Consider the following 72089-nt stretch of genomic DNA (forward strand, 5'->3'; position numbering starts at 1 on the left):
AAACTTTGCTGCAAGCCCCTGGGAAACTTTGCTTGGCTTTTACCAAGAGGCATTCATGAGGCAATGTCCCTGTTCTTTCTGTAAATATGGCTAGATCTGGGTGTGATGCTGGGACCTCTGCAGCCATTTTGTGTCCAAGAGGAGAGCAAGCCCAGGAAATTAAGCTAACATGTAGAAAAGAACCCCTGCAGGTGCCTTTTCAGTGTAATCCCACACCAGGCTTCTCATAAGGTAAGAGAGTGGGTGTCCTGACCCCTTCAAGCAGCTGAGTTAAGATGCCTGTTACTTGCAGCCGAGAGCATCCCAAACCACCAACCCCATCCAGGGCATTGTTTCACTTTTTTTGCTTTTTAAATTTACAAACCAACAGCTTCAATAAGCATCTTCTTAAATAAAACTTTTCCCCATAGTTTGATGCATATCCTCAGATTGATTCTCAGAAGTGAAATTAAAAGACTGAAATGATATTAATTTTTAAAGTTGCTTAATTCATACTTTTATTTGCTTTCTAGTTGAAGTCTCTATAGAATTAGTCTCTAAAGCTAGAAAATAAAGGGATGGGGGCTAGACTCCAGGTCTTCTGATATCACGTCCAAAGCTAGATAAGAAAAGGGAGGTGTTCTTTACTTCCTTTAAATCTGAAATCAAGGGTAATGGGTTTAGTTTGTCTGAATCAAGCATCCCCTCGATAGCCAAACCTTGCTGCCATAAGCATATCTGTGCTTTATACTTTATTATGTAGGTGTCAGAATGTATCTCTAAGAGTGATTGTATCTGGGAGTAATGTTGGGGCTTCTGCAGCCATTTTAGGTCCATAAGGAGAGTCAGCCCCTGAAGTAACTGTCCCTGAATAGGGTTGGTAGTTCAGGATGCTCTCAGCAGCTGGTAACAGGTACCTTAGTTTGGCTGCCTGAAAGGTTTCAGGACAGCTTTTTTTTTTTTTTTTTTTTTTTTGAGATGAAGTTTCACTCTGTTGCCCAGGCTAGAGAGCAATGACATAATCTTGGCTCACTGCAACCTCTACCTCCCAAGTTCAAGTGATTCTCGCATCTCAGCCTCCCGAGTAGCTGAGATTGCAGGTGTGTGTCACCACACCTGGCTAATATTCTGTATTTTTAGTAGAGATATGGTTTTACCATGTCAGCCAGGCTGGTCTCGAACTCCTGACCTAAAGTTACCCACCTGCCTCGGCCTCTCAAAGTACTGGGATTACAGGCATGAGCCACTGCCCCTGGCCAGGACAGCTATGATGTTACCTCGTGGGACACCCATGCAGGATTGGGACAGACATTAATGGTTGTAATTTGAGGTGAGGTGGGTCATGAGCCCCCATGATGACCTGATGAATCGTGTGACCCATCCCCCAGCAAGTGGCATCCTCACCTGTGTTGGCTTTCTAGGGCTGCCATGACAAAGTGCAGCAGATCAGGGGGCTGAGAAAAACAGAAATTTATTTGTTCACAGACCTGGAGGCCAGAAGTTAGAGACCAAGGTGTGGGCAGGGCAGACTCCTTCTGAAGACTGTGACAGCATCTGCTCCAAGCTTCTCTCTCAGCTGCCTGTGGTCCCAGGGGTCCTTGGCTTGTAGACGGCTCTTTTCTCCCTGCATCTTTCCATCATCGTCATTCTATGTATGTCTGTGTCCAAATTTCCCCTTTTGATGAGGATAGATCCTACCCCATTACCATAACTGAGTTTGCTCATCTGCAAAGATCCTATTTCCAAATAAGGCCCCATTCCCAAGTTTGGGAGGTTAGGATTTCAACATGATTTGGGGGACACAATTCAACCGGTAACACCATCCAAGTGCACGAGCTTGCACCTAGAATGTCAGGGATCATGAACATATTATGGTTTATCTAGACACTCCCAGGCAGGATTCTATTTCATTCTGTACTATTCATTTTTGAGTGACTAGTAAGAAAGAAGCGATAGAGTAACCAAGGCCTGAGGAGGGAGGCCCATGCTCTCACCGCACCCATGGCAACACGCAAGGATTGGAACCAGGACGCTTAGGCTTTCACGGAGCATCTCACCAGAATTCCAGCCTTTGCTGAGCCCAGTTCTCTGGCGCGCACAGAAGCCGAGCCTTTGAATTAGAAAAGCTGAAAAAGAATTGGTGGTCCAACCTTAAGGGGGGCAGAGAGAAGCTGGCAGGAGCTGGGGGTGCCTGCCAGGGGATACTCCTTCCCTGGCAGGTGAAGGAGGCCAGAGCAGTGGGAGTCAGGGGCAGGAAGGTGTCAGGGCCTGGGGAAGCCAGAGCTTGTGCAAATCAATATGGATCCTAGGAGGCATGGGAGAGGAAGCTCGCTCTCACAGCAAACTCTTCAGGGCGACAAGGCAGTGGATTCTGGCTTCAGTTCCCATTGGCCAAGACCCCCGGACATTTAAGGGAGCAGCCAGGAGAGGGCGAGGAACCCTCCTCTCTGCTGTCTGTGCCAGCTGCCCATCCATAGGAAGCCAACATGTCAGCCCTCCTGCCCACTGACGCCAGCCCAGAGGTGCCAAGACACCAAGTGCAGCGAAGCCAGCTGGCAGCGTAACGGAGAGCCAACGGCCCGGCCGGCCGGCCCATCTGCTCCTCACTGCCAGCTGCATGCCTGTGGGAGGCGGGTCGGCAGCCCATCCGAGTGGCCGAGGTGCCAGCCACCGGGCGCTCTGGGCCAGCTGGCAGGCTGGCAGGACTGGCCAGCAAACCCATCTGCCCACCGGCGCCAGATGAACGTGCAGGGGAACTGTGCCCGGAGACCTCAGGGTGCCAGCCTGCCTCAAGTTCCAAGGCATCGGAGGCCCCAGTTCTCCTCTTCCATCTCTCTCAACCTTCCAGATCCCTGAGATGTTACTAACAAAGACCCAGAAGAAGGCATGGGGAATCCCAGGGCGGGGAAAGGAAGGGTTAGGGATGTAGGACTCCAGGACAGTGAATTTACAGGCTGCCAGGAGCACAGGTGATTAAGAGCACGGACTCTAGGGCCAGATTGCCCCGGTCCATATTCCAACTCCAACACTAAGTAGCTGCAGGACTTAGGCCTCTTAATTGCTTGTAGCCTCAGTTTTCTTGTATGTAAAATGGGAAGGTAGCACCTGCTTTGTTGGGCTAAATTGAGGAAGAAACAGAATGTGGTAAACACTCTGGGAGGCCAAGGTGGACAGATCACCTAGGGTTAGGAGTTTGAGACCATCCTGACCAACATGGAGAAACCCTGTCTCTACTAAAAATATAAAATTAGCCAGGCATGGTTGTGGGTGCATGTAATCTCAGCTACCTGGGAGGCTGAGGCAGGAGAATCGCTTGAACCTGGGAGGCGGAGGTTGTGGAGAGCGGAGATTGCGCCACTGCACTCCAGCCTGGGCAACAAGAGCACAACTCCGTCTCAAAAAAAAAAAAAAAAAAAGAATGTGGTAAACATTCAACACATGTTACTTATTATCAATCACATTATTAGAATCAGATTCAAGGAGTGCTTTAAGCTCAAGTGTGCCTCACACATCATCGGGTCCAATTTCATCAATTTAAAGTGGGGGAATTAAGGCCCAGAGAAGAGAAAGGCCATACGCAAGGTCACAATCACACAAGGAGTAGTTTGGGGTGCAGAGGCTAGATTCCAGGTCTCCGGTCACTCTCCTCAGTCCGTTGCCATGGAATGCTCCCGCAAAATAGAAGAGGTGATGGAGAAGTAGGGAGGAGGCTTCCTGTCCTGTCCCGATGCATCTAAATGCCTCAGGTGCACAGCGGCCACGCTCCATGGGTAGCCCTCATAATGCACTGCCTGATATCTGAGTGTGGGTGTTTCTGAGTGTTGACATCTATTCTTGTATATCTACTGTGTGAGTGTAAATGTTTGGTACTGCCAAACAGATCCAAATCTCAAGTGCTGAGACTATGTTTTACCGGGAACATTACCCCTACCCACAAGTCACATCTCTGGAATCCTCAGATATCATATCCAGAAAGCCCTGACATCCTTGAGCCCCTATGCTTAGCACAATGCCTGGAATGTAGCTGGAGCTTTATAAACATGTGTTAAATAAATGCATGAATAAATGCATTAGAATTTATTCTAATAAAAGAGCCTGGTGCAGCTCCTTTGATTGGATGAACCACAACTTTTACTGTCCACCAATGAGTGAGAATCCTAATGTTTTTAGGATGCTGATCAGCCCTTGGATCTCTCTTAGAGCCTAGCTACTCTTGGCTTGCACACAGTACCAACAAAGGTGGTTAGCTGACCTTCCCGTCTACAAATTGAATTCAACAAATAAAAAGGGAGAAGGAGGGGCCGGGCACGGTGGCTCACGCCTGTAATCCCAGCACTTTGGGAGGCCAAGGCGGGTGGATTACAAGGTCAGGAGATCGAGACCATCCTGGCCAACATGGTGAAACCCCGACTCTACTAAAATAAAAAAATTAGCTGGGCATGGTGGCGCGTGCCTGTAGTCCCAGCTACTTCGGAGGCTGAGGCAGGAGAACTGCTTGAACCCAGGGGGCAAGATGCAGTGAGCTGAGATCGCGCCACTGCACTCCAGCCTGGCGCCTGGTGACAGAGAGAGACTCTGTCTCGGAAAAAAAAAAAGGGAGAAGGAAAAGCTTCAGGTAATAAAGGCCAATGAAGGTGGCTGCTGGTGTCTTCGTGGGCATCAGAAATAGGATTATTTGAAAAAAGCCTCACTAATGGGAAAAACTGAGCGGTCTAGGGCCATTCTGGGAAGGGGCAAAAGGGGACACCTCTTTGCATCATACAGAGCCTTTCCTCTCTCACTGGAAAATAAATGATGCTCATAATGATGGATCTGAGAGTTAGTTCAAGGGCCCCTGTCTAAACTATCAAAGAGCAAAGTGCCTTTTGCAGAGATTTTCATCCCAAACATAATTTTAAAGATGGTAATTAGAGGCGATCTTCCATCAACCCGAAAGCTTGGCTCTCTCAAATGACTAAGTCAGGGGAGGTTATATGCTGCCAGATCCACTGCTCTTTGTGTGGCTGGAGATGACAATTAGAGAATTGAAGGGAAGCAAAGGGAAGTGGAAGGTGGAGATGGGGATCAATCAGGATTGCTTTGCATTCTGGACATGAATGTGATCTCTCCTTAGCTACATATGTATAGAATGGGCAGTTTTCAAAATTATTTCGCATCCATTATACATCACCTCATTTATTGGGATTCTTGTCTACCAAAGAGGAAACACATGCATATATGCACACACCCATAGATGTGCACACATACATGAAGACATGCACCCATGCACAAGTACGTGCAAACACTGACACACAGAGTAAGCCCCATCCTAAAATACCCAAGAAGCAATAAATGAAAAAAGCATCTCTTCGCAGAAAAGCACACGATGCACACACTCAAACATGCATGTACAAATACACAGACATGCATAGAGATACACGCAGGCTCACACAATTGCATTCAATTACACACAATTACATGCAATTACACACAATTACATGCAGAGATGCACACGTGCACACATGCATGTACATAAACACACAGACATGCACACATATCACCTCAGAACAGTGAGCCTGAAAGATTTTTTTCACTGTCTTGGATTGGTGAAATTTTTTTTGAAGCGGGGTTTTGCTCTTGTTGCCCAGGCTGGATTGCACAGTGCAATGGTGTGATCTTGGGTCGCTGCAACTTCTGCCTCCTGGGTTTAAGAGATTCTCCTGCCTCAGCCTCCTGAGTAACTAGGATTACAGGTGCCTGCCACCAAGCCTGGCTAATTTTTTGTTTTTAGTACAGACAGGTTTCACCATGTTGGTCAGACTGGTCTCAAATTCCTGACGTCAGGTGATCCACCCACCTCTGCCTCCCAAAATGTTGGGATTACAGGTGTGAGCCACTGTTCCTGGTCCAGGATCATGACTATGAGGAGGGGTGATGATACTGTCACTGCTGCCATTCTGAGGGGGACCTCATATGTTTGAGATCTTGTCCTGGCATTTGACGCTCCACTTACCACCCTCTACATCTTTTTCTTCCCCCCAACTCTTCCTTCTTTTTTTTTTCTCTACCTTTTTATGTTTTCCTCTTTCCCAAACAGTTCCACGAGTACTTTCTCATTGTAAAACATCAACATTACACTGACAAAACAAACCTTCCACCTTTATATTTTCTGCCTTCATAACCACTCAATTTCTGAGCAATAATGGCTGTGATCAATTTCAAGTGGAACGTGCATCCCCCAATTTGACATGCAGTTCTGTAGTACATACAGAAAAGCCCCGAGTGTCCGTCAACAGGATACAGGTTATGCACACTCCGCAATGCCCGTACAATAGCGGAAAATAACCGAAGCCAATTTTTGGAATAATATTAGTCAGCATCTACCGAGCCTTGCAGTCCATCATTTAATCTTTTCAGAGACACCTGCCCACGATTAATATTCCCATTTAACAGATGTGAACACCAAGGAGAGGTGGGATTGGGACATTAGGACATTTGTCACGCTCGGACACTAAAATTGGAATGATCCAGAGAAGATTGGCATGGTGGTCCCTGTGCAAGGACGACATGCAAATTTTTGAAGGATGTTAGGATATTGGCCCAGCCAGCGTGTTGCAGACCCGAGCTTCAGACCACATGATCTGTCTCTAAAGCCTGCATTCTTAAGACTCACATTAAGATGACCAAGAAGCAATCAGTGAAAAAAAAAAAAACCCTTTGCAGAAAAAGGTGTACAGTAAGATCCCATTCATATAGAAACTGAACACATATACGTGGGTGCATATATGAATGTATGGCTTTTTATAACTCGTGTGACATCCCAGTATGCTTTTAACAAATGACTGGCGCAGCACAGAGATGAATGGACTTTCTAAGGCCATGGAGCTGGGTTCAAGTTTACCTCTGTCCGACTACACAGCTTGTGCTGTATTCCCATGATAACACAGTGAACTGTGCTTGGGGGTGGGTGAATTGGGTGAGGGTTGTTTTTTAAAGAGTTTCCCCCAAAAGCATCTTTTGGGGAGAACACCTGTCCCTCACTGTGTCATGCCTCTAGAAGGGCATGTGTAGCCCCATGAGGTCAAAGAAGAAAAAACTCTGGGCTGCATAAAGTGTAAGACCATTGCAGAGGGAGGACCCCCTCCAGTGCCAATGACTGAAAGATACCTCCAATGCCCCCATTATGGAGAGACATCGTTTACCGGCTTCTTGGTTTGGCACTGCAAAGTCTCCTAAAAAATCTTAGCAAGTTTCAAATGCACCATGAGGCTGAGGAAAGTTCTTCAGCTGGAGCCCTGGAGACCTGGGTCGCAATCCTATGTTTGCCCCTTGCTTACTGTCTGTCCTTTCCTTACTCTGTTTTCCAATTCTGCCTCTGCTCACTGGGGCAGGGGTTTGGATTTGGGGAGTGGACTTGGAGAGCCAGTGGAAAAAGCACCAGGGTTAGCCTTCAAAACTCAGCCTTGTGTCTTACAAAATTCATGACTCGAAGCAACACACTTGATATCCTGGAGTGTCAGTTTCCTCATCCATGAACTAGAAACGATTATCTGATGCATATCTGTCTCATGGGCAGTTGCTATGTATGAGTTCTTGGTGGTGTTCTAGGCAGAGGCGATTGCAAGTGCAAAGACCCTGTGGCACCGTGCTTGATGCTCTCTGACTGCCATCTCAGCGAGGAAGGCGCCAGCTGCGGGCTGCCTCACATTGATCACGCCATCTGTGAGGGTCAAGAGAACCGGCGTGGTCACGTAACTGGCTTGAGGTTGCGGAGCTCTCCAATGAGAAAGCAAGGGCTGGAACCAGACAGGACCAGAGTGAGACACGTGTTGAGCACAAAACTTAAGGGGTGCCAAAAAGTTCAGCAGTCAAGATAAACAACATGTTAATAAAACATGATTTAAAAAATGAAAGTTAATGCAAATAAATTCCTGATGAGCAGAAGGTCAACGTTTTAAACCATTACAGGATGAGTATTACTGATTTCTCCTTTTGCCTCAGCCTCCAAAATGGTTCTTCATAAAACTTTATTTAGAATGTTTAGACTTTATCATAAACTTTTTTCCATTAAATTTGACTTTTTAAAAGACTGAATGAAAATGTTTATTTTGGCTACTGAGGTTTTTGGTGCCCCTCAGCTTTCATGCCACCCATCTTACCCTGGTCTGGGCCCTACAGGTCTGCCAACCAGGATGCCTTGTTCCTTCCCTGCATCTCCTCTCTCATTCATTCATTCATTCATTCATTCACTTATTTGGTCATTCAGCAAGCATTTTGGGAAGTCAGTGATTCCAGGAACTGGGAAAATATTGGTGTCTTAGTCTTGCACTGCTAATAAAGACATACCCAAGACAGGGTAATTTTTAAAGGAAAGAGGTTTAATTGACTCACAGTTCCCTCCACATGTCTGAGGAGACCTCACAATCACAGTGGAAGGCAAAGGAGAAGCAAACTCACATCTTACATGGGAGGATGCAAGAGAGCTTGTGCAGGGGAACTCCCGTTTATAAAACCATCAGATCTCGTGAGATTTAGTCAATATCAGTATGGGCGAAGTCACCCCCACAATTCAATTATCTCTCCCTGGCTCTGCCCTTGACACATGGAGATTATTACAATGCAAGGTGAGATTTGGGTGGAGACACAGCCAAACCCCATCAGTCAGTGAACAGGATAGTCATTGTGTCTGCTCTCCTGAAACTCACAGTCTAGTTGGGGAGACAGATATGACTCAAATAATCCCATAAACCACTGAAAAAGTAAAAATGTGGAAATGGAACAAAGGGGAAATTATGGGGGTGTTGACCAAGGATGGAAGTCAGGGAAGGCTTCCCTGAGGAGGTGGTGTTTGAGTGAGAAGGAATTAACCAGCTGGGGGTGGATTGAAGGTATGTGGCTGAGGGCGTTCCAGGCAGAGGAACATTCTTGTCCTTGTCCTGTGCCAGGATCGAGATGATGAAGAGTTCTAGAAACACAAAGGAAGTCAGTGCAGCTGGCATGCTCAGAGTCAGGAAGAGTGGGGTGCAAGACAGGGATGGAGAAGTGCACAGCGCCTGTAGACACAGTGGGGAAGGATTTGATCTCCGGCCCAAGGACAATAAGGAGCTGCGGGAGGGTTTTGAGCTAATGAGTGATGTGATTAGGTTTGCTCTTTGGAGTGATGCCCCTGGCTGCCGGGTAGAGGTAGGTTGGCCCTGTAGATAGATCCCACACTCCCTAGGTTTCTAGTCCAGCTTCCCCCTTGCTTGTGGCGTGACTGTGGGCAAGTTACACAGCACTTGCTCTCTCTGTGAAGCACCTGTTTCTGAAAAGCACTTGCTTTCCAGTTCACTCGTCTGTAAAATGGGTTACCAGCCTCTTAAAGTTGTTTAGAAGATTAAATGAGATATGCATTGGTCTCCTAGAATAAGCCTGGCATAGAGTAAGCATTCTATAAATGTCGTCACAATTATTATTACAGATGACAGATTTGGTGGCAAAATAGAAGACAGGGAGAGATCAGCTCCTGCCCCCAGCCCCTGGAGTGGCTCAGTCCATCTTCTCTGCCTGAAGCTTGCAGCTCCCCTCATTAGAAAGCGGCTGTTCTTTCAGCTGTGTGCTCTCTGGAGGAGAGGGCATGGTGGAGGCTGCAGGAACGCTGTGAAGGTCTTAAAAGAAATTATAGCCTGCATAAAAATATTCACTCCAGTGGAAGGCCTTAAACCATTCCCTTGGGCATTGAACAGTGACTGAGAGTATATTACTGTGCACTTAAGGCAACTGCAGCCACCCAAGGTCAGAGAGAACGGAAGGGAAGCACTTAAGCATGGAAGGGCCCCTAAATAGGAGCATCCTTCCTGGAGCTGTCCCTCTCCCTCGCCTGCCAAACGTCTCATCAGTCCCCTCCTTATCAACAACCCCCAAAAAAGGAACAGTCACTGAGATTCCTTAGGGAAGTAGGGGAAGGAGAGAGGAAAGAGGATGGGCCCGGGCTGGGAACAAGAGAGTGTCCCAATTTTAGGGCGCGGTGGCTCATGCCTATAATCCCACTTTGGGAGGCTGAGATGGGTGGATCACATGAGGCCAAGAGTTCCAGACCAGCCTGGCCAACATGGCGAAACTGCATCTCTGCTAAAAATATGAACATTAATGGGGCATGGTGGTGCACATCTGTAATCCCAGCTGCTTGGGAGGCTGAGGCAGGAGGATCACTTGAACTTGGGAGGCAGAGGTTGCAGTGAGCTGACATTGCACCACTGAACTCCAGCCTGGGCGGCAGAGTGAGACTCCATCTCAAAAACAAACAAACAAAGAGTATCCCAGTCTTAGCCGTGACCTAGGAAGAGTTACTTAAAACTTCAGACTTCAGAAGTATCACCTGTAAAATGAGAGCCAAGCCACCTGCTTAGCTGTAATTTCAGCTAGAACTGAGTGAAGAACTCCAGCCTGGAATGCTGCATAGAAAGGGCTCGAAAATGATTCTTTTTCCCTGTTGCTTTGATCTTTCTTCCCAAGAAATTCCTTTTTCTCTCCCAAACTCTAGGTGACTTTACTTCTTGGCAAGTTTCATAAGCTCTGCAAGCCTGTTTGCTCATCTTAAAAGAGGGGATAGTAATCATAAGGCCTTCCTGGTGAAGTGTGAGGATTAATGAGTCTCAAAATGACTGAGAGCAGGGAGACTGCTTCTCACTTGTCTTGATGGGTTTTGTGTTTTCACGGTATGAAGGTGGTAGTAGGTAGATGCCTTCTTCACCCGCTTTCTCCTGTGCAGTATTTTCTGCTCACAGTCTCAGCAGTATGGAATCACAGGTAATCATAGGTAATTCATGGATCTTAGTGGGTCCATGAATCAGTCCTCTGCAGTCATACACACAAATTCATCGTGTCCTTGGATGGGGCGAGGGACAGGTCCCTGGCATCCCAGAGAACGAAGGGGCATAGTGTCACAGGGAAAGGCGCTCTGGACCAGGACTCAGAATCCACATATGGGCTTTCACTGGCCTGGGGCCAGACTCTTTAGCTACCCTTTTTTTTTTTTTTGAGACGGAGTTTCGCTCTTGTGACCCAGGCTGGAGTGCAATGGTGCGATCTCAGCTCACCGCAACCTCCGCCTCCTGGGTTCAGGCAATTCTCCTGCCTCAGCCTCCTGAGTAGCTGGGATTACAGGCATGCACCACCATGCCCAGCTAATTTTTTGTATTTTTAGTAGAGACGGGGTTACACCATGTTGATCAGGATGCTCTCGATCTCTTGACCTCGTGATTCACCCCCCTCGGCCTCCCAGAGTGCTGGGATTACAGGCTTGAGCCACCGCGCCCGGCCGCTTTTCTGGCCTTATTTTTGTCACTGAGAAACAATGGGGTAAGCAAGGGGAAAGAATGGGATGCGCTGCATGGGGTTACTGTGAGAGTTCAGCAGGATAATGCCTCTGAAACCCTTCGCACATAGAAGGAACACGAAATCTATTGGCTTGTTTTCCTCCTTCCCCAGGACAGAGCTACATTTTCAGCAGTATGCTTCACACTTTCACTTGCTCTCTGAACAGTATAAAAATTAAAAGATATGTCTGTACACACACACACACACACACACACACACACACACACACTAAGCAAGAGAGACTAAATAAAAAAGAAAAACTAGGTTCACGACCGGTGGAAAGACCCATCACTACCAAGGAATATTTTTTTGGTGAATGTGGGACAAAAAGCAGCATTCGGTGGTTCAGTGGTTTAGGTAAGCCTTGCGCTGGTGGAAGTGAACGGGTGTCTTTCTCACCGGGTAGGTTGGACCCCTAGAATGAGATGTACCCTGGAAAGCAACGAGAAGAACTTAGATATTCAGTGCTTTTTTTCCCAACCTATGTGGCGGTGAATGCTCTGGATGGGGCATCTCCCTGGACTAAGCCCCTAGGGGACGCTATTTTGGGCCGGGGAATTAAAAACTGTGTTAGCCAATCTCTAGGTGCTTCTCACTCGTGAAAGTTGATGCCTCTATTTAGCTGTTTCATTTCCCCCCCTTTTTTCAATAACTCCTCTACATAACTCCTCTTCATTCTTGTCTGTGGTTGTCTTGATGCGGTTTACAATCACAGTTTTATTGACCTTGTTTTCCTGTTACAAAATCACTATGTTTGTGATTTGTTTCACAGTATGTCTGAAGAAGTGGCTTCCATCCCCTCTGGGACAGGCACGTCACCGCGCACCACAGGGCAGGCCAAGCTGCAGGAGGAGCCTGTAGTCCAAGAGGCTCCTGGCTCTCCTCCCATCCTGCTGCCCGCCCCTTAGTGATTAGTTGGAATCCAAGACAGCAATACAAGAAGTGTCGTTGGTGGGAGTGATGGAGTGCCCGCTGAGTGGGCCGCAGATAAGCACCGTGATTTCGGAGGACGCTTCATCATTTCGCCGTAAGAACATGTTAACGGGTGATTGTTTGAATGTCTCCGGCTAATAGGATATTATTCATAACACTCTGGCTAGTTGGAATGCAAGATGATAAGAAATTAAATCCTTAATGGCTTTCTTTAAGGGAGGACTTTTCCCAGGGGAACCAGGAACCCTGGGAAATCGCTCCATGTGCCCTGGCAATATCAATACGGAGAGAACTGGCTTTCAATGAACCTCCAAGGGTTACACAAAGGGTAAAAGAAAGAGAACAAAAAGCACTTGACATTCACTGGGTCCCTACTATGTGCCAAGTATGTAGATATTTTACAGACATCACGTTACTTCGTCCCTGCCATGACTCTGTTGTGACAAGGCACTATTAAGCTCATTTCAGAAGTGGGAAAACTGAGGTACACAGAGGTGAATTGACTTGGCCAAGGTCTCATTTCTGGTGTTGGAGTCAGGATTTATATTCTAAAGCAATTTTCTTTTCGTGAAATGAATTATGGAGAGGGGAGCTGCCTGGACGAAGGGGCCCTTGCATGCGATTTGAAAGGTGGAGAAGCCGTACTAGCTCAGAGGTAGCTGCAAGCAGGTGTGCGGTACCAGCAGAGGGAAAGCGCGGGTTCTGCAGGTGACTTCTATTGACTCCAGGGAGTCATCTACTTCCTGGATGCCTGCAGTCAACAGTACCCATGAATATTCCCTGTGATTCCTGCGCTTCTGGATTTCCTGGAAGCTTTTCTGAGCTTTACTCTCCCTGTCTTTTCAACAAGTAAGGAAACTTCTAACTCCATGTATTAAATCCCTTCCTGCTTGAAATACTGAGAACAATGTCTGAACCCTGATTGCAAAGTATCCTGGTATTACACACATGTGTGGTACACACACACACACACACACACACACACAAGATACATTCCCAAGAATAGAATTGCAGGTCTCACACATGTTGGGGACATAAGATATTACAATCATAACAATAACAATATGTGCTTTTTTTTTCCAACATGGAAACCATTTCTGGAACAATTTCTAGAAGCCTGGGAAGAAAGAGCCACACTACCTTTTGCCAACGAGCTTTTCCCACATAATGAAATCCTCCTTCTAGATAAACAGGACAGAAATGGTGGTGAAATTCCTCAACAAGCAAGATCCACTTTCAATGGTAACTCACCATAGCAACTGGCTGCGAATATTTTAAAGCGAACGAGATTTTTGTTGTTTGTTTTTATGTTTGTAGGGTACAGAATATCCAATATGTTCCCAGCCTCTCCACTCTTCTTCCTTCAGGTCTCATCAGCTCCCACAGTGAAAGCCAGCTTGGTTTTCCATTTGCAAAGTTCACAATTCACCCAGCCATGAGCTGTGCCTTTAACCACTGGTAAATTGTTTCCTGACAGCCCTTGCTACAGTCTTCCCCCCTGACATTTGATTTACATATGATCTTTAAGCACTGCCATGGCGGTAATAGCGATTTGGTTAATATTCCAAGTGCTCCCCCATGCCCCACACCTTGCAGGGACATTTCATTGCTGCAGCGTGGCAAAACGCATGTACCAAATAAATGTATTGCTAATGAAATAAACGGATTATGGGGAAGAATCAATTGCCCTGCTGCCGGGACGAGGCACCAGGAGTTAATTTTGTCTGGATCTGCAAGGGTAGCTGTTAATAGAATAGGCTTTTTACCTAATTGGAGGGAAAGTAAATGAAGTACAGTAATATTCCATGATGCATTGGACGAATTTACTTCATTTTCTCTTAGTCTTGCTTGATGAGTGTTTACAGCACAATAGAATTTATGGTCTCTCTCCTCTCCCCATTTTTCTTTCCTTTCTCTTTTTCATTCTTTCTTTTTCTTCCCTTTACGTCTCATTTTCTTTCCTTTCTTCTTCCCTTCTTCCCTGTTGTACTTCTTTCTGTTCATTCATCCTCATCTCTCCATCCATCTGTCCATCCATTCACCCATCTATCCACTCACCCATCTATCCACCCACCCATTAATCCATCCATCCATCCATCCATCCATCCATCCATCCATCCATCCATCCATCCATCCATTACTTCATCCAGCTAATAAATCAGGCTCTCAAATACAAATGTCTCCAGGTAACAGTAATATGAATGAGAAAATCTTGGTGAATCCTGTGGCAAAATGGAGCCATCACTATCCTTCTCTTCTTCCTCATCAACATCAATATATCTGTCATTTATCAAATTTGTCCATTCATCTTCCATTCTTGCAACATTTACTGAAGCCTTACTAGGCTAGTTAAGACCTGATTGACTTCTGTGAATATGATCAAACAGTGTTGCTGAAAAGCTCCTTTACACCAGTCTGTGTATCTGGCTAATGCCTAGCCTCTTACCCAGGGCCTTTTCTCTGTCTTCTCCTGATGAACACATTGAAATTCTTTTGCAAAAAAATGTACTTGCTAAGGACTGGAACCAATAGGTGTCGGGTGAGGGGTGGTCAGATCAGTGGTATCAGGAGTAGGAGACATCACTAAAAGTCTTAAAGAAAAGGGTCTAGGCACATTCAAGGTTTTCAGGAGTTTTTTCCTAGTGCAAGGTCATGCATAGGAGATCTGACACCAGTGGAAGGAAGAGAACATGGCTTACTGAATGGTGAGGTCATGAGTCAGGGGCCGAGGGGACAGCCTCAATGCCTTTAACCTGGGCAAATATGACCTTGTAAAACAACTCCTAAAATACTCTCTCCAGTAGCAATAATGCTAAACGGCATTTACTGAATACCTACTGTATAGCAGATATTGTTATTTCCATATATTATATCATTGAATCCCACTGCGAGCTTTCAAGAGGGGAATCTCTTCAGCACATTCTGGTACACCTATCAAACGTAGGTTAGGTCTTCATATGGAACCAAAAGAGAGCCCGCATAGCCAAGTCAATTCTAAGCAAAAAGAACACAGCAGGAGGCATCACACTACCGGACTTCAAACTATACTACAAGGCTACAGTAATCAAAACCGCATGGTACTGGTACCAAAACAGAGATATAGACCAATGGAACAGAACAGAGGCATCGGAGGCAATAAAGCATATCTACAACCATACAATATTTGATAAACCTGACAAAAACAAGCAATGGGGAAAGGACTCCCTGTTTAATAAATGGTGTTGGGATAACTGGCTAACCATATGCAGAAAGCAGAAACTGGACCCCTTCCTGACACCTTACACTAAAATTAACTCCAGATGGATTAAAGACTTAAACATAAGATCTGGCACCATAAAAACCCCAGAAGAAAATCTAGGCAAAACCATCCAGGACATAGGAGTAGGCAAGGACTTCATGACCAAAACACCAAAAGCGTTGGCAACAAAAGCCAAAATAGACAAATGGGACCTAATCAAACTCCACAGCTTCTGCACGACAAAAGAAACAGTCTCTAGTGTGAATCAGCAACCAACAGAATGGGAAAAAATTTTTGCAGTGTACCCATCTGACAAAGGGCTGATATCCAGAATTTACAAAGAACTCAAACAAATTTACAGGAAAAAAACAAACAAGCCCATTCAAAAGTGGGCAAAGGATATGAACAGACACTTTACAGAAGAAGACATACATGAGGCCAACAAACATATGAAAAAATGCTCATCATCACTGGTCATTAGAGAAATGCAAATCAAAACCACACTGAGATACCATCTCAGGCCAGTTAGAATGGCGATCATTAAAAAATCTGGAGACAACAGATGCTGGAAAGGATGTGGAGGAATAGGAACACTTTTACACTGTTGGTGGGAGTGTAAATTAGTTCAACCATCGTGGAAGACAGTGTGGCAATTCCTCAAGGTCTTAGAAATAGAAATTCCATTTGACCCAGCAATCCCATTACTGGGTATATATCCAAAGGACTATAAATCGTTCTACTATAAGGACACATGCACACGAATGTTCATTGCAGCACTGTTTACAATAGCAAAGACCTGGAACCAACCCAAATGCCCATCCACGATAGACTGGATTGGGAAAATGTGGCACATATACACCATGGAATATTATGCAGCAATAAAAAAGGATGAGTTTGTGTCCTTTGTAGGGACATGGATGAATTTGGAGAACATCATTCTCAGCAAACTGACACAAGAACAGAAAATGAAATACTGCATATTCTCGCTCATAGCGGGGTGATGAAAAAGAGAACACATGGACACAGGGAAGGGAGTACTACACACTGGGGTCTACTGGGGGGAATAGGGGAGGGACAGCGGGAGGGGAACGGGGAGGGGTAGCCTGGGGAGAAATGCCAAATGTGGGTGAAGGGGAAGAGGGCAGCAAAACACACTGCCATGTATGTACCTATGCAACTATCTTGCATGATCTGCACATGTACCCCAAAACCTAAAATGCAATAAAAAAATAAAAAGAGGGGAATCACGTTATCCAGCTATGGATTAGCAAAGAGACTCAGACTCAAAGAACATCGTGCCATGTTATGCAAGGTCACATGACTGATAAGAGGCAGGATTAGGATTGGAACCCACGATTTAGAGCCCATCGTTACCCCCAAAATTGAGCCCATCAAAATCCCTTGGGAGCTCTTCCAGCCCATTGATTCTTAGTGAGTAAGATCCCCAGGTGATCCTGATGCAGGTGTTTTGCAGACCACACTTTGACAAACTCCACCTGCACTTTGCTGAGTCATGTTTGGGGGACTTTCTTCTTTTTACTTTTGCAGCATCTCTTGGTGGCTCATTGTCATGAGGAATGTGACAGTGCTCAGAGAAGAATCGATGTGGGGCTGGGGGACTGCCCAGGTAGCTGTTACTTACATATGAACTTTTTGTTTGCAAAAGGTTTCAGGTTTTATCTTCAAGGGCATGATTTCATCTACTATAAATGTGGGACAGACTGGAGTCTGTCGTTTTCTTCCTGAAGACGAAATCTCTGCACAGGTCCAGAACCCAGATTTTGATTTCTAGCTAAGTACTCTGTCCAGAGTGAGTCATTTCCTGAGAGCCCGCTATGTGGCAGATACTTTGCTGGACACTGGAAATGCAGAAATAAATCCACCAAGATCTTAGCCTTCAGGAGTTCAATGTCAAAACCACATTCACCTCTCTGTTCTGCATCTGTTGGGCTGGGACCCTATAAAGCATTTATCATCTCATTCAACTGTCTCCTCTTTCCCCCTTCTCTTACTGCAGACTTCCGCTTGTGTAAACTTTGCCGAGAATTTGAGCAGAAATAGTAAATAATGAAGCTCCAGAGGGTTGTGCTAATTTCCCAGACATTTAATCAATACGGAGCTGCCCTGTTCATTACAGCTGTCAAAAATATGCAAAATCGTCCATCTGGTCCTCTCAGGTACAAAGCTCTGAGCCGGAGTCACCAGTTGCCTGCTTAATTACCACGCCCCATTTTCCCTCATTCTGAGGCCTCTCCATTAACCACGAGCTACCAGCTCAAGTATAAAGGCAAACAATAAATATTTGAAATGGCATTGCCCAGCCTGGGGTCCTTAACGGTGGTTGAGTTGGGTCTCTGGATGAGGAATACAGGTAGAGTTTCATGCAAGAGCAGCCTCCCCCAGCTTCTCCCCTGCACCACGGCTTTGCCTAGTCTGCAACCTCCTTCCTTCTGAAGCCCCTCCCTGGCCCTCAAATATTTAGGCCTATTAAAAACCATTGGGGGGAAAAATGATCTATACAAAAGCTTTGCATAAAAAAGTGATCAATGCAAATTCCTCTGAGGAAATTGCTTCAACAGATGGAAACGGCCCATTTGCAACAAATGCCGCTGGCTGTGCAGATGGTAATTATGGGATGTATGTAAACATGCAAGCTCTGGCAAGCAGAGCAAACTGCACTGCTGAACTTAGCCTGTATCAGGGCTGCCTGCCCTGGCACTGCCCCTGCCCGGACTGGCCCGTAGGCCAGAGGTTCAAGAAGATGGATTGTGATTTGGAATTCCAGGACCTATTAGCCTCTATTTAATTATAGGTCTTTCTGAGAAGTTCCCTGTGAGGCAAACCACACATTCTCTAATCTCTGGGTGGGCCAAGACTATGGCATGGCCCCTTGGAAGAAAGAAATCAACAGGTATTGAGCTCTCACTGTATGCAGGGCACTGTGCTGTTAATCTTGAATGCATTATTTCATTTAATGTTCATATAAAAACTCTGGGAGGTTAGTTTTATTATGTCATCATAATCACCACCATTTTTCAAATGAGCAAATGATGGCTTGGAGAGGTGAAGTGATTACTTTCAAGATCACCAAGTTAGGAAGGAAGGGGACCAAGATGTATCAGTTAGCTGTTGCTGAGTAACAAGCAACCCTAAAGTTCTGTGGCTTTGAATAACAAGCATTTGTTATTGCCTACAAGTCTACAGGTCAGCTAGGTAGTTTTTGTAGTATGGGCTAAACTCAGCTAATCATGATTGGGCTTATTCATGCAAAAAGATGGACTTGCTAAGTTTGGTGATTGGCTGACTATTGGACTGGGAGGCTGGAGGTGTAGGGCCATGTGTCTCTTATCCTCTAGCAGATTATGGTAGTTGAGTAACTTCCAAGAGAAATAGCAGAAACTCACAGGTCTTTTGGACTCAGGCTTAGAAAAGGCACAGGATTCCCTGCATACATTCTGTGGGTAAAGTAAGTGACACAGCCAATCCAAATTGAAGAGGTGGAGACAGACACAGTCATCCAATGGAGGGAACCGAAAAGACACATTACAAATGCAAGGACACAGAAAAGCAGGGAAAACTTTGGCCAGTTTTGCAAGCAAATAAATCCCATAGAACTGGAATTTAGAGTCCTCTGGCTCTAAGGTCTAATGTTCCAAGGCCAGCCATGATGGGCCATCATCCTAGAGATAAGTTGGCCCTTCTTTTCCATCTCCCTCTGGCTCGCTCTTGTCTGCAGATTAATCTTGGCTCATCTCTTCTTTCTCCCAGTGATTCTCACTCCCACTCACCATCTGCCTTTCTTGGACATCTGAATTAGATGGCATTTTGAGAAGGAAGGGGAGAGTTGGCCCATTTGAGCTCTGTTTCTATCTCCATCAAAAATACCCTTTTGGGTCTCAGGCAATGCCTCGCCCTCCCTGAGCCTCAATGTTATCATCCATACAATGTATAAGATGGAGAAGATTCTATCTGAGGTTCCTTCCAGGCAAATTCTTTATAATTCTATGAGTAGTAAGTGATTCCCTTGCCCTAGTGGTCTAGCTCACACCTGTACCTGTCCTGAAATTACTCCCTTCCTAGCCTCTACTTCAGGGAAAATATCTGGACTCCAGAAAGTCTATATTGGGTAGTATATGTGTATAAAGCTTTATCACTGAGAGTCAATATACTGTCATGGACTTCAGTTCTGGAATGAGATAGGCCTTAGTTCTCAAGCAAGCTTATTCAGGAAATCTGCTGGCTACATGGCTTTGGGTAAATCACTCATCTTCTCTTCCATCAGGCCAGCCTGGGCTTGTTCTCGTGGTCCATGGTCCATGGTGCATGGAGTCTCTCTCTAGAGTCTAAGGGAGAGAAGAATTGCACGAGGCCCTTTGTGATACCGACTTGGAAATAGCACATTAATTCTGCTCCCATATTCTCTGAGCTTCTGTTTTTTCATCTGCTCACAAGGTCACTGTTGATTAACTAGCACATAGTAAAGGCTTAACAAATATGAGTTACTACACTTATTCATGTCATAGAACCCTCTTTTCTAGACATTATCTCATTAAAGTCCATGATACAAGACAGGTGGATATTTTTATGGATTTATTTCACTGATGGATGAAGATATGAAGACCCTAAGATAGGATGTGACTGGTTCAAGACAACATGGAATGTCAGCAGCAAAGCTGGGGTTGGCCTCTTGACCCAGAGCCCAGCGCTTATTTCGTGGTAACTCATCAGAGGACCCAGAATGTCCTTCTCTTCCCCACTTACCGTTCTGGCATCCGGTGTACTCAGCTTCAGCTTACTATAGGAATGGAGCAGGGAGCTTTGGGAGTGGAAGGACTGAAAGGGATGAAGCAACGAGCCTGGGCTCGGGTGATATATACACTTGGGTTTGCGTGCCAGCTCTACCGTTATCTGATTCAGTGACTTCACTTCTCTGAGCCTCAGTTTCTTTGTGGGACCACTGCCAGGATTAAATGAGATAAAGCTCACATAGGGGATAACACATAGTAGGTACTTAATACATTGTAGTTCCAATTCTTCTAGCAATAGTTGCCAAAATATTGTGTTGTGTGGGGATGGTAGGGGATTCCTTCAGGAGAACATGCCACACAAGTGTTAAAGCTTTCAGGTGTATCTAATCTTTCAGTAAAATGTATATTCCAGAGTCCTGGAGTCTGATTCCAGAGGTCTGGGGCCTGCATTTCTGAATAGGCTGTCTTTAGGCCACAGCTACAGAATCATTGGCTCAGATACCAAGCTTCTAAACACTTTAGAGTTTTATGCAATCCTTCAGGTACCTACTGAGAGCTTCTCACAGCCATGATTTTGCTCCCAATCACTCCCAACATTTCCTCTCACCACATGGCCTTTGTATTTGCTGCTCTGTCTGCCAGGGAGGCCCTCCCTTCCCCCTCATCTCTTCTCAGCTGTAGATCTCAGAGATGCTGATCCCAATCTCTCAGACCAGGCTGACTTCTGCAGCTCCCCTCTTAACCTCTGTCCACGGTGGGGATATGATATATATAGTTATCCGCTGCATAACAGAATGGCGGCCAACAATGGACCACCTATATGACTGTGGTCCCATAAGATTACAATGGAGCATATATAGAAACCCGATGAATAGCATGAAGTAGGGAAAATGATTGGCAGTTAGTAACGGTGCTGAAACATTTGGGTTTCCACATAAACAAAAATATCAAGTTGGTGCAAAAGTAATCATGGTTTTTTGCCATTACTTTAAAGGCAAAATCACAATTACTTTTGCACCAACCTAATATGTAAATAAAAATACGCAAAGATATCAATGCCATCTAGGTTTGTGTAAGTACATCATGATGTTTGCACGATGATGAAATCGCTTGATGACACATTTCTCAAAACATATCCCAGTTGTTAAATGATGCATGACTGCATCTACATGTTATCTGATGAATGTTGGTCTTCCCACTCTAGAGTGTCATCCTTGGGAGGGTGGGAAGTCCATCTGTTTTGTTCAACTCCGTACCTTGTGTCCTGTGATTGTTGAATAAATGACTGAGCAAAGCAATGAATAGTCAAGGATGCTCAAGAACTCCTGAAATCCATTCACGGATCCCAAGTTCAACTTCAGTTATCGGTATCACCCACTTCTCTCTACCCCTTTAAGCGTTTCGTGTTTGCTACTAGGAATGGGTGGGAGAAAACACAGCTAATCTCTCTCATTATTAGTGACCAGATTAAGGAGAATCTTTGGAAGTACCTAGGAGTACATGTAGACTTTTCTAACTAGCAGAGCTGCTTCCGGGGGGAGCCGGCTGTCTCATAAGGTAGTGGTCTCACTACCACTGTGTCTTTGCTTGTTGTGGGTGTGAGTCCTGGATCCCACTCCTAGATATACCAATTGTGCTTCAGGATTTGATCTCAGAGGACCCAGAATTGTCAGTATCTGTCTGTGACAGGAACTTCGTAACTTGCCTTGCAATATTCTCCTTAATGATGTTGATGGCAACGCTTCATGTTGAGCAAACATTGAATCATTTCATTCACTCATTCAACAAGCATATTCTCCTCTGTGCTGATCACAGGAGATGCATAGGTATAAATAAGACAGGGTTCCAGTCCTCCCAGGTTGCAGACTGCAGAGGGACACAGTCACGTAAACAACCAATGAAACTTCAGTGTGATCAATTCCAGGATTTTCGTAAAACCCAGAGTCATGAAGCTACAGAGAAGGCACTGAACACTTTAAAGGGATTAGGGAGGACTGCCTGGAGGAGGTATGACTTTAGCTGCACCTTGAAGGAGAGTAGAAGTTTTAGCCAAGCAAACCTGAGGTGGGAAAATGGGAAACAGCATTCCAGGTGGAGCAAACAGTCAAAGCACAATCATAAAGGCTGTAAAGGGCATCTGGGTTCCAGGAACAGAAAGGCATCAGTAAAAATGTGGGAGGATGTGTGACTTTGAGGGCTTCTTTGGGCAGCCATAGAGGAGACAGCACGCAGGGGTCAGGAGAGAGAGAAAAACCAGTTAGGAGAGAGACCGAGGCAGAGGTAGGTGGTGGCAGTCAGGCTTAGAGAACCAGCCAGACCCAGGGAATGTTATGGAGGGTGATTCCATGGGGCTGGCTTCTTACAGGAAGCAGGTGAGACAGAAGAAGGAGGTTGTCCAAATTTCTGGTTTGAGAGTGGTTGCCTTTCTTGAGAAGATAAATGCACTTGGGAAGGGATGACAGGTTGTCACTGCAAGTTCTGAGAACTTAGAGCAGCGGGCCATGACCTCCATGCCTATCACAACCACCTTTGTGCATCCACGCAAAGCAGTCTTCAGAAACATGCCCTTGATCACCAAGGCACTGTCCTCAGTGCTTTGCAAGGAGGGGTCACCTAATCCTCACAGCAACGCTCTGAGTAGGAATTGCTACTGATTCACTTTTCACCTGAGAAAGCCGTGGCAGAGAGAGGCTAAATAACTTGCCGGAGATCACACAGTCAGCCAAAGGCGGAGCTGGCAGGTGAGCTTGGGCAGTTTTGCGCCGCAGTTTATGTATGGTGATGATTCTACATGCACATGTGTGTGGAAACAAACAGGCTGAATGTGGCATCAGGCATTAGCAGAAGCCCATCAACTCACAAGGGAGTCAGCCCAGAAGAAGCATGGAAAATGGAAGGCCCCTGGCTGTATATGGCCAGCAGATGTGATTATGCTTTGTTAATGCAGAGTTGTGAAAATTCTGAAGTCTCACATCCAAATTCTGCTTCTCTTTAGAAATTAGATCTGGTGGCATCAGACTGACATCCCTGCATGACGTCAGACTTCCTGCCTCTGCAGGAGGGAAAGGGTAGTGCTGCCTTCCTTCAGTGAGGCTTGTACTGCATCGTGCCCCAGTCTCCACCATTCCCTATTACTCTTCACCTGGCTCACCTCTCTCCCTCATGTGTATCTGTGATCAGCCTCTATAGGTATTTGAGTTTGCAGCTCCTGAACTCAGAACCTCTCTGGCACTAAAATTATTTGGATCTGTTCTATCTCAACGGCTCTGTGAAGAAGATAGTTTTATCATGCACCCATTTTACTGGTAAGGAGACTGAAGCTTATAGAGTAGAAGGGACATGTTTAAAGCCTCAGATCTCTTGAGTCTGGCCTGGAGACAGAACTCATGTCTTTTAACATCTGGCCTTCCATAGGGGAGGTCAGAGGCCCAGGATGGGACCCCAAGCCAGAGCCAAAACCTCTCCCCAAGGCCCGGGCAGGTACTTTTCCCCCTGAATCTGTTTCTTCATCCTTCACACACTGCAGGGAAGCCAGATTCTTCTCCCTGCTGCCTTCAGCTCCCCCACTCACCCTGCATTGATCTCCAGTTTTACGAGGGTGACAGGCCACACCTTTTAATTGCATGATTAGATCTTTACGACCTACTCATTGAGCAGGTCTTCTCCGCTGGGCAGCCAGGCGCTGGAATTTATATGCGGAACTGAAATGTTTATTGGAATCATATTGATAAAGGCATATTGTGAAAAGGCCTGTGGCTTGTAAGAAGAGACTGGGGTTCTCAGGAGACAGAGAGAGAAGGCAGGTCAGCATACTCCCACAGAGGGAGTTGGTCACTTGTGAGATGTAAGAGCAGGGCCTCCCCTCATGCCCTTCCCAACCCTGAAATATTTCCTCTTTCATCTGCCTGTTAGGAGCTGGGTAGGAAAGAAGAAATGCCTGGGAAAAGTACAGAGAAAGGGACTAGGAGATTTCTGAAGAGCAGGATTCCAGGCTCATGGATGCGTTGGGATTGCAAACATAGGGATGGCCCCTGTTGACGTGGTGAGGGAAGGGCCTTCAGGTAGGGGCTTGGCATGAACCAAACACACAGCAGGGGCCATGAAAGAGCAGAGTGGACTTTGCCTGGAGCAGGATCTACAGGGAACGTATCTGGTCTACTTCACAACTCCATGTGACTGTCGTGCAGGTATCTCACACACAGTATGCCCCAAATGGGACCGATCCTTCCAATTCTATCAGCAGGTGTGTCCACTGTGGGTAATGACAAATCCGCCCTCCCAGGTGCTCGGGGCACCTGGGAGTCACCTTTGTCTCTTCCCTTTATTCCATTGCCCACCTTCCACTCCATCACAAACACTGCAGACTCTACTTTCAAAATATTTGGAGACGCAAAGCTGCTACTGCATCGCCACCGTTTCTCCCATGGATGGAGGCCTCGTTACCTTTCCTTGGATTCTTTCAGTAACCTTCAAATAAAATTTTGTTTCATTCATCATCTTCTCAGCAAGATCTTCCTTATAACCCTACTTTAAATCACAATCTCTGCCCTACACTACAGTCTGCTGCTTGAACCCGATTATAGAACTTTTCTCTACCAAAAGTAGTATACACTTTATTATTACTACCAATTATCTGTCTCTCCCACTACAATGTGAGTATCTTTTTCTTTCTTCTTCTTCTTCTTTTTAGAACCAGTGGAAAGCATGAACGCAGTCCCCCACTCCCACATATTATGCAGTCGAGTTTCCCACATTAGGGAAAATCGCAGGGGTCAGCACATCCGGAGTACAATGGACAAGCCTTGTCCTGAGAAAACCACCTTCGTGATCATGGTATCTCCCCTGCCAGGTAAGTATACAATGTAAGTACCTTAAAGGCAGAGGCTTTTATCTTTTATTCTCTGCCCTAGCTCACATCTTCAGCACCAAGGACAGTATCCCGCACATAGTAGGCGATATATGTGCATCCATACACACACACACACACACACACACACACACATACACACACACACACACATATATATATATATATATATATATATATATATATACACAAATACATATTACTCTCACTCTGTCACCCAGGCTGGAGTGAAGTGGCACAATTACAGCTCACTGCAGCCTCCAACTCCTGTGCTCAAGCAATCCTCCTGCCTCAGTTTCCTGAGTAGCTGGGACCACAGGCATGCACCATCACGTCTGGTTAATTTCTAAAATCTTTGTAGACATGGAATCTCACTATGTTGCCCAGGTTGGTCTCAAACTCCTTGCCTCAAGTTATTCTCCCACCTCAGCCTCCCAAAGTGCTGGGATTACTTACAGGTGCAGGCCACCATGCCCGGTCATAAATATTTGTTTAATGGGTTCAGGATGGATTTGGTTGGAGCCAGGGCCTGGGGTGGGGGAAAGCGAGTTCTTCCATGTTGCTCTGGGAGCTGCAGCATGTGCCCTGAGCTCTGATTTCCACCCAGCATGAAACTGTGCGTTAGCAGAGTCCTTACCCACGTCTCAGGCAATCAGCATGCCTTCCCGGAGTTCTGAATTAGTAATATCATGCGCCATGGAGTCAACCCTAAATGGAGAATTTGGAAGAGGAATAGCTCAGGGGTTAATTTGAATGTATTTCCTTGTCTCAAAATCAGCACACTGTAGGAAAAAGGAATCTGCTTAGCATAGTAAATGGCGTTTGATGCGTAGCCTCTTTCTTTAAGTGCGATCTGGGTCGTCCGTCTTTTGATTTTGAGATGATTGTGGTACCACGTTAAAGGGTAATTCGATGTTAATTGGTGGCAACTAATTAGACCCATTTGTGAACTCTCCCAGGCCATAAGCCATGGATGCTTTGGCTCAATGTTACAACAGTCACTGTCCGTCTTTAAAGCAGTTCTCTTTGATGAGAAACACTGGAATATGGCTAAATAAACTACCAGAGATCACTCCTAAGGAGGGGGAGAGTGGATGGTATTTTAGGGCTGGGATCCCAAGTTGGAATGATCAGATTACAAAGTTTAGGCCAGATGTCTCTGGGTTCAGATCCTGGCTTAGCCACTCCATATCTGTGTGGCCTTGGCCAAGTCCCTGACCATGACGGGTCTTCGTTTCCTCATCTATGTAATAGAAAGGTTACAGTTTTATTCCCAAAGTCCTTGGGAGTTTTAAATTAAATGACCAGAGGAGGGGAGACTGAGTGCCTTTTATTTAACTGTAACTGTGGCTAAGTATATCCCAGGTGCTTCATGCTATCGCACAGGAACATCTGAAGATTCCCCAAGAAGTATCTGTTAGGTGGGTATCTGAATGCATGAGTTGTTGTTGAGTGAATGGATGCAATTCAGAGATTATAGGAATGGACCACATTTCCAAAGAAGAAGATGATAGGACTCGATATTGAAAGTGTGAAGACTGCTCATGAAGAATTCTAAAGTTTCAGAACTTGAAGGGGTCTTTAGGAGCCTTCTCGTTTTGAAGGTGAGTAGAATCAAGCCCCAGGGAGGGAAAGTGATGGGGCCAAGGGCACACAGTGAGTTAAGGACAGAGGTGTGGCCAGGCACAGTGGCTCACACCTGTAATCGTAGCACTTTGGGAGGCCAAGGCAGGCAGATCCCGAGGTCAAGAGATCGAGACCATCCTGGCCAACACAGTGAAACCCCGTCTCTACTAAAAATACAAAAATTACCTGGGCGTGGTGGCACACACCTGTAGTCCCAGCTACTCGGGAGGCTGAGGCAGGAGAATCACTTGAACCTGGGAGGCTGAGGTTGCAGTGAGTTGAGGTCACGCCACTGCACTCGAGCCTGGTGACAGAGCGAGACTGGAACTAAGGTGCCCTCTACCCCATGATGTCCCCAACTCAGCCTCTTCACAGGTGCACATGGCAGGGAGAGAGGCAGAGTCTAGAACTGTGGTTCAAACCTTGGGCGGGGAAAATCAGCAACACTCAGAGACTCCTTCTCAACATCCACTACAGGCCTGGGAACTCCCTGTAGTAGAAGATGAACAAAGACCTCATAAGCATCGAGGAGATGCAAGAAAAGGAAGGCACCATAATTAATAGCCATCTGCAATAGATGGTGTTGGGGTGAGCACTGGGATGCCTATTGATCAAAGCAGTAAAGGCAAATTGCTGCAAAGTGTCCCTCTGGCCCTGGGTCAATACGCTTCATATGCAAAGAATCCAGGAGCAATTCTTGATACTGGAGATGTCTTAATCAGGGCGGCCAGGAGAGCTTGCATCCCTCAGAGATGTAGCTGCATTGTGAGCTGGTCTAGTACAGATGCTTTTTTCATGCCTTCATCTATTCGTTCATTCAACGTATCCTAAATGCTTACTACATGCCAAGTTTCTTGGAGATGCTGCGGTGGAGCAATGAACAGGAAGGCAGTCCTTGTCCTGACAGCACTCACAGAATAGACAAATAAATGAAGGAGGTGATTTCAGATGGTGATGAGTGCTATGAAGAAAGTCACATAAGGGTAGGAGGATAGAGAGTGGGGGGATGGTGTCTTGCTGAGATTAGGTGATTGGGAAGAGCCTCTCTGACAGACGGTGATATGTGTGCTAAGACACCAATGAATCAAAGGAGTCAACCTCATGATTTAGAGTGAAGGGTTCTCCAGGGAGAGGAAACAGCATGTGCAAAGGCCCTGAGGTGGGAATGAGCATGGTATGTTGGAGGAACATAAAGGAGGCTGGAGAAGAGTAGAGTGGCAGGAGATGAGGTCAGAGAGGTAAGCAGGGACCGGGTGATGCAGCCACATCTTCCAGGGTAGGGAGGTGGATTTGATCTAAGTGATGAGGCCAGTAGAGAAGGACCAGCTGTCCCCTTTCAGTGTGAGCACCTCAGCAATGAAGCACTCACCTAGAATAAGGGACAGACGGGTTCCTGGTTGGATTCCTTCGGGCATGGCCTGGGCTGAGCATGAAACCTTGGGCAATCTCCTCTCCGCAGTGAAACCTCCATCTCCTTATTTACAACATGCGGGATTGGACTCATGGATCCCCAGCTCTATCATTCCGGCATTTTCTTCAAGAAGATGTGGTACAAATACGCAAGCTCAACATGCTTCATTCATTCACATGTGGGAAAACGCTGGCCAGTGGGTCAGAAGGCTCTAGTGAGCACATGCGTAGGTGGCAGGTAACCACACTGAGTGCAGGAAGCCCGGCAGAAAATCCAAGGAGGATTCAAGGGCATCCTTGAGTTCAAGGTCACCTCCTCACTCGGCCCTGGGAGTCCTTTTGTCTGACCTCCATGTATCTCAGACACCAATGTGACTTCGGAAACCTGGTTTGACCCATCACCCTTTGGGGTCTAAACTGTGGACTCCTGGCTTGTAGAGGCCCATAGCACTCTGAAGATACAGGTTCCTTTGGGTGATGTGGAGTAAACTGAGCAGTTCCTAGGTCCGTGGATGAGGGAGGCGGTGATTACAGTAGAGGAGGAAAAGCAAAACTCTGAAAAACGCTTGCATGAGAAGGGGCTCCACCTGCTAATGCAGATCCTGGGCTCACGTGATTCCAGGTCCATGCTGGTAAGGGTGGGTGCACACCCGTGCAAGGCTTCCTGGACATGTGTGAGGGTGAGTGTAAGTACCAAGCAGGCAGGAGCTGTGTTCCATTTCATTCACTGCCGATTCCCTAGCACCTGGCGCGTGGTGAGTAATCAATAAACATTTGTAGAGTGAATGAATAAATGTGTGCTCATGTGTAAAAGTTAAAGTTATCTGTTTTCTAACTTGACAATCTGTTATTTGAGCTTTCTGTCCAGGAAATACATTGAGAAAATACTTGGCATCACTATCTACACCCACCGTTTCTTTTTTTTAATTTATTTTTAAATCTTTATCGACGAACAACGTGCATGTGGGAAAGTGTAGACATCGCTGTGTATGTCTTGATGAATTCTCACAAAACGAACTCCCACGTAATCAGCACCCAGATTAAGAATCAGAATGTTCCCAGCGCCCAGTTCAGCTACTATTCTTCATGGATAGCCATTATTCTGTGCTCTAGCAGCACAGACTAGTTCTGCCTGCCTTTACACTTTATGTAAATCCAATTACACAACAGGTACTGTGTGTGTTGTCTCCTTTCACTCAATATCATGTTTGTGAAAATCACCCACGTTTCTCAGAGAAGTTATAGACTACTCATTTCCATTTTTACACAGCAGGAGTTGGTAAATTTGTTCTGAAAAGATCAGGATAGTAAATGTTTTAGGCTCTGTGGGTTACAGTATCTCTGTTGTGACTATTCAAAATTCCTCTGTTGTAGTACAAAGCTGCCATCAACAATAAATAAATGAATGAACGCAGCTGTGTCTAATAAAACTTTATTTACAAAACAGGAGGGGACTGGATTTGGCCACCAGCTGGATTTGCCAACCTGTCATACGGTACACCTTTCTGGGAATATGGCACAATGTATCCACTTAACTGCTGATGGACATTTGGGTAGTTCTCAGTTTCGGGGATTAGAGGAGTGTACCCAGAAAATTCTCACACCTGTCTGTCAGCGCACATATGCAGTCATTTCTGTTGGGCGTGTATCTAATGTGGGATCTCTGGGTTATGGTGTTGGCACCTGTTCAGCTTTAAGAGGTAATGTCAAACAAAGAATTGCAATACCGCTGGTTCTTAATTAGGAGAGCACGTGTGTTTTCATGTGGTGCAACTGTTTTCTTTACTTTGTGCTGTCCTGCTGATTGGTACCTTGCACTGCTTGTTACTGTCACTGGGAACTGCCCTCAGAGGTTGCAACTTCATCAGAGGCACGCTTGGAGGGCAGCTACCAGCTCTTGAAACATGGCTGATCCTTAGTGCAACCTGGAATCAAGGCATAGGCAACCCGTTAACTCAAAGGACTTAACTTTGATGAGAGGTTTTATAAGTAAACTCTTTTCCTTTGTATATGAACGTATCCTGTCACTTCACCTGCCATTGCCTTTACTGTAACAACCCACCTTGCGTGGCAAGCAAAGCGGGGGCTTCCAGATAAAATCAAAGACAGGGTCTTTACTAGTTCTGTTTGGAAATAGCCACTCACTTCAGTTCCTAAACAAACTTACCAGTTTAGTGAACCCCGTGTTTCTCTGAGTATCTCCCTTTGAAGACCTTGGAGCCATTCAGCCTAGAAAGCCAACTGCTGTGATTCTGGATTTCTGTAAGCACCGGTCATCAGGGTAGCAAGCACCATGAACATGATGACTGAGCAAACACACACCTGAGTTCAAATTATGCCTGTGTCATTACTCCCTCTGGCTTTGGGCACATTCTTTAACCTTCCTGCAATTTGGCTGCTGTGTATCATCTCATCTAATCCCCCCAGTGACAACAATGAAGGCGGTACTATCATTATCTTCACTTTAGAGATCAGGAAACTGAGGCTTAGAGATGTCAAGGTCTTGCATGAGCACAGACTCACACCTACATCCTGAAATCTAACTTTAAGGACTATCTGTGGCTCTTACGCACAGGTTCCAGTTATGCAGCAAAAGAGCTTCCTTCGGAAAAGTCGCCACTTTGTGGTTTTAGAGTCCTGAGTTTGGCTCATCAGGAACAATCTCTTTTTCTTGGAGAAATAATGCAACGTTGGATGCAGTCTTATGGAAAAAGTGACTTCCCTCCAAATTCTTGTAATGAGACAGTTCTCGCTGAGAACAATATTGAGGTCTTTTCAGGAGATGGTATGTCTTAGTCAGTGGAGATACGCAATTTTTTTTCAGCAAAGGACCTGCTGTTTTAAATTTCCAACAACTGGCTTACTTTTTAAATGCTGGAAAGGAGTGAGCTTTTGCTGCCATGGGTCATCTCTGGGCTGGTGAACTCCACCAATCCTGAGCATCAAGTGGGCCAGACGTGAAAGTGGTGTTTTCAAATGTATTTCCACTTCCTCAGAAATAAAGCTGGTTTTGTTTTTTGAAAAAATCAAATTTACATGATCCATTATTAAGTACAAGAGGTAAAGTGCTGGTGATCCTTCCTCCACCCGCTGATCATGCTTTGCCTGACAATGTTTCATTCAGTCGATAAGTATATAAGCCTAGCACGTCTACTGCCATCAGTTAGCAAATATGCCCAAGGTGTTTACCTGTGGAAGTGGACAGGTAGATTTCTAGCTGAGTGGTTCATGAATTCACCTGGTTAAAAAACCTGTCAGGGAGGGCGGGGCTCAAAATTCCACTGAAAGATTGCCCTAGGCTCAAGACCCGTTGTTTGAACACCATCAGGCATGTAGGAGGCCATTGACATCCAAGATGGAGTAAAAACCAAGATGGCGCCCTACAGAGTAAAAACCAGGATGTTGCCTACAGAACCAGAGGTGGCCGTTTACACCCATGGGCTACTGAGGTTTGGCATGGCAGGACATAAAGTGACTTGGAGGTTAAGCCCACAGCCCTGGAACAGCCAGAAACTGTAGAGTGACCTACAGATCCTGGAACACCAAATGACCCAGGTCTTAGACCACCCCCTCTGCCAAATACTGGATCCCCCAGAGGGAAAGACTCCCAACTTCCTAGCCAGCGTGAGTATAGATGGTGAAGGGTAGATTTCAAGCACTGAGGCATGAGAGAATTCCTGTTTCCATTTGCCATTTTTCCAGCTAAGACTTTGTTAAACACCGCTTTCTGTTAATTACGCATTTCTGAGAGGCTTGCACTAGACTGCTGGCAAGAAGGTGAGCAAACCCTGGCTGACCTGTCTTGTAGGTACTTGGAGGTGTGTGAGAGAAAGGAGCAGGGATGTGTGGCATAGGCAAAGTGACAACACTGTCCAAGAAACAAATTACCCCCATGTGAGCAGCGAGACGGTTGTTCCAATGATCAGCATTGGAAAACCAAAGGTGCTCACCCACGTCTGGCCTTGCCCTGGCTGCAGACATAACCTGGAGAAAGCAATTCACACTGATTTTTCCCAGCCCTGGGATCCCACCTTCGGCCTGGGACCCAGGCCTTCGGTAATGAGCAGCCCAGGTGAATGAGGTTTGGAGCAGAAATCCATCTGAGACCTCTCTCCCTGCCAACGTCTACAGCTTAATAATTGCTTCCTCGCTCCTGCTACATTCAGGTTCAAGAGGAGCATGAGCCCCTCCAGCAGCATTATGCAAATAGGGCCCACTCCGTTCCGGCGGCATATAGAATATGCAAATTTATGGCGGTGGCGGAGGCTGTTTAAGACAGAAGATTTCTCAATGATGAAATTAGATTTTCTGGAAAGAGGCTTCCGAGGACCTGTCTCTGTTCCTCTGCCTCGTGCTGTGCTGTGGCCACCAAACCGGGGCTCTGGGAAATAATTAAGCGAATTACAGTCTCAAGCCTCTTTAAAAAAAAAAAAAATAAGGATGGAAAGAAGAAATAGACCAGGTTTCACGAGGCCACAACAAATGCATACTTTACAGAATGTGTAAACAGGAAGGGAGGCCGAGTGAGAGGGAGGGAGGTCGGGGTGGAGCAGGGGCTCTGGTTAGCAGGAGACATTAATGCCAGGCAGAGAGGCTACAGCATCACCTTGGCCCTCAACCTGGCCCTGTAGAGCCTACAAGGATGGGGAGAGTGAACAGAACCATGGGTCCTGGTGGCTGCCTCACCCCTAACACTGCAGCTCTGATCTGCTTCCTATGCCTGCTTTCTCATGAATTTGATAGAAGGAAATATTGATGTCATTTCAAAACATGCAAAATTAGCAATCTAGACCAGAGGTTCTCAAACTCAAACATGCATCAGACTTACCAGAAGGGCTTGTGAAACACAGATGACTGGCTTCTGCTCCTGGGGCCTCAGAATTTAGTCAATTCAGGGAGGGCAGGAGAGTTTGCATCTCCAGCAAGCTCCGGGGTAATGGCTAATGCTGCTATCCCAGGCAACCGCCGTTGAGAACTGTGGCCCTAGAGTTCTGTGTACATTTGACAGACAGGGAAGCTGAGGCCCAAAGAGTTAGGTGGTTTGCCAAAAGTCACACAGTGGAGTCAAGGCCTGGGTATGGCTCTGCCTCTTTCCACCATTGCTGTCTTAGGTCATTGTCACCATCATCACTATTGTCACTGTCATTTGCTAAGACCTTTCTATGTGCCAGGCACTGTGCTAGGCACATGTATGCCTGGCTTCACTTAGCCTTTACTGCAATTCTACCCAAGAGCTGCCACTACGATCCCCATGGGGATTCTGAGTCTCAACTTCAAATTGCTTCACCTCTTGAGCCTCAGGTTTCTCATCTGTAAAATGGGGAGTTCTCACCTTTCAGAATGTTGAGAGGATTCAATGAGATTCTACGCTTAATGTGCTCAGCGCAGAGCCCAGCACACAGAAAAGACTCAGTTATTAGACATTATGGTGATTATTATTATTCTTATCTGGCAAGTTGTGTGGATTAGGAAACAGAGCGAGGTTGTGAAGTGAGCTGAAGGTTTAAGAATATAAAGATCTTGATTTCAGCCCCAAGTCCTAAACTCATCTGCTGCAAGACTGGGCAGGGAGGTGTCACCCACCTTCTCTAAGGACCAGCTTTTGTGAAAAGGAGTTGAGGCAACTTAAAGGTCCCAGGATACTTTCACCTGTCAAATCCTCCGATGCCGTAATTCCCCACGTTGCCCTAGTGTGGGTGCTATCCTCCTCTCCTGACTTCACGTATAACTGTATCAGCCTCCTCCCAGGCTCCTTGCCTCTGATCTCAACCCAGCCAGTCCACCATTCTAAAATTCCCAAGTGGCAACCTGATTCTGTGCTCTCCCACTGAAACTCTCCATAGCTCACTACTTCTCTGCTTTCAGTCAAGTCCGACCATCTCAGCTTGGCATTCGAACTCCTTCACGATCTGCCTCCTCATCTGCCTCTCCCTCTTCCACTCTGTTTTCCAATAATGTATGGAAGCACATTTTACCCTCAGGCACCATATTACTTCCCGCTTCCCTACTCTGGTTACTGTACCTTCTGCCTCACAGTCCATCCCTGCCTTTCTTCTCCTCCCCTGCAAACCGTTTGACCTTCAGTGCTCAGCTCAGATATTGTGTGCCCTGAAAAGGCTTCCCTCTCTTATCTTCTTCCTGTCTCCAACCCCAGGTTGGATAAGGTATTTTATCCCAGCTGCCTATAGGCATCTCATTCTCATGCTTAATAGTTACATTGTAATAGTCTACTGACTTTTCTGTCTTTTTCAATGGACAGTGACTGATTTAGTAGAAGAGACAAATTTATTCATCAAGCTTTTTGGAAATTTCCTGGTTTGTTGTTTGTTTGATCTGCTGTCTGTAAGCCCCATGAGTGCAGAGGCCTTATATATTTTGTTTGCCACTGTCATTGCAGTACTTATTACCATGTCTGGCACATAGTGTATGTTCAATCCTTGAATTAATAAATCTGAAATCCCTGCCCATTTCCCCAGATTTCTTACTAACCATTACATCCCTACTGCCTGGCAAAATGTCTGGCATAGAAGTGCTTGGGAAATATTTGCTGAATGAACAAATATGTGAATAAAATGAATGACTTCACCTATAACTGTATCAGTCAGCTGTTGCTGTATAACAAACAGCCACTAAATCTCCATTGCCTACAATAATAAGCATTATTTCTCTTCTAGCTTTATTCTGCAAGGAGCTGGGGCAGCCCTGAGCTGCCGGTGGTGCCTAGCTTGACTCTGCACGTCCGTCAGCCTCTGTGTATGAGCAAGTTAGCCAGAACATGCTTCTTTCAGGGCAGGGACAGAGATGCAAGAGAAAATGTGGAAAGCGCCAGGTTTTTTAAGGTCTCACCCCAGAACTAGCACACTGGCCCTTCCACTTACATTCCATTGGCCAAACAAACCACGTGATCAAGCCCAAAGTGCAGGGATTCACCCTGCAAGAGGAGAGGCTGCAAAGTCACATGGCAAAAGGCATGAATAAAGGAAGAGTGAAGAATTGGGGTCAATAATTCAACTCACTCCAATGGCCGATCCCAGCATCCAGCCCAGAGAGTTTATAGCACATGGTCACCATTCTCCATCACCATCTAGACAAAGTGTCCCTGTGTGGACCACCTCCCGCCCTGCCCTAGGTGGCTCTTCCATGCTCAAACCTCTAGAATATCTTTGTACTTTCTGCATATTACACTCTTTCATCCCCCACCCTGCAGTTTTCAGTGATTTTCCCCAAGCCCTTATTAAACAATCTCTAGATCTCAGCCCATGATATTGGTGCACTGGGGCATGTCGGAAGTGTCCCCTTAGCCTGTCCTGATGCACAGAACTTCCTCCTCCCCATCCTCCTCCCGCCCCATGGTGTATGTTGCGAGGGTCCCCCTGATGTTTAATGCATGAGCTCCACATCCTCCCAGCAGCCGCTGCAGACAGATTCTCTCAGCATGGGAACGGCCATGAAATCAGATGACTGTACAGGAAGCAGCTCCTCACCCCTCCCCGATGGCTGTGATGCTGCCCTGCTTCAACTCACTTCCAGTTTTGTAATCTCTTTTATTAATGTGCCAGAGGCAGAGAAAAATGCATTTGTAATTTCTCCTTAATGGCTGGTAGACCTTCTTTTTGCTTCCTTTCTGAGCATTTGTTTGTGGCACACACACACACACACACACACACACACACACACACCCCAGGTCAGGAGGAATGGAGTGGGAAGGCGGTAGATGTAAAAGCATAGAGTCTTGGAATATTTAAGAAGGAATGGATCTGAGTCCAGTGGCTGTCACGTTGTGTTCCCAGAGCCCTAGGGTCCCTCAGAATAGCATCAGAGAGTGCTGCAGGGTGAGAAGGAAGAAGGAGGGGGCTGCGACCCCTCCCCGAATCTCGCTTCAATCAGAACATCTCTGTTCTTACCTGCTTTGTAGATCGTGGTTATGCAGGAAGCTTGTTTAGAATTAAAGGCTTTGCTGCTGCACAAAAATTATGCAACAACCCTCATCTCCTGTACTCTTGGTTTCACAGAAAGGGTAGCCCAGTCTGAGAGAGTCTGTGAGACTTATCCAAAGTCACAATGTGAATTAGGGGCTGGAGGGGACTCAGGGACTAGGCCCCCAGCTTTCCAATTCCAAACTTGATGCTATCGTCTGCAACCAGGTTCTGTCTCAGAATGCCAAGCGTCTTCCCTGAAATGGCTTGATAGATGTTTTTTCATTTCCCTAACACATAGACCATGGATTCTTCTACTAAGGGAAAGGCGATGGCGGGGAGGTCTCTTCTTCTTTTCTGTGAAAGAAACAAATCGTGAGCACCTAGCTTGCAATTGGCACTGAACTGCTGGGGCGTTAGATGCCTACTACCGAATCGAAACTGCCCCAGTAGGTGGGCATTATTGTTTTCTGTGTTTACAGAAGAGGAAGTTGAGGTTGGGCCGGATGAACCACTTCAAAGACGCAGGGTCAGGACAGGTGAAAATGAGATTCAGGTGTGGGTTCACCTTATGCTAAAGCTCCTCATGGTCTTTAAAAGCCCAGATCATTCAGATGATAATACATGATGGCAGTGATCACAGCTGCTGCCAGATCTGAGTGTTTGAGCCTGGCCCAGGCTGAGTGCTTTCCAGGCAGGACTGCCAGGTACAGTTGTGCAGGATGTGTACTGCAGAAGAGCTCCCAACCAAAGAGGCAAGTGAGAGCTGAATCCAGTCTTTGGGCTGCTAAGCAGACCATGGCATAAGGCAGTGCCCACCTGGAGCATGAGAAAGCCGTTCTTTAATTGCTCTGCCAGTAGGGGCTGGCTTTTCCTAATTCTCACAGGGGAATACTGTGCAAGCTGCCGTCCTCTTTGCATATACGATCTCACGCTCCCACAGTCTCTGGGGAAGCCTTGTTACTATGTCCATTTTAAAGATGAGGAAAAAGAGGCACAGAGGAATTGGATTTCTTGACCAGCATCCTGCAGCTCTTTCAGGGACAGACAGTAATTTGAACTCAAGGTTGCAAACCTCCAAGGCTAGATGAGATAGGAATTTGTAGTTATATCCACCCACACTCACAAGTTTCACAAGGTTCTAAGGATGAAATCTGGACATGCAAAGTTTGGGGTTCCTAGAAGGAGGTATTCTCTGCCCTGAGTAACCGGAATCAAGAGAGATTTCCCGACTGGAAATGACGCCCTAGAGAATCGATCCAGCTGGGCCTTTTCAATTAGTTTGCTTTTGGATCACGTGATCACATTCTTCCCTGCCACCTTCCTCCTTAAAAGAGACCCCCCAGAGGGAGCAAAAGACCTCCAGGTTGTGTAGATCTGACCTTCTCTTCCCCATCTCCCCTGCCCCACACCCTCTGTCTCGGAAAACATTAGAGCTGGAAGAAGAGTCCCCTGGCGATAAACATCGCAGCAAAGCCAATCGTCAGGCAGTGTCCCAGAGCCAATTATTCATTCTGAGGGACCCCGAGGTGGTTTGAGGAGTTGACAGATAAAGAGGAAATAATCCACAATTTGCTGTTTACACATAATCAGTGTGTACCAGGGAAAAAAACAGTGTCACAGCTTCCAGCTTCCCACGTTTTATTTTGATCTTCTCCTAAATCGATACATAAGTGGAAAGGTGGAGGGAGACAAGTGTTTTGGGAAAAAGATGTTTGGGTGTGCTTGGCTATAGAAAAGACCCTGTAAACACAAGGGCGTGGCCAAGGAAGGCTGAGTGAGAGTGTGTTCCCCACTTCCCAAAAAACGGGGAGCAGCAAATGACAGTGAAAGGACTCTTTCTCCATGCCAGACGCAGAGGCAGGCACTTACCCCAGCTATTACTGCACGTCCTCTCGTCCACCCTGAGAGGTAGATTCTGCTCAGTTCAATTTCTCAGGTGGAGAAATTGAGGCTCCAGGAGATAAAGTTTCCTGTCCAAGTACATGTGACCCGCATGAGCTGAAACCATGACTCGCCGCCCAAGCAAGGCTGACGTTGAAGTCCAGGATTTTTTTGGCTTATCGTTTTGCTCTGCGTTCAATTTCTTGAGTTTTGATGCTGTCTTTTATTTTGAAACCCTTAAGGAGCTTCGAACATGGCTAGTTCTCTAGACGAGAGGGTCTTGGGTAGGTATCTCCTCTGCAGTTGTCCTCGGCTGCTTGTCAAGCTAATAAAGTAGGTGAGGTCCCTGGGGAGAAAGGGGACTTGGGCAGGAGACCTCAGGGAGGGGGGCATGGTGACAGTCAGTGGCTGCTGTTCGAGGCTTAGGAGGAAGGGTCCACTCAGGGACGTTTCCCAGTTCTGCAGTTTTTGGAGTTCATTCTGTCTCTTTCTCGGGCTCCTTGAGAAACTGATTATCTCCTGCTAACATCTACCCTTCTCTCTAACCTCACTTGGACTTAACGCAGTGAAGGTTCCTTCTGAGAACTTCAGGTTGTTCTTCCTCTCCTATCTGAACCTTCTCTTTCCTCTCTGTGGCCTAAGACAATAGATTTTGGAGCCACAGGGACCTCAAAAATGAACCTGGTCTGGCCCCAGAGTCAAGAGAGATAAAGGACCTCAGCCCCATTTTATAGACAAGGCCATAGAGGCCAAGTGCCAGTTGTTGGCCCAAAGTCGGGGAGAGGACTCAGATCGACCCTTCAGGCCTCCTGACCCGGATGACCTGGCTTCCTCAGCAGGGAAGCCTGTCTCTCTCTTTGTTCTCTATCTGCCACCGAGTCTCCCAAGCTTTGTGCAATTTACATCGACACGCACCCACATTTGCATTTAACACACAGACACACGCAGACACAGGACTGCTCCTGGCTTGAACAACAAGAGATGCCAAATGCCGTTCACATCTTTCTGGGGAGGCGCGTATCCATCCCGATTCTCTCTCCGCCAAATGTGCCATACGTAGCAGACGTACATATATTCCGCGTGAATTTCCTTAATCTCCCTCACAGCTGTCCCTTTCCGCGGCCTCTGCTACAGCGTTCCCAAATTACTTGTCTCCTGACTGGTATCGCAGCCTGTTCCCTGACTCCTCCAGCCCTTTAAAAACAACAACAGCAACAACCACCGTCACCACGGCTGCTGTTTATGCGGCCCTTGCTCCATGCTCAATATAGGGGTACACGGCGGGGTGGCATATTCCGTTGCTCTTTCAACAACCCTGGAACAGAAGCATTACTAGCTCCATTTTACAGGTGAGAAAAATGAGGCTTCAAGTTTCAGTGTGTTATGCAGGGCTGGGGGTTGAGCTATGGAGCTGTGGTTGACCCTGAGCCTCGTGCTGGCAGCTCATGTCATAGGCTGCTCCCTCGATCATCCCATCCCTCCCAGCCGCTGGCCATGACACAGTGGACAGCCCTTGTTTCAGAGGCCCCAGGAGGTAGCAGCTGAGAAAATGCACCACTTCAATCTCTGATCGTGTCATTTCTGTCTAGGTGAACTTGGGTAAGTCCTTTAAGCTCCCTGAGCCTGTGTCCACTCTTGTAAAATGTGGATCACAGTTGCACCTAGACCCACAAGGTCGCTATGGAAACTGATAAGATCGTTGCAAAGGAAGCAACCTGCACCATTCGCAGTGACCAATAAACAATCATTAAAATGTTGTGAAATAAAGAGATGATGTGTGTGTGTGTGTGTGTGAGAGAGAGAGAGAGAGAGAGAGAATGAGAGAGAGAGAGAGAGAGAGAGAGATGCTCAAGGTTCTTTCAGGTGGAGCCCTGCCTTTCTTTCCATTAGTAATGCTCACCACAGCTAGCCTTTGGCCAGAAGGAGCCCCTTCTGGTCTCCCCAGACTCCTCACATTTCTCACCTCTGTTGATTGGTCCAGATGGGTCCATCCGCCCATCTGCCTGGCACTCTCTGCAGACCCACAGTCAGCTTGTCCTCTGTGCCCAGCTCAGAGACTGGTTCCTACTTGGTGTCCCCCCATTTTTTGCCCATGGGAAATCACTTCCCCCTCCTCTGGACATGGCCTTGACTTCCAGTATCTTTCAGTCCTGATGTCTTACTGTGTGCCATGAAAAAGATTTGGCTACACCTTGAGGACAGGATCTCACCTTTTTTTTCTTACCCTTGCCTTTAAATGTCACTAGATGGGAGAAACCCTGGGTCTCTGAATGACTGTGTGAAACAAGGCCCTACCTCCTGCCAGCCCACGTAGGACAAGACATGACAGAAAACACAACAGATGACGCCGAACTCTAGTCTTGGAAGTCAGGCTAATTTCTACCTCCAGCAAGGACCGAGGAAGCTGAGATTGAGAGAGGCCCAAGGAAGGGCCTTGGGTGAGCAAGAAATAAACCTTGGTTGTGTTGAGACATTGAAAACTGGAGATCGTTATAATAGCAAAACTGCCATAATACATCTATCCATCTAAAATCTGTCTTTCTTCCTGTCCCTGTGATGTTTCAGAAAAAATTGAAGTCATTTACAAACACATATTTTTAAAAGGAATGAAACAAAATTAGAAAAATGCATGTAGAAACATAAAACAGGGCCAGAAATAACATGCAGAAATGTATTTGATTCTGCATGTTATTGCATGTTATTCTGCATGTTATTGGTCCACCACTACTATGTGTGGACCAGAAATAGAGCTCTGAGCTTCCTAGTAGCCAGGGTAAAAAGGGAAATCTGTTTAATTACATACTTCCCAGAGTCTTTGAGATAAATGAAAATACATTCACAGAATAAATACAATGAAATATGAGATTTTTTTCTACCTGACATTTTCATGAAAAGATCATTGAGTGGTAACAGCACAACTCTTTAGTATTGCCGGGGATTTTCTCTTCATAGCAAACTTTTCTCCATGCCCAGTCTTCTTTAAACACTTGAGACTGTGTGTACATATAAGCGTATTGATGATGTCAAGGAACTCCCTTAATGCATCTGATGGGGAGGGACTTGGGTTCTCTGTAGGCCTGAGACACCCTGGAGAGAAGAGACTACCATCTTCATTCCTGTATTTTTATGGTTTAGTGTAGAGCTTGTTACATAGTGGAAATACACGGAGAATATTATTACTACTATTAAATACGTGAGTGCCTGCTAAGTGAGACAGGCTAGTCCCCTGGGAACCGTGAACCCGACACTGGATTTACGCATACTATGTTTGTGTTTTATGGTGTCCTAGGTATATGATACATGCAAGTTGAGTATGTGTGCTATGTATTTGTGTTGTATATGTGTGATGTGTGTGCATTGTGTGTATTTTGTGTTGTGTTGTGTGTATTGTGTTTGTTGTGGGCATGTCATTGCATGGATTTTGTGTGGGTGGTGTGGGGATATCGTGTGAGCATTGCATGTGTGTTTTGTTTGGGTGTCGCATGGGTGATATGGGTGCTCTGTGTGTTTTTGTGGGGGTGATGTGGATGATGTAAGTATTGTTAGTTGTATTGTATTGTAGAGTGATGTGGTGTGTTGTGTGTGCGTTGGGAATGTGTAACCACATGCATCCCAGCACTCTGTATGCCCTGAGTGTCCCACCTATTCCATGAAGGCTCAGGGCGCACTCCCTGTGTGTGACTCATGCCATTGTGTGTCCCTTTTATAAGTTCAGGACATGCTCCTTGGAAGTCTAAGGGCATATGGGCTTGCACCCTGCCACCTCTCACGCTTCCTGCAGGATCTGTGTGTGCACGAGTGAGGCGTGTGCCCTAAAGTCATTGCAGATACATCTAGAAGGCGGTGACTATTGTCTTCAAACAGAGAACAGCCATTAGCACATTCATTAATTAGGATCATGTTGACACTTCCATTGCCGACTAAAAACATCTGTTTGTTTAATCAGAGTCGCCTTAATTCCTTACACTTCTTCTCTCAGTGAGAGAGGATGGGCTTGCTTTCCCCAAGTGTGTACACTGGGGTTTTATGAGGTGGGGGCACAGGCTCTGTCAATATTGTCACAGGGTGACAGCTCTCGGGACAGCCACCATCTTCCTAAGCTCACAAATGAGCCTCCCTTTCCACAGTGAACAGAGAGTCATACATGGGTCAATTTGCCAGTGGCCAGCCCTTGTTTATTGGTGTAGCGTGAATGACACTTTATAGATTAGATGGAAGAACTCTGCCACAGCGCTGGGTCTAAACGCTGCAGGGTGTGATATGGCACAGGGCGAGGCAGCTGCTTCATGCCTCTGTGCCTTCAACCTAGGTTTGTACCTTACACCCCTCAATAAGCAGCTAGTAACCCTGGCTGAGTCAGTTTTCCTCTCTCATGACCTCAGTTTTCTTTCACGTAAAATGGAACAATAAAAATACAAAACTAAAGATTCAGAGAAAACATATCTACAGGCGTCCACATCATAGAACCTGGAACCCAGGGGATGTATGAGAAATGTCACTTCTATCCTCTCAGCTCACATCCTACATGAATTCACAGGGGATGGGGAAGATGAACGAGGAAAAGACTCAAGGTCAGGGACTGACCCTTGTCATGGACCCCAAGTCATCGGTTTCCCATAGGTCACACCTTTGGATGTTCACCCTGTGCACTGCCCCGCTCCTCTGGGCCATGCTGGGATCAAAACTGAGCTCACAAATGAGTTGGGTGCTGGACACACAGGTTCCCAAGGTAGTTTCCCTGGGAGACTCATCATGGCCTGATGAGAGACACTCTGCTGTGCAGGTTGAGGGATGAGCTTGAAGACCAAGCAGGATCTCATTGACAAAGGCGGAAAGAGAAAAGCATTGCCAGAAGAGAGAATGGGGGAGCCGGAGCAAGATTATGGCTCCCAGGGCTGGGAGCATCAGGGAGAGGTGCAGGGTTTAGGCTGGAAGGGATGAGGGGGTGGACCATGGAGAGGTTTTACACTGGAATTTTTTGGTTTGTTTTACTTTGTGGTTTTTTGGCTTCTTGTTTTAGTTGCTAATATATTTGGATAACGTTTTACAGTAAATATGCTCTTTGAAAACATTTATTTTTGGCCGGGTGCAGTGGTTCATGCCTGTAATCCCGGCACTTTGGGAGGCTGAGGTGGACGGATCACCGGAGGTCAGGTGTTTGAGATCAGCCTGGCCAGCATGGTGAAACGCCGTCTCACCGTGTTGAGAATGAACGTCTCACCATGAATGCGGGCTAAAAATACAAAAAATTAGCCAGCTGTGGTGGCAGATGCCCGTCATCCCAGCCACTCAGGAGGCTGAGACAGGAGATCACTGGAATCCAAGAGGCAGAGGTTGCAGTGAGCCAAGATCGCACCACTGCACTCCAGCCTGGGTGACAGAATGAGACTCTGACTCAAACAAAACAAAACAAAACCTCCAAAAATATTTATTTTTCACTATTTAAAAAATGTGGTTATGTATTTTACATATGTAACATAAATATGCAGTTTATAATAGAGTGAGATGATCCTAGTTTCCCTCTTTAAGCATACGTATTGCCTAGGATGGCTGCTTCTCCTTTGTACAATGAGAACCAAACTTTCTCAAAGGGTGATAAGAGGATTTGATGGGAAGACACGCGCAGACAGAGCCTTCCTGAGCGCCTGATGCACAGTCAGACTCCAAGACCCGGGAATTATTAGTGGGAATTGGCACAATTCAGTGGTTAAAGGCACTGACTCTGGACTCAGGCTGGCTGGCTGTGTGACTTTAGTCCAGTTACTGCGCCTCTCTGAGACTCCGTTTTTCTCGTAGAATTGTGAACGTTAGAATAAGATAATATGAAAAATAGGGAGGGGTGCCATGTGGATGTGCAACAAATGATATTTTGTTTTCAAATCATCATGATTCCTTTTTGCTAGTTCTGTACCTGAACAAAACCTGTTACCTCAATTAAGATTTACTTTTGTTTTTCAGCTTTGGTCCAGGTGGTGCCGCCTCGCATCTCTTCCACAGGACGATGCGTTCTTGATGGTGATGATGGTGGTAGAATCTTTGTGATGATGGTTTTATTGTTTCTCATAGCAGAGTCAGTCTCCAAGGTAAGAGGAAGGACTGACAATTTCATGTGTCTTTTTTTAAATTTTTATTTATTATACTTTAAGTTCTGGGGTACATGTGCAGGTAATGCAGGTTTGTTACATAGGTATACACGTGCCATGGTGGTGATTTGCTGCGTCCATCGCCCCATTATCTACGTTAGATATTTCTCCTCCCAATCCCTCCATGCCCTGCTGTTACTTCCCTATCCCCTCCACCCCGCGACAGGCCCCAGTGTGTGACATTCCCCTCCCTGTGTCCGTGTGTTCTCGTTGTTGAACACCCACTTATGAGTGAGAGCATGCGCTGTTTGGTTTTCTGTTCTTGTGTTAGTTTGCTGAGAATGATGGTTTCCATTTAACTAGACCGTCTTATTTCATCCTCACGGCAACTCTTTGAGGGAGGCACCATATCTGTTTTACAGGTGAGGAAACTGAGTTTCAAAAACCTTAGGCAATTTTCCCAAGATCACGCAGCTGGTAGATAGCTCTGTCAGGAGTGGGACTTTGGATTTAACTTCGATGTTTATGCACTTTTTTCTATATCAACTCATTTGTTAGATGGGTGGACCTAAAAACCCTAATGGAAACCTCATTCAATACAGTTTAAGCAAAAGGAAAATGTATGGGTTCTCATACATAAAGTCTGACTTGGATTCGCGACTGGCTGAATGACTCTAACAATTTCCTTAGGACTTGGTCAGTCTCTTTCCACCTCTCTATCTGGGTTTTGTTTCCTGGTGCGTGGGCCTCATTCTTATCCTCACAATGACACGATGGCCCCCAGCAGCTTCAGGCTCCAGTCCTCCAAGGCTGGGGACCCCTGCTTAGAGAGGAGCAGCCCCAGCGAAAGTCCCAGAATCAGCCCCAATTGGCCTGACTTGGGTCACGTGTGCATTGATAAGCCAATCAGTGAGAATGGATGGGACTCTCTTCTTGGCTAGATCCGATCCATGTGGCCGCCTCCAGATTGTGGAGGTCACATTCCTTCCATGCTGAACCAGAAGACCCTGATTTGGGGATTCTCCCAGCGGGAACTCCGAGTGCTTAACTTAAAGACTTGGCTTCTGGAAAATAGGAATGGGCGTCCATTCCAGCCAGCGTTGGATTACACAGAAAGGTATCAGAGAGGTCTTAAAAGGAACTTCAGCGAATCTAAAAATGGCAGCATTTGTCCCCCTACCAGCCTCCAGGCAGGGGGATGGACCACGTGACTTTACAGAAGTCCCTTCCCAGCCAGCCTTTTGGGATAGCTCCAACCAGGACTTATTGTTCTGGCAAATCCCCCAAAGCTCTGGGAACTGAAAAGCGCAGGAAAATGCAGGACCATCTGCCAGGTCCTTGCCTTTCTTCTTCTTCTTTTAATTATGAAATGTCTATTGCTGGACTATTGATCTCCTGTTTGTACGAGCAGCTGGGGTGATATACGGTGCGCTAGTCCACTCCTTTAATTCTGCAGCGCGATTGAATACTGCCTTCGATGAGCGCTTGTGAGTCATGCGTTCGAGAAGTGAAATAGCTTGTAGCACTGAGCGAGGGCTTTTAAAGGAGGATGGGCAGTCGTACGGTGAGATGAGGGTGTCTCTCTGGGTCTCCCTACTGAGAAGGGTAGACCCTTATCTTGGGTCAGAGGGACGGGTTGTCCCTGTTGAAACATTCTATCCGTGCATTGGCCTCCACTCCCAGTCTTTCACCCAAAAATGCACCAGCGCCTCTTCTTGGCAACGTGCCAGAAATTCCACCGTGAGGCCATTCCTTGGATTTAAGAAGTTACCCATAAAAGGCCCTGCTAACATGAATATGAATTCTAAAACTACTGTTACAACCACACTAGTCACCATTTGTTGAGCAATTATCTTTTTCTTTCTTTCTTTCTTTTTTTTTTTTTTACACATAAAGAAGCAAATGTAGAGAAGCCAAGTATTTAATAGATTATAGGTGCTAGGATTGGAACCCACGTGGACAAACTCTGGCCTCTGAGTCTTTTGTTGACACCCGAACCTCTTAACACAGAATTTTAGGGGACTTGGAGGAAGAAGCAGGACAGCTAACAATTGTCTCAAGGCTGGGGATGTAATAGAAAGATTTTAATTTGCTAAATTGATTGCTTTAACTCCCTGTGCCTCAATTTTCTCATTTGGGAAACGTAGAAAAACTCATAGTATGTGCCTCATAGGATTATTGCAGGGATTTAAGAAGACGATCCTTGTAAAGCCCTTAGCAATTAGCAAAGACCCAATAAACATTAGTGGTTTTAATATAACTATACATATTAGCCTCTCCAGGGGTCTGTTTCCCTGTGTTTCATACTGTAGGCATTCTTTAAGTGCTTATGGAATTAATTCATTTGTTCTGTCATCTCTGACAAAAATCTTGAACTAGGCCATTAGGGATACTTTGGTCCATGCCTTGCTTTCATTCCTATGTTAATTACAGCCACTCCAAAATGATGATGATGAGGATTGTGAGGATATGATGATGATGATGATGATGATGGTGATGATAATGATGACAGTCATACCATGATTCCCTAAGCAAAGCCTTAGATTCTGGGTTCTGTAAAGGGAGTTAGATGACTTAGAATTGCTGAAGCCCTGGTGGGGTGGGGCAAGCATAAGAAGGGGGAAGATCCCAGCTTTTACTGAACCTCTAAATCCATGCCACATCTGTGAAGAGATCTCTGCCCATGTGTCCACTTCTCCCTATCTCACTACTCCCAGGGACAAATGCCCATGCAAATCAGATGACAGACGTGCCTCAGCCCCAAACCCACCACAGTAAAGATCAAAGACATGCTCTGTTCTGTAGCCCTCAAGGGTGTTCAGGGTCTGCCCCTTCTATCCCCACCCTCGTCTCCTGCTTCACTCTCCCTTGCCCTCCCCATTCCAGCTACCCAGCCTTCGTTCTGTTATTTGACTCTATCAAGCTCTTCCCAACCACAGGAGCTTTGCACGTGCTGTACCCTAGGCTTGAGGTCCTCTTCCACTGGCCCTTTGCATGGCTGATCCCTTCTCATCTTCAAGTCTTAGTTTAAATGTAAGCTTCTCAGAGACACCTTCCTTGATCTTTCAATCTAAAGCAGCCTCATCCCACTCTGAGTCACCCTTTACCCCAACACCTTGTTTATCATCTTCCTAACAAAGAATCTAAGCGAGTTCCTATATTCTTGTCTTGTTTTCTGCTTCATCCACCAGGAGGACGAAGGAAGAGATAGGGCTACCTTCATTACTGTTGTGATCCCAGAATCTAGCACACAGTAGGCGCTCAGCATCAAGTTTTTGGATCAAAGGAGTGTGTCCCCATCTGAGGTAGGGATTGTGGCTGTGGAGCCATTGCCATGCTGAATTATGTAAGCCATCTTCCCCAGTCTCTGAGGATTTAGGGTCTCTCTACATGAGAGATTAAAAGGAAGGTACATCTCTGGTTCTGAATCCTTGTCTATAGTCATAGGGAGAAACTGGACTTCTCCTAAGGTCTGGGAGAGGAAAGGGAAGGAGAACTTGGACTGGAGATTGGTGTTTGCCCTCAGCAAGAAAGCCAGAGGCAGAGGTGCTGCGTGGGGAAGAGGCATCAGTCAAGAGTTATCAGGGGGCAGCTGGGAAGACAGATGGAGATAAAGAGAGAGGTAGAGGAAGAGATAGAAAGAGGTGAGAGATAGATGGGGAGAGGCTGAGATAAATGGGGAGAGGCAGAGACAGGGGATGGGAAGAAAGATAAAGAGAGAAATAAACCAAGAAAGAAAGGAAGAGGGAGAGAGGGAGTGGGGAAGGAAGGAGTGAGGGAGGGAAGGAGGGAGGGAGGAATCTGTAAAAAGTGAGATGTGGAAGAGGAATAGAATCATGGCAAGAGGAAATGGTTGAAAGGAAACAAGAGAAAAACATCTTTTGTGGGGAAATAATCTGAGTGTGTGGGTGAGAGTGTGGGAGTCAGGACATGTGTGCACCAGCCTCCAGTCAGAGTTCAAGAGACATCTGCTGAGCTGTCTCCCTCCTGTTTCAGCACATTGGACAGAGCCTACGCTGCTTCTTCACATTGACCCTGCCACCCTTGTGACCTTGAATAGGTTATTCTCCTATCTCAGCCTCAGTTCCTTAGCAATCAAATGGGTCTATTTACATCTGCCACCCAGAAACCTTGCTCCAGAGATACTCTAGAGTAACTACCAGCTAGATGCATCTGTGGAGTTTTAAAGAGGTTTGATGCCTGGGTTCAAATCTTCAGATATTTTTATGCAGTTGATTTGGGACCGAGCCTGGCATTGGTATTTTTAAGAAACACACTGAGGCCAGGCACGGTGGCTCACGCCTGTAATCCCAGCACTTTGGGAGGCTGAGGTGGGTGGATCACGAGGTCAAGAGATTGAGACCAACCTGGTAAATATGGTGAAACCCCATCTCTACTAAAAATACAAAAAAATTAGCTGGGCATGGTGGCGCATGCCTGTAATCCTAGCTAAGCTACTCAGGAGGCTGAGGCAGGAGAATTGCCTGAACCCAGGAGGCGGAGGTTGTGGTGAGCCGAGATCACCGCATTGCACTCCAGCCTGGGTAACAAGAGCGAAACTCGGTCTCAAAAAAAAAAGAAAAGAAAAAAGAAACACACTGAGTAATTCTAATGACAGATAGTACAAAGAGTGCTAGTCAGCATAAAGCCTTTGCCCACAGGAAACTCAAGGAAGCTAGCACTGTTCTTTCTTATCTCCAAAGTACTTGTTTCACTGATCGAGAAATTGGAGCTCAGAGAGGGAGGTGACCTGCCTGTGCCACACAGCAGGTGGGACAGAACCTTCAATAGGTAGAAAACCTGGAGGGACATGGGGCTAGTACAAAAGTTGAGCAGCAGCTCCCCCACCTCCCTGCCTCAGGGCTTCCCTGTCACCCCCAGCCCCATGGGAAATCTGTAGGCTCAGTTCATTTCCCACGTGGCTACACTGCAGCCACAGAGGAACCCAAACAAGTTGAATTCTCCTTCCTCATTTGTTCTCTGACCCATTTCACATCTGAGTGCCGCTCCGTAAACCCCCCTGCTGTCTTCAACCCCAGCCAAGGGGGAGGCAAGAAGGATTAGAGCTGGCCCTCCAGGATGCCAACCAATGTGTCATGCTTAGGTTCAAACATGACTTCTCTGGTCTGTACAACCAGAAAGGGCATCAGTGAAAAGAATCACTGCCAAGATTTGCAGGGTTTTGTCAGTGGCAAATCTCTTCCACATCGGAAGAGGATGAAGGCAGAATGAAGGGTGTTGGCTCTGCTCTCTGAATGGCCCCCTGGTCCAAATGCTGGTTGCTTCTCTAGGGATCTTGTGGTGACCCAATCAACACAAGCCAATAATATTTCCAGTCTTACATTTTATCATCTTGAAAATAGGGTAATGGTACCTTCCTCCTAAGTTTCCTATAAACGTTTTTGAAGTGTGTCTTGAGTATGGTTAAAAAAATACTTAATAAATGTGAACTGAGGAGGGGAGGGAGAAGAAGGTGTAGGGTAGGGAGAAGAAGGTGGAGGAGAGGGAGAAGAAAAAAAGAAGGAAAAGGAAGAGGAGGGGAAAAAGAGGAGGGGTTGGAGGAGGAGGAGGAGGGGGAGGAGATGATAATTATGTTGGTGACGATGGAGCTGTTCTGTTTATTACTTCAGGGAATAGTTATGACCCATGGTAGATGGAGTATCTAAGATGTAGGGATGATACATGACTTGTCTGGCTTCATCCAGAAAGCTAAGAGCAAAGCATAGACCTGAACTCACCTTTCCTCACTCAACATTCAATAAAGTCCGTGAAGATGATTGCATTAGGAGAATTGAGAGAGAGTCTGTTTCTCTTGGAGTCATCTGAAGCCCTGACGATGGGTTTGCTACTGCCCACCCGCTGCTCCCAGTATCTTCGTGAGAAGGTGAATACTGCAATGCACAAAGAACAGAATCCCAGCTCTTCACCAGTCAGTGGCTCTGTGTCTTTGAACAAGCCACCTCCCCTCCACAAGCCTCAGTTTCCCCTCTGTTTAATGGGAAGGGGGTCAGACTAGGTGGCTGCTGAGGCTCCAGAAGCACTGATTTCTGGGGCTTTCTGACATCCGCTGCGATCCACACTTCACAATGAGTCCCAGGAGCCTCTGCGATTCTCTGGAGCCATTTAACAGCATCCGAATTCTATGTATGGGGGATTGAACTGATGTCTGGGGAGTTCTCTGTTGAAAAAGTATATTTCAATAGATGTAGACTCAGGAGGTGGTTTCTCTAGAGACAGGAGAGCATGGCAGGGTGAAGACAGTAGAAAATCTCCAAGGCTTCCTGGGTCCCAAAGGCTGCAGGCGGAAAAGCTGTAGAAAGTGCATGTTTCTTGTGAGCCTGGTTTTTAACCAATATAGTGTCAGGAGCATTTTTGTGGGTTGTCTCTGAGAATCCTCCAATCCACCAAACCCTGCAGGTACAGTGGCTCTCAGGTGGCAGGTGAGTGAACTGAGGCTGAATGGACGCACCTTGGACTCCATGTCTAGGAGGCGGTGAAGCCAGGTTTCAACGTAGAAAGTCCAGTGCTCACTGCTGGACCACCTCTGTTTTCTCATGGGTGGGAGCCCAGCTTGACTGGGTTCTCTGGGCAGGGCTGTAGAAGAACGGTAGGGGCTGACCCTGTCCTATGGAGCTGACAGTGAGTTCCACAAGAAAAGACAGATAGGCACAGACAGTGATAGCAGAATCAAGAATCAAGCAGATGTGACACTGGAGGCAAAGGTCGAGGCAAAAAGCCATGAAAAGACCAAATGCCCTGCACTAGCCTTCGATGGCCTGTGTTCAAGTCCCGGCTCTTACCACTAACTATATATTTTTTTAACTTTGATTTTCAGTTCGGGTTTGGTGTACAGGTAAACTCGTGTCACGGGCATTTGTTGTACTTAACTATTCCATGACCCAGGTAATAAGCCTAGTACCCATTAGTCACTTTTCCTGATCTTCTCCCTCAGCCAAACCTCCACCCTTTGGCGGGTCCCAGTGTGTATCGTTCCTGTCTGGCCCATGTGTTCTCATCACTTAGCTCCCATTTGTAAGTGAGAACATGTGGTGTCTGGCTTTCTCTTCCTGTGTCCGTTTGCTGAGGATAATGGCCTCCAGCTCCATCCATGTTCCTGCAAAGGATATAATCTTGTTCTTTTTTACGCCTGCAAAGTATTCCATGATTTGTATGTACCACATTTTCTGTATCAAGTCTACCATTGATGGGCATTTGGGTTGATTCCACGCCTTTGCTACTGTGAATATTGCTGCAGGGAACATGTGCAGGTATATGTCTTTATGATAGACATATCATAATGATATGTATCTACCCAGTAACGAGATTGCTTGCTCAAATGGCGTTTATGTTTTTGCTCTTTGAGAAACTTCCACTCTGCTTTCCACAAAGGCTGAACCAATTTACACTCCCACCAACAGTGTAGAAGCATTCCCTTTTCTCCACATTCTCGCCAGCATCTTATTTTTTTGACTTTTTAGCAATAGCCACCCTGACTGGTGTGAGACGGTATCTCATTGTGGTTTTGATTTGTATTTCTTTAATGATCGGTGATGTTGAGCTTTTTTTTTCATATGCTTCTTGGTGGCATTCACGTCTTCTTTTGAAAAGAACAAAAGAACATGTCTACACCTCTTTCACCAAACGTTTTAATTCGGTTGTTTGTTGTTGTTTTTTTTCTTGTATAATTGTTTCTGTTCCTTATAGATGCTGGATATTAGACCTTTGTCAGATGCATAGTTTGCGAAAATGGTCTCCCCTTTTGTAGGTTGTCTGTTCACCATGCGCAGGACTGTGCTTCCTCCTTGGGTAATATCACCTTCTTTAAGCTCCTCTGTTTCAGCTCCCATGGCCTCCCCTGGGCTTTTTCCTTAGGGAGGAGCCCAGGACAGGTAAGAGCTCAGGTTTTCTTCAGTAACAGATGGGTAAGAACCCAGAAAGAGAAGCAGATTTTCTTCCTCTTCTCCTCACCTTCCCTGCCCTCCTGTGGCACTTGGTGCCTGCTTGTCAGGGAGAAAAGAAGGAAATGCACTTATTCCCTGAAATACACCAAGAATGAAGACAGGAAGGTTTGTTTTTGACATTTATAATGTAGAATCTTTGTTCACATGGTGACTAGAAGCATAGAGCCTGGAGTTGGACTCCATGGGCTTGCAGCACCGGCTCCCTTGCACCCACTTCTCTGAGCCTCAGTTTCTTCTTCTATAAAATGGGGACAATCATTTCCCCTCTGTGACTGTCATTTTTCCCATCTGCACTGGGAATTTGTAACTATGCTGATAATCACTGTCTACTTAGCAATTTCTCTTTTGTGTAACTTCCTAAAAACAATCACAATAAAAGCTGATGTATATAGTAATGTGCTCACTGCATGCCCAGCACCGTTCAGGGCATGTCACATGCATTAATTAACTCACTTGATTGTTCTACAGCCCTGTGAATTGTGTGCTATTACTACAGCAACTACTGGACAAATGGGGAAACGGGGACTCTGAGTGGTTTAGTTCGTTGGTCAAGTCCAGCTATTATTATTACTATTATTTTTGAAAGATAGGGTCTTACTCTGCTACCAGGCTGGAGTGCAGTGGTGGAATCATAGCTCACTGCAGCCTCAAACTCCTGGGTTCAAGCTCTTCCTACCTCAGCCTTCAAGTAGCTGGGATTACAGGTGTGTGTCACCATGCCTGGCCTCTTTTTTGATTTTTAGTTTGTGTAGAGGTGGAGGTCTTGCTGTGTTGCTCAGGCTGGTTTCAAGCTCCTGTCTTCAAGAAATCTTCCAGCCTCAGTCTCTCAAAATGCTGGGATTACAAGTGTGAGCCACCATGCCCAGCCAATGGCACTTACCCTTAAAGTGACAGAGTTGAGATTGGAACTCAGGTTCTGTTTACTTCAGGCTCGTGTATGTATCCATGACTCCCTAGGCCTCCTGACACCTGAGACATGGACTGCCAGGCAGGCTGCCTCGGGTACCCATGTGTCCACCATCCTCATCTGGGCTTGCTAGCCTGGCTCAGGGTCCTTTCACCTCCATGCACGGCGCTGCCTCCCCCCCACCCCGGCGGAGCAATCTTGCTGAGCCCTCCTCAGGGTTCTGGCCAAGGTCCGGACTGATTATTGACAAATTAAAAATATAAGCTATTGACCAGACGCCGGGATGAAGTCCCAGAGCTGCAGACCTGAATCTCAATGAGGCAACTGAGCGTGAAGATCGATTCTGCAGGTGGAGGAGGAGGCGGACAAATTGCCCCATGCATAATGCAGAATCTGATGTTCTGGTTAATAACTGCCTGGTGGGGAACAGACGGGGGGTGGCCTGCCTGAGTCAGCTCTCTCACCACCCAGCAAGGCTCCCACATTTTACACACCTGATCCAGCCCTCAACAGTCCCATTGGAGAAGGAATCGCTAATTCCATTTTACAGACAAGCACATTTAGAGACACACAGGTATTGCCCAAGGCTGGAAGCCACTGAGTGTGAGGCCTGGAATTTGAACCCAGGTCCTCCTAACTACAAAGCCTGGTGCTTAGAGCCTCAAGCAAACTGTGGTTTCAATCCCAGCTCCATCTCCAACTTTTCTGTGTGACTTTGGGAAAATCACCATACCTACCTGAACCTTGGCTTCCTCTTTTAAAAAGGTGGATATGCAGGGTGCAATGGCTCATGCCTGTAATCCCAGCACTTTGGGAGGCTGAGGCAGGAAGATCACGAAGTTGGGAGTTCAAGACCAGCCTGGCCAACATAGCGAAACCCCATCTCTACTAAAAATACAAAAAAATTACCTAGGCATGGTGGCGGACACCTGTAGTCCCAGCTACTTGGGAGGCTGAGGGAGGAGACTTGTTTGAACCTGGGAGTCAGAGGTTGCAGTGAGCTGAGATCACACCACTCCACTCCAGCCTGAGTGACACAGCAAGACTCTATCTCAAAAATAATAAATAAATAAATAAATAAATAAAAATAAAAAGGTGGCTAATAAAATCTGCCTTACTAGAATATTGTAGGCATGAAATGAGAAGGTGAGGGATGCTGCTTTCTGTGTTGGACATCTCCTGTGTGCCCCTCTCAATCCTCTTTCTTCTGCCCCACCCTGCTGCCATTTGACGCAGGCAGCTGATGGTAGGCCATTTCAGTGATGTCCCTTGCTCTTTGGCTGCCAGTACGGCTCAGCCAACGGGAGGTGATATCAGGAAATTGGAGGGTGGGAGGAGTGAGGTTGGGATATTTCTCCCCTCTGTTCCTTCCCTGCCTGGCTCTGGGTCAGCTGTGGCTAAGTTTCTCTACCCAATGTCTTTCACAAAGGCAGTCACAGCTGTCTCTAGGGCCCAGCATCACTCACCTCCTCCAGCCCCCTTCAGCCTAGGGATGGATGGAAGGGCTCCCTGCTATTGCTCCCTGCAAGGGTGCTGCATCATCTCTGGTGCTCTTTCTGTCTTCCTTCAACGCTGTCATTAGTATCCTATTCTTAAACTCTTCTCAGTTATCTCACCCAATATACCATCTATTGTCTGATGATCCACTTTGTAAACTGTAAAGTGTGGCACACAGGCAAAAGGCTATACTAAAAATCATTGCCATCTGTGTTACGCTGGTTGGTTAGTGTCTGCCTCTTTCACTCCTCCATCCATCTCCCTCTTACACCCCTCTGTGAGCACCCATCTCACTAAATCTAAATATACAAGTTTGTACAGGGGCTGCCTCTGCTGGGCTGTGACCTCTTCGAGGGCAGAGCCTGAGCTTATGCAACACGGCCCCTTCACATACAACCCCCATTGACAGGGCTGGGGACCAAGGAAAGGTTCAGTGAGTCTTTGGCAAGTAAATAGGTGAGCTTTAGATTACTTCTGAGGGCCACGCAGTGAGAGTCTGACACGGAACTAGAGCTCAGCTCTCCCAGCCCCCAGAACAAGGATCTGAAAATGTCTGCTGAATGAATAAGTGAACAAAATATGGACAGATGAACGGCCTCCCGGGAGACAACTGATGAAAAATGCTTCTTCCTTCTTCCTGGCTGCAGTGGTGCTCGACTGGGGCTGATTTTTGCTCTTCCTACCCTGTCAGGAGACATTTTGGCAACTTCTTGAGATATTTTTGGTGTTTGATATTTGGGGGTATGCTACTGGTATCTGGTGGCTCTACTGCCCAGGGGTGCTACTGAACATCCTACAACTCCCAGATCAGAGAATTATTTGCCCCAGAGTGTCCACAATCACGGAGATTGCAGAGGCTGGGAAATGTTGGCTTACCAATACGCACCTTCTGAGGCACCTGCCAACCTGAATGCCCCCAGACTGAGGGAGGGTTTTCTAATTTTACCAAATTGACTGGAATATTTCCCTTATTATATACAAAATGCAAAAATACACAAAAATAGAAGGAAGAAAATGAAACATGGTCCCCAATTCCCCAACCCACTGTTAATTTTATGGCGAATATCCTTCTGCTAACATTTCTGAATTGACATAGTCCCCATGCAGACACATGCTCACACACATATCAAAGTCACTTAAAAATATGGTTTTCTGTACACTTTCAGCACATTGCATCTGAATCATTAGTCTTTCACAACCTTTCTAAATGGCCGTACAGAATGCCATCTTACGTACCATCCGTAACAGCCTGTGTGAGATGAGTCCAATCTCTGTATCTATGATTTTCTCTGAGAGCGAGTTCCTGGACATGGGGTCACTGGGTCAGAAACCCCGAGTTTCTAAAGTACTTGATGGGCAACCAGATGCCTTCCAGAAAAGTGACTCTTCCTCCAGCCATGGTCAAGGGCTCTGTCTTGCCTTCCCCTTGCCAACATGAAATAAACTCATTAAAAATGTGTTCCAAACCCACCATTTGCTCCTAGTGAAATTGGCTCTGTGAATTTTTTTTTCATGTGTTCATTCAGTAATTTGCATTTCTCCTTCTGGGAGCTGTCCATTTCTGTTGACTCTTTTTCTCTTAGGGTTTTAATGTTTTCTATTAAATATGCAAGAGTTTTGTAAAAAAAAAAATATTGAGGGCACGAAGCCTTTGTTTATCATGAGCGTTGCAAATATTTTTCATCAGTTCACCAGTTGGGTTTTAATTTCATTTACGGTGGCTTTAGTCACACCAATTTTTTTTTCCAGTTTAATTTCAGGTACACAAATCTATCCAATTTTCCCCTTCTTTGTGATTCATTTCTTTCTTTTTTTTTTTTTTAAGAAATGCCTTCCTCTCCCTGGTGTCATTAACTCCCCATTTTTGCCTGCAAATTTTTTATTACATGTTACATTTGACTCTGAGTTTACAAAATCCATCTGGAATTTATTTTGTTGAACAAGGTGAGACTCCATGTTGACCTCCTTCTTTACTTCCCTCGCACCCTCAAAGCCCAGAATTCCTAGGGGAGGATTTGCAATGTGACATCTAGTGCACCCACCCGACCTGTGCCAGCCTGGGAGGATCAGCAGGGCGGGACCCCTCAGTTATGACAGCATAGCCAGGGCTCCTTGTGGGAGCTGCAGCCTAGACTTCACCTTGGTCATCGCAGAAGCTGGGATAGGCCCAGCACCGCTGGAGCCCAGAAGAGGAGGGATATGCTGGCCTTCCTTCTGCAGGGGATTCTGAGACTACCTTATAGCAGTTAGGCCCTCCAAAGGTTTAAGATTTTCCTGTCATCATGTAGGTCTGCTGCATCCTCCCTTTACCTATTTACTTTATGTTTTTCCCTTGAAGTTAACTCAAATTGGATGCAGAAGTCACCATGATAAGATGCCTCCTGTGTTCTGGCCTGACCACGTTATTTAATATAGGGTCTTATGTCCCCAGGGTGAGGGGTGTTGGAGCACCCTGGTGGATGGAGTGGGGAGCAGGCTGGGCCTGGGTGTCAGGCAGACTCCCCTTGCCCCTAAAATCTCTTCTGTGTGACATTAAGCAAGGCTCTCTACCTCACTGAGTGCCACATATTTCATATGTTAAATGGGAACAGCCCTGTCTACCCTTAGGAGGTTAACACAAGTGGATTGCTTTCCACTGTGGTCAAAACACAATGGGGCTGGAAGAGGTGACTCATGCCTCTAATCCCAGCTCTTTGGGAGACCAAGGTGGGCAGATTGTTTGAGACCAGCCTAGGCTTTTCTATCTCTACAGAAGATAGAAAACCTAACCAGGTGTGGTGGAGCTCACCTGTAGTCCCCGTTACTCGCGGGCTGAGGCAGAGAGATTGTTTGGGCCCAAAAGTTCGAGACTGCAGTAAGCTATGATTGCACTGCTGTACTCCAGCCTGGGCAACAGAGCAAGACCCTGTCTCAAAGGAAAAAAACCCCATAAAACAAAAAACAAAAAAGGGAAAACACCAACACCACAATGGGTATCTGCTCAAGAAATAGAACTATAAAAATTACGCAACTATTTTCCACTTTCAAAGCAAGAACACTCCTGTCTCACCCAAGGATTTGATTTGCTTCTGTTGATGGGCTGGGGAGAATTACATAACTCTCCAGGCTCTGTTTACTGCGTTGGCTTCCAGGAAAGTGTTACCGAAGGAGGCAGTGGGTGAAGAGGTTAAGAGTGTGGGCTCTGAATGCGGACTCCCTGGGCTCACATCCCTAGCAGTGCTCCTGGGCTGAGGCAGTTTGTCCTGCTCAGTCTCTTAAAGTCTGTTTTACTCATCTGAAAATTGGAAACCAGACACTCTACTTCTGAGAGTTTCAAGGATCAGATGAGATAATCCATTTAAAAAATGCTTATCCCATTGGCTGCCAAATGGAAAGCCCCCCATTCCATTTCCCAGAGCTTCAAAATTTACATTCATTTATTATTTCTCACCTCTGTATTTCCCAACACCTGGTACATAGTAGGGGCTCAGCCGAATAATTCTGGAATGAATGAATTTTAGAACATTATCATGAGTCAAGTTCTAGGCCAGTCACCCAGATACTCAGGAGCTCAGGATCTAGCAGGAAGGACAGACACGAAACCAAACGAAACATTTTAGGGTTGTTAGTGTCACAAAAGAGACACGCCTAACATTGGAAAGGATTGCAAGGGCAGTGTTGTTCCCATCTGAGCTAGCAGGAGCAGGTGATGCCTGAGGTAGATTCTAAATCCAGGTGGGAGCTTGTGGGGTGCATACATGTGTTCTGAGCACATACATGAGCTCCCCTAGTTGTGAGCCTTAGTCAGCCTTGAGTCATGTCTTCGCATTTTATAGCCAGGAAGCCTGAAGTCCTGGGAGGTTGCAAGACTCTTACTGGTCACACAGATGATAACGACGAAGACTAAGCTGAGTTGTTGAACTTTTAGAGCCAATGTCTTATTCTAGAGCTACCTTAGACCTGTGTGAGGCCAAGGTTAGGGTGGGAGGGTTTTAAATGACAAATGCAGGAAAGGCGCTTCAGACCCTGCAGTCATTTTCCCCAGATTACTCTGCCTTCCTTGTCCCTGTTATAACAGTCTGTGATTGGGCCATTTACACACATGCCTTTAAATCCTTTGAGAATCTAGCCTCCGAGTGCAGATCATGCTCCATCCTGGAGAGCCCATGGGTCTGCCACTCATCTCTCTGCGCCAAGATGCTACTGAAGCCTCCTCATTAGGTCTCCCAGCTTCTACTCCTTCCCATCTGTGATCAGCGTCACAGCCAGAAATATTATTTCAAATCACACATATGATTACACTCCTAACACCCTCCATGACTCCTGCTGTCCCTGGGATGAAGTCAAACTCCTTGGCACGGTCCACAAGGTCCTGCATGGCCTGACTCCTGCTGACCTCTCCAGCTCCATCTCTGGGAAACTTCCCCTTCTCACCCCCATTCCCTTGACCTGCCTCATTCTTTCCATTTCCAAAAGATATTCTGTTGACTCGTACCTCTGGGCCTTAGCATGTGCTAGTCCCTCTGCATCCGCCCCTTCCTCATGATCACCTAACTGACTCCAACTCTTCTGTGGAGCTTCGGTTTAGGACTCACATCCTCCAAGAAGCCTTCTGGGGCTGCCCTTGGGATGGTGTGTATCACATGGTAAGAGGATTGTCTGGTTGCCCTAGCCCTGCATTTCTGAAAGTGTGCACCATGGAACATCTGTATCAGAAGCTCCAGGGAGCTGATTGAAATGCAGATTCCCAAGCCCCACACCAGGCCTCCTGCCTCAGCATCTCTTGAAAATTGACTCTTTACATTTTTAAAACATTTTTTTTAAACTATGGACATTCTCAAACAATACATGAAAGTAGAAGGGACATTATCAAGCCATGGGCAGTCTAGTAGCAGCAACAGCAGAATCCCCCGGCATCGTTAGACCTGCGGCATCTGCTCCCAACACCAGACCTACTGGATGTGAGTAACTGGGGTAGGTTCCAGGAACCTGCATTTCACAAGCCCTCCAGGACCTTCTGAGGCCCACTCAATTTTGAGCTGCATGAGCAACTCCCACAGCTGTCTACTCCTGGCCCATCTTGTTCTACCGACATCACTTCTCCCTCAATGTACTACCCCTTGTCTTATTTTGGAGCAAATCTAAAAATTGTGTCATTTCATCCTTGGATATTGCTGTATGCATCTCTATGAGATATGGACTCTTTTAAAAATACATTTTAAATTCTAACCACTGTGTTATTATCCCCTTGGGTCATTCTAACACGTGTCAAGTCTGAGATGCTGCTTGGGTATTCTGTGTGTTTCGGGAGGGCAGGGGCCAGAGCAGTCCTTGTCACCATAGGCACTTGCCAATATCCTGCTGAATGTCAGCAGTTTGAATGGGAACGCGGAGTATACAAGGACATCGGGGATGGGAAGAGTTAAACTCTTCACAGGAGGGCGGAGCCAGACTTCACGGGCAAAAGGAATTCTTTTTTCTTTCTTTCTGCTTTTGCAGCCCCAAGCCTGGAGCTTGGTACTCTGGGGAAGGCACCAATCAGACTGTTGCCTGCATGTTGGAAAATATTTATGTCACCTACCAAGCTGGGAGCATACTCAGCAGGCTTCCCGGGTCCTCCTGATAGACAAGGTCACATCCCAGCAGCTGTGAGGAAGGAGGCGTGCTGGCCTGGCAGCTGTGCTGGGTGCCAGGGGGCTGCCAGTGAACGTGGCATCGCACAGGAGAGAGAGATGCACTTCTATGACCCCCGGCTCTCAGGCAGTGGGTGATGGGGGATCCCTGCTGCCTGAGACAGCTCCTGGGAGCACAGACCAGCTGGGGGCAGGGAGTGGGGGCCTGAGAAAGGACAAGCTAAGGGCATGGACAGGAGGACAGGGTAAGGATGAGCCAGGTGTTGACAAGGTGCTGGCACCATGCTAAGTGCTCTACAAGTGAGTCTTTGTCACATTCCTGAGATGGTTAGGGGCATGCCCATTTTACAGATGAGGAAATTGATGTTTTGAGAGAGTCAGTGAGAAGTGGAGCTGGGCCTGGATTTCTAAATTGTCTTTCTTAGATCCTGCATACATCACAGATGTTTACCATTCAGCCATAACTCTGACGTAGAAAAGAAACACCAACAACAATCTATCTATCTACTTATATATCTACCTACTATCTGTCCATTCATTCACCCATCCATTCCATTCAAATCTATTAACCTTCTGTCTATTATCCATCCATCCATCCATCCATCCATCCATCCATCCATCTGTCTCCCTCCGTGTCTACCTATCTGGTCATCTATTCAAATCTATCTGTCTATCTATCTATCTATCTATCCATCCACCTACCTATCAATTTATCAACTTAAATTTGATAGTGAAGTCTCAGCCTGTAGCATTGGAAAGACCTCTAATTTTGATCACAAATATTAGCAAGACCTCAAAGTCGTGTATCTGAAAATGTGAAGCCGGGATGCTGATGACCAATTTTATGGTCCTCCCACTACCATCAGGATGCAGATTGCCCCAGGTTGCACCTCCCAGTTGTTAACTGTGAATTCTGGAGCCAGATTTCCTGGGTGCTAATTCCACTTAGGCAACTTACTTCTCTCTGTGCCTCAGTTCCTCGCCTATTAAATTGAGATATTAATAGGCTTTCTAACATACTTTTTGAAGATTAAACCAATGAATATTTGTAAGATGCTTAGGACTGTGCCTAGCACTGAGTACTGTATTATATATAACTGTGGTCCCAATTACTCTGCCTGTGTAAAAACTTATTCCAAAATTCAGTGGTGTAAAGCAACCACAACTTATTTATTACGCTCATGGAGTCTGGGGGTTAGGAGTTCAGACAGGCCACAGTAGGGATGGTTTGTTCCTGCTTCATGTTCTGTAGGATTTCAACTGAAATTCTTGAAGTTTGGAAGCTGGAATCTCTGAAATCTCATTCACTCACATATTTGACAGTCGGAGTGGTTTATAAGCTAAGGCTTTATTTGGGACTAGAGCCCAGCACATCCTCCTACATGTGGCATCTTTATGGAGCTTGGGCTTCCTCACAACATGGTAGTTGATTTCAAGACTGAGCATCCCAAGAGAAAGAAGGCCAGGTGGAAGCTCTGTCTTTACAACCTAGCCTCAGAAGTCACATAGTATCACTATTAATATAAATTTGTCAGAGAAGTCTACAAGCCCTCCAAAGTTCAAGAGGAGGGGGAAAAGCTTCCACCTCTTGATGGAATATGGGACAGCCTTTGAATAAGGTAGGATTGGAAATATTGCTGTGACTGTTTTGGGAAATGTTATCTGCAGCAGCCATGATTGACTGTATTCAAGCTGCAAGCATCAGGAACTTGGGGAAGAGGGTCTCAGCGAACATCTGTAGCCAGGATTATGCCTCCTGGGCTCACCCACGATTGTTCCTTCCAAGGTCTGGTCACCTCCCCAGTATACTCAGGTACCTTCCCCACCATCCATCCTCAGCCTCATTTCAGTCCCCAGGCACTCCATCTGCATCCCTGTTGCCCCCAAATTGTGCTGTTTCCTTTTCCCCTTGAGAGCATCTGGGGCCATACTTTCATGTAGTCAGACACTTAACAAAATAAATGAAGCTCCCCTGGCTTATGTCTGCACCTTCTCCTCTAGGTGGGGAAGGACCTCAGGTCTGGGTCCCAAATGGAAGAACAGGAAAAGGTAAGAGAATCAACATATTTATGCTCTCAATCAGGCCCAGGCCCAACTCAGAGAGGCAAGGATTGCTTGCCTCCTCTGTCTCATCTCTCCATGCCAAAGGAAGTCATGGGGCATAGAGAGGCACTAGGAGCGGGGCTGGAAGCCTTGACAAGGGCAGCAAAGAACTGAGGAACCCAGTCGAGCTTCAGCTGGCATCTGTGCGGTTGATGGGGACAGACAGGGTACCTTGGATGGAAGCCACAAAAACACAACTCGAACAACCTCAATATGTTTCCAGACCCGTCGAGACTTCTTCAAGGCTCTTAGCCCAGAGAAAATTTTATAAATGCCTATGTGGCTGTTTGGTTCAATTCTTAATCCCCACACCCCCCACCTAACCTGCATTTCCAGGGACCTGGCATCCTGTGTTGGGAAGGACTGTGCCTTGTACTAGGTGACAGACGTGACAGAGCATGTTATTAGCTAATTAAATAATCCATTCAATAAATCAACCTCAGAGTGCCAATTCCATGCCAGGCACTGTCCTAGGGCCCAGGGATGTGGCAGCAAAGGAAACTGGCACAGCTCTTATCATCAGGGAACTTAATTCTAGCAGAAGACAATAGACTACATGATAAATAAGTGTGCACTATAAAGTCAGAGTGCAGGGAGCTCTCTGAAAAAGTTAAAAGGTGGGGGAAAGGATAGAGTGACAGGGGAGTGGCTAATTTACATAACAGAGACCTGGCAAAAGAGGGAAGCAAGTCATGGGGCTGCAGGAGAAAGAGTGTTTCCGGTAGAGGAGACAGCGGGTGCAAAGGGCCTGAGGTATGTCAGAGCAGCAGCACTGTCAAGGTGATTGGAGTGGAGTGAGGTGAAAGAATAATGAGAGACAGGTGGAGGGCAGCTACGTGGGGCCTTGTAGGGCACAGTAAGGATGCTGGATTTCAGAATAAGTTGTATATGTGATAAAATGAATGGATAGATGAAACAATAGTGACATGGATGCACGGATTGATAGATGCTTACATGCATGCTTGGAAGATGTGATTCACTGACAGATGTGTGGACAGACAGATGGACGAGTGGATGAACCAACGGTTTGGTGCCGTGCACATGTGGGTAGATGAATGGATGGAAAGATGGGTGGATAGATGGAGGAATAGATGGAGAGACGGATGGACAAACAGATGAGCTGTTGCACTCTAGAAACACACACACTAAGATAAACCTCCTTCGTTTTTTTTTTAAAATTAATTAATTAATTAATTAATATTTAAGATGTAGTTTCACTCTTGTTGCCCAGGCTGGAGGGCAATGGCACGATCTCGGCTCACTGCAACCTCCGCCTCCTGGGTTCAAGTGATTCTTCTGCCTCAGCCTCCCGAGTAGCTGGGATTTCCCTCGTTCTTTTTCAGCACTGCTTTTCCATTTTCTGTCCCATATTACGGTCCCACCCCAGCAAGAGAAACACCCCAGGAAGAGCAAGGCATGGCCCAGCAGATGCCCAGCTGCTCTCAGAAGCACAGGCTGAGCCTTAAATAATGCCTCCTCCTCTTACTGCTCGTCCTCAGGAAGAGCTGTTCTGGTGGCGCGGGCACCAAGAGGCGTTTGGGGCAGGCAGCCGTCACTAACAGATTCATTAAACTCACTCCAGAGCAACGATAAAAAATCAATTTAGTTCACCAGGCAGCTTGAACAGGAGCCAGGAGCGGGGGAGCCCTCCATCCATGAGTTGGGGGCATGCAAAGAGGTGCCGTGGAATCGGCGGGGGCCAGAGCATGGCAGCGCCCCATGGTCAAAGACCCCCCACCGCGGGGTTGCAAGAGCTCTGATGGGAAGGCCTGCCAGGGGAGGTGACGGGTGCAGGATGGATGCCTCTGAAGCACCCCAGGCAGCCTGCAGACACACCCGCCTCACTATTACACAGGCCGTGATCTCTCTCCCCCACTGCCTTGACTCTTTAATTTATATTTTAACAATCCCTGAGAGCTGACTCTGCAGGAGGCTGGAGGCGTAGGAGATAGCGGCGTGGGAGATCGCGGCATGGTCTCTGCTCCTGCGGTGCTCCAGTCTGACTGGGGAGAAGATTCGGGCCCAGTGCAGAAAGGCAGGTGTAAGCAGAGGTTCGGCTAGCGGGCAAGGAGAATAGAGGGGGAGAGGATGGCGCTGGGGCTCAGCAGAAGCAGGATATTGGCATCCATCAATGTCAAAGCAGGAAACATGTGGGATGCAGCAGGAAATAACCCAAGAGGGGTCATTGCAGGAGCATGGGTTGAAAGAAACAGCAATAAAAGGGAAGATGAGGAGGACCCACAGAGATGGTGCACCTCAGTGTTAGCAAGAGCAGGGAGCTCCTAGCACCCTCAAGCCTGGACTGGAACCCACAGAAAGGCCTGGCTGCCAGAGAGGACCATCCACCAGGGACATGGGCTCCAGTAGATGCAGTCCTGCCACCAACTTAGGACTGGCAAGGAAGAATGAGGACAACAGGTCTGTTTGCCTCCCTTGCCTCTCCTAATTTGAGTCACTTTGGGACCTGCATGAGGAAGCCAGGACTCAATGAGACAGGTGACTCCATCTGGAGAAGCTGCATTCACAGGGCACAGGGCTTGGAGGACAAGGGACAAGAAAAGGCTGGAGGACAGACAGCGAAGAGACAGGACCACACTAGAACAATCCTGATAATGCAGTGGGGAGAGAAGTCACCCACTGAGCCCTGTCAGGGGACTCGGGGGCTTCCTAGGAGTCCTGGCTGCAACCAGGATAATAGGCTTGTGGCATCTTCCTGGGATGGATGGGAGCAGGTGGGAGGTGGTGAGAGAGGCAAAGACACAGGTGCAGAGGGGGAGACACACACAGAAGGACAGAGGGATGGTGTGAGGAGATGAGAGAGAAACAGAGGGAAATGGAGACCAAGAGGCAGAGAGGGAAGACGGCCCTGAAGAAACTGAGAGAGACAGAAAGACAGAGAGACTCAGGAGGAGGACATCCAGGCAAAAAGAAGGGAGGGAGAGAGGGGGGAGCAAAGAAAACAAATGGAAAAATGTACCTAAGGAAGCAAGAAAGACAGAGACTAAGACAGAAACAGAGGAGTGAAGAGGAAAAGAGAGACCAAAAAAAAAAAAAAAAAAAGAAAGAAAAAGAAGAAATGAGAGAAAATTCTGTCCAAGTACAGAATTCAGACTCCTGGAGCAGAGAAGAAGAAATAAAAAAATACAAACACAACTGAGGAAGCTCCTGGGAGTCCAGAAGGCCGGCGGGAGGCAGGGGCAAGAGTCGGAGAAGTCCCTGCCAACTGTCAGAGACACGTCAGTATCTGAAAAGGATGCTTGGGCTTGGCCCCTGTGCTCAGCATCTGCATGCCCTTAGCGCACTTCTTCAGGGCTGGTGTTCAGTCTGATCCTCTGCAAAGAGAAGATGGTATCAGGCTTCACTTTAAGGGCAGGTGTGTGGATGAGCTGAGTTGGAAAGAGAAACTTCAGGGCTCAGGGTCACACCTCGCTCTCCAAAGCATGGCAGCTGAAAACATCTAAAGAAAGACACGAATACTCATCCAGGTGGGAAGTTGCAGAAATCAGGGTCCAGGAGGTATTTGCATGCAGCTTCCTATTTCCGCAATTCTCGCAGCAATCAGGGTATCTACCTAGCCAAGAAGAAGGTGACAACAGCACAGGCATGGACACACACACACATAGTGTACACGCAAGCACCACACAGCACACACACACCACATAGCACACACACCCCACATAGCACACACAGCACACACACAGCATAGCACACACACACCACATAGCACACACAGCACACACACACAGCATAGCACACACACACACCCCACATAGCACACACAGCACACACATACAGCATAGCACACACACACACACCACATAGCACACACAGCACACACACACAGCATAGCACACACACACACCCCACATAGCACACACACACACACACCACATAGCACACACAGCACACACAGCATAGCACACACACACACCCCACATAGCACACACAGCACACACACACAGCATAGCACACACACACACCCCACATAGCACACACACACACACACCACATAGCACACACAGCACACACACACAGCATAGCACACACACACACCCCACATAGCACACACAGCACACACACACAGCATAGCACACACACACCCCCCACATAGCACACACAGCACACACATACAGCATAGCACACACACACACACCACATAGCACACACACAGAGTACTGCATACACACATGCATATTTGATGCACACACACCACATACCTTTCATACATACACAACCAATACACACACATGCCACCCATACGTACATAACCAGCATACACATACACCACGCACATATATGCATGACCAGTACACACCCCCATACATACATGCCCACAACATATTCATAGATGACACATGCAAGCACACCTAATACATGCTGACACCACACACATGACATACACACACAACACATGCATGCAGTCAGCACACACACCATATATATGTTCACAGCCAATGCACACACACCACACACACAACATACACAAACCACACACATACATGCACACTCAATACACATACCACACATTACACACAGCATAGGCACATCACATATGCATGCACATGCAATACATATACACATTACACAACTCACACATAACACACATATCACACATATATGCATACTCAACACATACACCACATGTATGTGCACAGTCAATGCACACACACCACATACACAACATACACACATCACACATACATGCACACCTAATACACACACACTCCACACACAACATATGCACATATCACACATGCATGCCCACCCACACAACTCATAGAGAACAGACACACATCACACACATACATGCATACCCAATACACACACACCACACATACATGCACACCTCATCTCCTGCACACACACACACACACACACACCCCTCATAGTTCCTGAGGAATACCTTTAGCCCACCTGCAGCTTGCACTGAGGCCATCTGACAAGTCTCGAGTGAGCCAGGCTGGCCCTAATGGCCAGCAAGATGGGTCATAGATAAGAAAGAGGGATCTCTGGCCGGGCGCGGTGGCTCAAGCCTGTAATCCCAGCACTTTGGGAGGCCGAGGTGGGTGAATCACGAGGTCAAGAGATCGAGACCATCCTGGTCAACATGGTGAAACCCCGTCTCTACTAAAAATACAAAAAATTAGCTGGGCATGGTGGCGCGTGCCTGTAATCCCAGCTACTCAGGAGGCTGAGGCAGGAGAATTGCTTGAACCCAGGAGGCGGAGGTTGCGGTGAGCCGAGATCGCGCCATTGCACTCCAGCCTGGGTAACAAGAATGAAACTCCGTCTCAAAAAAAAAAAAAAAAAAAACAAACAGGGATCTCTGCTGAAAGATGTCCACCTTCCCCATAGCCCCAGGCCCTGTATTTTCATCTCCCCCACCCTCAGGAGGCCAGAGCAGAGAGTCCAGGAGCCCAAATTAATCCAGTGCCCTTTTTCCAGTCCTCTTTAGAAGAGGAGGAGAGCATCGAATGTGAACCAGGAGAGACAAAAGAGGCTGGTGGAAGAGGAGTCCAGACAAGTCAAGATATGGCTGGCTTCATGAAAGAGTTAGGGAGACAGAATCTGATGCCGTGAGGTCTAATGGTGACAGACAGGGAGGGGCAGAGAGGAGTCCTGGTGCCGGGAGTGAGAGGAAGACCAGGATGCCCACCTAGGGTCATGCTGTGGGTGACTGTGGAAGGCAGGGCCGGCTCATGCAGGAAATGTCAGGAATTGAGAGGCAGAGGTCTGGGGAAACTGAGCCACGGGGGTGGCAGGCAACTCTGTTAAGGTCATCTGGCAGGCTAGGGGCTTAACTTCTGCATCAAAGTCTTTTCTAATCCACCCTCCTGCTTTCTGGATTACACCAAAAAGCAAATATGAGAATAGAGCAGGAGAGAAACAAGATTTGGCAAACATCTACTCTGTGTTAGGCGTTTATTTTACATTGACTTGTGGATTTCTCACAAGCGTAGGATGTGAGAGTTTTACTCTTCCCATTTGACAGATGGGGAAACTGAGACTTGGAGAGGTGACTCCACCAGGAAGTGGCTGAGTCTGGGCTGAGACCCTAAACCATCAGGTATCAGAGCTCTTCCCAGCACGCCTGTGGGTTACTGCCCATTGCTCCAAATCCTCTGAAATAAAGAGGAACATTTGTGGATGGGGTGGAGGGGTGAGTGCTCTCCATCATTCCTCTGGGTCTCCCTCTGCCAAGGAACTCAGCCAAAATTCCTTGGAATCCATTGCTTTAGGCTGTGCGCAGGGGAGAACAGAATCAGACAGGGATGTTTATAATGGCTTCCAAATGTCTGGCCACAGCTGCCTCCCTGGCAGTGAGAGATGAGGAGGCCTGGGGGTCAGGGAGGCGAGGCCCACTACCTGCTTCTCTCTTCCACATGCATTTTGAGAACACTGGTGCTTCTGGAGACCTGGGTGGAAATATGTGCTGCTGCTCTGGTGCACAAGCAAAGGAATGAATGAATGGATGAGTGAATGAATGAATGAATGGATGGATGAGTGAATGGATGAATGGATGAATGGTTGGATGGATGAATGAATGAATGAATGGATGAGTGAATGAATGGATGGATAAGTGAGTGAATGAATGAATGAATGAATGAGTGAATGAATGCTGCTGGCGCAAATTACAATTTTCCTTAACTGTTAGCTGGGAATCATTAACACCATTAATGGTCACTTCTTTCATTCTGTGAGCCCCTTATGTGTATTAACCACCTTGATGAAATTTCCCAAGGATCCAATCAGCACAGCCCATTTGACAGATAATAAAACCGAGGCTCAGAGGTGAAGGCAGTGGCCTAAGCCACTTAGTGATGATGGAAAGAGAAACTGAATAGGATCTCTTTATTTTTAGAAGTCTTGTGCTTAATTTCACCCATGGTAATTGAGTGAGGGGCTAGCATGAGGCCAAGCACACAGTCAGTGTTAAATTAATCCCAGAGGAAAAGATACATTGATAAGAGCTTCCTAGGGGTTGGGGTGAGTAGACAGTGCAGGTGAACCACGCAGACCTGGTCTCCAGGGAGACTGTTATCCTTGATTAGCTACCTCCCCTTGCCAAGACTCAGTCTCCTCTTTGTTGGGTATAGTAGCCTCAACCTCACTGCGTTGTTACAGGAGGCTGATTGGATAATGGATAGGAAATCTCTCCCATCACTAGCAGGCACATAATAGGTATTTAAAAATAAAACCACCAACAGTAAGAACATAAATAATGGCTAATCTCTTTTGACTATGCCAGGTACAGAGCTCTATATGATTTCTTTTGGTTTTCTCATCTGTTTCTCATCCAACCTTATGAGGTCAATTCCCATATTTTACAAAGAATAAGGAGACTCAGAGAGGTTTAGTGGCCTGCACAAGGCCACACAGCTAGGAAATGCTTGAGTTGAGAGCCTGGTTTATGAACCCCTAGGTTTTTCAACTAACACGTTTGTGAAAACATGCCAGTCAGTGTTTGGCTCATAGGAGCTGTAAAAAGTGCTAGACATCGGCCCCAGTTTTTCCCTATAAGGAGCTCTCCTTTTCATAGATGGGGATCAGAGGTCCAGGGGTGGGATGACAGACTGCAGCCATCAAACGAGGCTTGCTCTTTGGGTTTTCACAACTGCTATAAAGAACTGTTGGAGACTGGGTAGTTTATAAACAAAGGAGGTTTAATTGCCTCGAAGTTCTTCATGGCTGGGGAAGCCTCAGGAAACTTAAAATCACCGTGGAAGGGGAAGCAGGCATGTCTTACATGGCATCAGGTGAGAGAGAGTGTGTGAGGAGGAACAGTTAAACACCTCTAAACCATCAGATCTCGTGAGAACTCATTCACTATCACGAGAACAGCATGAGGAAACTGCCTCCACGATCCAGTCACCTCCCACCAGGTGCCTTCCTCGACACGGGGGGATCGTGAGGATTACAATTTGGGGTGAGATTTGGGTGGGGACACAGAGTCAAACCATATGACTCCTGAACCAGATTCCAGGTCACCACTCTAGAGAAAGAGGGTGTGGGACAGGCCTGACAATGTCCCTCTCCTTGAATAAGTCTCCTTCTTGCACAGTCACCCCTCTGTTTAAGAGGATGTAATCCTGATTTACTTATACGCTGCACATACCTAGGTTTTAGTTTTCGATTAGAAATATGAGAGAGGGGCCAGGCGTGGTGGCTCACGCCTGTAATCCCAGCACTTTGGGAGGCAGAGGTGGGTGGATCACAAGGTCAGGAGATTGAGACCAGCCTGGCTAACACGGTGAAACCCCATCTCTACTAAAAATACAAAAATTAGCCAGGTGTGGTTGTGCATGCCTGCAATCCCAGCTACTTGGGAGGCTGAGCAGGAGAACTGCGTGAACCTGGAAGGCAGAGGTTGCAGGGAGCTGAGATTGCACCATTGCACTCCAGCCTGGGTAACAGGGTGAGATTCTGTCTCAAAAAAAAAAAAAAAAGAGAGAGAGAGAGAAGAAATATGAAAGAGATTTATTGCAGAAAAGCAAGAGAGAAGACATTCTAAGTTGTTCACAATTTCCCTATTTGGAGAAAAACACAGTTTGGCATTTTTCATGTTTCTCTCTTGGTACAATTGCCATCGCTATGATTCGTGAACCCACAGAATACCCAGCTCTGCACAGACGGGTTCTTTTTCCCAAAGCCAGGTCTATTGTTTTCTATTGATGAGAACAGAAAGCACAAAGGAGTAAGGAGATAAAGTCCTACCTAGGGAAAGGTAGCCACTGTCACTATTTTGGCAGATGATAGATAGATAGATAGATAGATAGATAGATAGATAGATAGATAGATAGATGACAGATAGACAGTCATAGATATAGTCACTGTGTATCATTCACACACACACACACACACACACACACACACGCTCCACTCATATGTAGACATATCTGCATGCTTCAGTTCAGACTTTGCATCAAGGTATCAAACTCAAAAGCCCTGGCAGGTCTCAGCAATGAGTGTGGGGCCAGGTGGGGGCTGGGCAAGCTGGACTCCACGTGCCCCATCCACAGGGACAGTTGTTACTGCTCAACTCAATCTCTGCCACAAAGGATTGCAAGCCCAGCATAATCCCATGTTCCAATTTTACAAAAATTGGAACTCCAGAAATCTAGATTTTTATATGAAAACTCCAATTTTTAAGATATTGGCAGCAAATTCCTTGTACATAAAGCATATGTGGAGCAAAGAGACTCATGGTGGGGCTGTCCTGAGTTTGCAACCTCTGCTGTCTGCATCCTGCAAACATTCCCTTCTCACTTGGTTCTTGTTCGCTAGGCATTTTCTCATGGACCTGGTTAATTGCAAAATCTCTCATACAGCTACCATTCTGGTTTGGGGTCAGGGGGCACTTTTTCTTCCTGTGGTCTTCCTTGTCTGCTAACTTCTCAATCTCCCTCCTCTAGAATCCCCCCAGCATCCTGCTCACCCAAACCATTCAATTTTATTAATGGTTGATTTTCTTTTAAAGCTGTCTGGAGGCTGCTGCAAGCTCCATGGTTGCCAGTGGCTGATCAATATCTGGGGAGGGAGGGGGTGTCATTTCATTAGCTAAGTGCCATGTAATCTACTTGGTAAATCCCACAGCCTCTTCCTGAGCTGTCCAGAGATGAGGAAAAGAAGCCTGGCCCCAGGCCGAAATATGCCGCCCTGCTGGAATCAGGAAGAAATATTTGGAGATCCCCCTGCTGAGGTTTGATCTGGTCCCTTGCAATGTCCCCACCTCATCTCCCTCTGTGTCTCCAATCAATCATAGCCTGACTTCTTCAAGGCTTTAAAATGAAAGAATTTCTCCATCTGCACTAAGGAAGGCCTGATCATCCCAAGAACTCTACAAGGGGAGCAGTACACTCAGTTTACAGAGGAGAAGACTGAAGCCAGGAGAGGTTGTGGCACACTGCCAAGGTCCCAGCAGGCAGAGGAAGGGTCTGAACCCAGGGCTGGCTGCCCTCCTCCTCCAGAAGCTGGCTCAGGGCAGCCA

General features: G+C 46.6%; 1 long non-coding RNA gene and 2 other non-coding genes across 3 annotated transcripts; 1 reads left to right on the forward strand and 2 right to left on the reverse strand.

The window, feature by feature from the left end:
* The first annotated feature begins 6447 nt into the window (after nt 1–6447).
* On the forward strand, nt 6448–6555 carry LOC118148321 (U6 spliceosomal RNA). Its single transcript, XR_004735087.2, has one exon. It is a non-coding gene; the product is annotated as a U6 spliceosomal RNA (small nuclear RNA).
* A 13429-nt stretch (nt 6556–19984) lies between these two features.
* On the reverse strand, nt 19985–33216 carry LOC128928967 (uncharacterized). The gene is made up of 4 exons (XR_008474737.1): nt 32967–33216; nt 32089–32555; nt 21405–21560; nt 19985–20320 (listed from the first exon to the last, which is right to left on the reverse strand). It is a non-coding gene; the product is annotated as an uncharacterized LOC128928967 (long non-coding RNA).
* LOC118148540 (U1 spliceosomal RNA) lies at nt 24929–25092 on the reverse strand. Its single transcript, XR_004735374.1, has one exon. It is a non-coding gene; the product is annotated as a U1 spliceosomal RNA (small nuclear RNA).
* Nucleotides 33217–72089: the final 38873 nt, after the last annotated feature.

This window comes from Callithrix jacchus, chromosome 1 (genome assembly GCF_049354715.1).
Source record: "Callithrix jacchus isolate 240 chromosome 1, calJac240_pri, whole genome shotgun sequence".
Lineage (NCBI taxonomy): Eukaryota > Metazoa > Chordata > Mammalia > Primates > Cebidae > Callithrix > Callithrix jacchus.